Raw genomic sequence first — 72,089 nt, 5'->3', positions numbered from 1 at the left:
CCCACGTCCAGCCTCATTGGCAGAATCTTTGATGCTGCCACTGTTGGCTAGAGGAGTAGGGCTGTGAATGTTCTTGAGCTCTACAGAGAAGGTATTGAGAAAAGGTATCAGAGCACATTTGAAAATTTCATTAACCACAACGGCGATCGTTTGTCTGCGACTCAGATCAAGAGAGCATTTTTCTTTAGGGAAGGGATTATGCATATCATGCATCAAAGTGCTGTAATTTCATTTTCATATCAATATATTAGAAGCTGCCCCCTCTAGCAGCACTTGGTGATCAATGTGTGTTTGTAGCAGCAAAAACTCTTTGGGAATAAATCAAACCACCAAAGAATTTTAAGTCAGGATCTAGTCACAAAAAATGGATATATATAGATATAAAGCAGCAAAATTGTCTTTGGGAATAGATCAATCAACCTAAGAAATTTAAGTCAGGATCTAATCACAACAAAATCAGACTTTCAAAAGAACAAAAACTTTTGTTTCGTAATTTTGAGGGCATTTTAAGTGCACAGTTGTACAGAGCAAATAAAAATGACAGTTTACCCCATCAATTTTGGTATACAGACTTTGTCATTAATGTTCATCAAAAGAGTGCAAGGCATAAAAACAAGGCTTGTATACAAGAAATTAAATTTTTACTTCAGACCCAATTGCACCTCTGTTTGAACTAAAGTGGCAATTGCACACATATAGAGACCTCAAAGAAAGCCTCAATATCTTTTGTTTTACATTATACTAGTGTATGAATGCTTCAGATTTCAATGATAGATTGTAGCTGTACGGTTGCACTCAAGTAGCATGTGACTTCGCTTACAAGAGATGCTATTAATTGATTTTTGGGATGGAGGATCAAAGGCTAGAACTGGATGTGAAGATAGGGTTGAAAATGAATGAAAGCCTTAAAAGTTGAGAGGCTACCAAATGACACCTTGTGAACCCCATAATTGGAAGGGATCTGATCCATGAGATTGTCTGGAAAAAGGGGGAGGGGTATGTTGAAGTTGATAGCTGTGATAAAGATCTTCATTCTCAGGAGTTCCATTGTGATGATGATGCTTGCTTTTGTTCTGCATTGAAGTGTCGTTCAGCTGGGACTTTCACTCATTTATGTTTCCGTCTACGTCTCTGCTGGGCCCAAGCTGTAGCAGTTCTATTATCTCCATGTTTTTTATTTTGATATTGTGTGATATTTATTCTATCTTCCTATCATGCTTGACTCATACCTGGCACCATGTGTATGGTGACATGGCACCGTGCATGGGTCAATGTTTATTCCGGCAGTTTTGAAGGTGAACATTTCATTTATGGAGCTCAACAATTCACCTTATGAAGGTGTCAGTTCTCACATTATTAGTTGCTGTGTGTGGTTAGTAACTGCCAGTGCTTGGTATTTGATGAACGACTCTTCAGTTTTGGAGGCAACAACTCCCTTCTTTATTTTCGTGATCAATACTTTGGCTAGGAGGTCTATGGCTTTACTGTGAATAGAGTTTTTTCGGCATTCTCTCTGCTCTGAAAAGTAAATGAGCCACATTGTATCGTGCAACTTTGGGTAGTTATAGTACTAAGTGTAGTAGTGCTGAATCTTAGATATATTTTGTATTACAATGTTGGTTTTGATCTGTATGTTATTATTGAATTGATTTTGTGAATCTTGGTGTTTATAATCAGTTTATACTTTTTGAGACTCAGATTTTTTAATAAAAGAAAGACAGGCGTATTAATTGACTGTTTTGTTGACTTCAATCATAAGCAAGAATCTCGTATCTATTTTTGAGAATTGAAAAAATGCATTATCTTTGAGGTGTTGGTGGGTTTTTCCCTTCAGGAGGGCGGTTTTCCCAGGATAAAGAATCGTGTCATCTGTGTGTACGCTTTTCTGGTTTTCCGCATATTGCATTTATATCATTCTAGTTCAAAGCATTAACATAGTACCAGAGCAGGTCTAAAGAAAAGATCCAGTACCAGAACTCTTAAACCTTGAGATATTCTATTTACAGTGAATATTCTTGGACCATTACAAGTTATTGACGGATCTTCTTGGTTCAGTTATGATCATTCAAGGTTGAGAATCGTTCATGTTTAAGGGAGGTATTCTTTAAGGAGATGTCCGTTGATATTCATCGCATGAGATAATATACATGCAGTGCCATGATCATTGTGTGAATGTTGAACTGTGATTATTTGTAATGATCTCTGCTAGTTCTGATGAAAGGGTTCTAGTCTAGACTTTAAGGTATTCTGTCAAACAGTTGACATGTGACCCTATACTTAAATTTTGATACTGCTGTAAGAAGTCCAACTCAAGAAAATGCAGTACTATTGCTATAGGAATTCACAAACAAGGTGGAAACTTAGAAAAATATAGTACTGAAATTAATCTATTGTCCAATAGCAGCAGCTCACATACAATATAATATCTATCACAATGAAAGAGTAATTTCTGAATGTATCCCAATGAACTCAATAATGTTTACATTACTACGTGAGGTTACGAGTGGTAAATAAAACTTGGCATAATCGTTGATGGCTGGAAGCTGTTTGTAAATACTGGCATAATCATTGATGACTAGGAGCATATACTGTTGTCTTGACCTGCACCTCAATGACTTCAGTCCCTGTACTGCCACTGCCCAGTCACTTCTACATTCACACCTGCTACTGGAAAGAGACTCAGTGTGACTTCCTTGGCCCATGATCTCTCTGCAACTAACAACGTAGTTACTGGAACCAATCTCACGAGCTGCTAACCCCACCTTCACTATGCTTCCCGTGGCTGTCGATATATGGCTGCTGGCTTAAAAGTGCCTTGCTATGGGTGACCCGACCTCCAGTACATCTGATCTGTAGACTTCTTGACCTACATCAACCTCTCCTTTGGCTGTGGGATGTCTGCTGTCTAAGCACAAAACTTCCAGAAAATGATCCTGTAGGTGCCGAGATTTTACACAGATTCAACCACCTGTAGCTCAATACATATATCAATTTGAATCCTCAATTCTGCAAATGCAATGCGAGTGCCAGGTTTGCGTCCAGCCTCACTAATTTCCTTAAGGGGTTTCGTCCTTGGGAAAAATCCAATCACATTTAAGCAACCTTTAGGATTTTATAAAATAACATATATTCATGGTGTCCAATCCCAATGTGAATGCCTTCCTTTATAACTTCGAAAAGAGGAGAGGTACGAACAATTTAGCAATGTGGGATAAAAGACTATTTCGTCTTTTAGTCACTTAAGTCATTTTGTCATAAAGTGACTTTATCACTTTATAATAACATCAAAATATTTAAATAAATCACTTAAGTCACTTGAACTTTAATATCTCTTGAAATACTTGTCTGATTGTCATGCCATCTGAAATAAGAATCTCTCCTCATAATTCCCCATGTGACCAAATACACTTTCTAAAAATAGAAAGGGTCTATCTCTATTACACTTGACTTACTATACATTGTCAGTATGGCAAATGGAGTCCAAAAGATACCAAACAAAGGCCAAATCCATAAATCCCTGAATGTCGGAGACGAATCAATCCTCAGAAAACCCTCTAACTATCCTTATTAGCCTACAAGGATCCAATATTAGGCTAATCCCTGAAATTCTGATGCTAGCAACAAATGGGGACATTACATTATTGTTCACTACTGTTAAAAGAGATAGCTATGTATTGATTTTTATGTGTGTGTGCGCCAAGAGCCTTCTTGAGTCAGATTAGTCAACAAAGAGATAAGTATTTTATGATTATATTTTTGAATATTGATGATGAATTTTTGTGTAGTTAATATTAATTCATGTTATAACACTAGGAATAGTGTATGATTTCAACCATAGATGGAAAACATGCTGAAAACTTGCCAAGCAAAAACTCGCCGAGTTTTTCCAAGAAAAATTCATAGCCCCCAGATGCTGAGTTTTTGCAAGAACTCACCGATTCCTTCGTGAGTTTTTAAAAATAACTGTGCCGCGTGCATGATATGGTTTTGATGCATAAAAACAACATTTTTTGATGTCAGCTTTCATTTGCAGCAGTTTGAGGTTTGTGTAGGAGAGTAAAAGGCTTACAAGCCCTTTTTACTGATTGCAAGCTATTGAAGATGGAGTTGAGTGGATTTCAACTGGTTTTGCAAGAAAAATCCCACTCCCAGGTAGGTTTACTGAGTTTGTTTTTATGCTTTTTAATTTTTTTTTTTTTTTTCGTTGTTGCTTGTAAATGAATCCAAATTCATTCCTAAATGGTTAAAAATGATTTTGAAACATTTCAAGTTTCAACACTAGCTTTGACAAATTTATTTGAATCCATTGTTGTTTTTTGAAAAATATATAGTTTTTTTTCAAAAAACAAAACCTAGCAATTTGTGTAGTTACTCATTATTGTTTAACATTGAATGATATATTAAAATATACAAACTAATAAATTATATTTCTAACTTTATTTAGTGTTTTAAATTTCTACATGTAGGGCAGCAATTAAGCATTAAATAAGCATGGCAAGTTCACAGAAGTGTGGCCACTAACACCATGCCCATCTCAATATATGGGCACCCGGCCTAAAAATGCAAAAGATAAGGCATGGAGGTATACCTATGAAGCTCTAGATAAGCCTGGAAAGATGATGTGCATAAAATGTGAAAAAGTAATTTTTGGAGGCATAAACCGCCTTAAATACCACCTTTGCAAGCATTGCAACATGTGATTCAAATTCTTGTGACAAAGTAACTGAAGAAATAAAAAGATCTATTACTACTTGCAGCTGGTGAAGAGGAAAAATTGAATAGAGAGGAGAAGATTAGCTAGGAGGGAGCCATAGCTGAAACTCAAAGTGCTCCTATTGATGTTGAAGAAGAAGCAACACTTCAGAACATAGTGGGCTCTCTTCGTGACCCGCGGATCTGCAAAGAGTGCATCTTTTACCGCTTTCGCTTCCTCTGTTAGAGTACCTAGCTCTTCACCACCATTAGCATCACGGATAGGCATATATTTTGTGCCCAAGAGCACACTTAGAGCACAACTATCATTGAAGGCCACTAGATGGAACAAGGAGGTGCATGAAAAATTGATATTACATGTGCAAATTTTTAATTTTTCAACAATATCCCAATGAGTAGCTAATAGTCCTTATTGGCTGAATTTGGTGACTGCAATGATAGTTTCCAAAAAAGGGTACAAAGCCCATTCTCGAGTTTCCAAAAAAGGGTACAAGGCCTATTCTTGCATGGATTTTAGAGGAAGTCTAGTAAATGATCTCAATCCACTTGAGTTCATTTTTATATTTTAATTGTTATTCCCTATTCATTAAATCAAAATTGTGCACTTAGACTTGATTTCACTTTGATTTTGTAGGTTGCTTGTCAATGTGGTTGATTGGGCAAGAGCAGCGGTGGAAGAACAAAAACGGGTGGAAGAAATATGGCTGCACCATTCCATCTGATGGGTGGACAGATGACAAGAATAGAAACATTATTTATTTTTTGGTTGCTTGCAAAGATGATGTAGCACTTTGAAAATCTATTGATGCCTCCAATAAGGAGAAAAATGCACGCACATTGACATTAATGTTAGAAATGTTGTCATGGAGGTGGGAGTAGAGAATGTGGTGCAAATCATCACAAATAATGCGGCAGCAGGTAATTTTAATTTTTTATGTTGCATATGAATAATGACTCTAATTCTATGATATTATTCAATTTAGCTTTGATGAAAAATGTGGAAAGTTGGAAACTAATTATTGAATTTTTACTAATATGCCTGATAGAATCCTCCAAGAGAGGCACCCCGCTCTTTTTTGGTCACCTTGTGCAACACATGTCCTTGACCTTCTTTTGGATGACATAGGAAAACTTGATTGTGTGACTCTTCAATTCAAAATTTGATGAGATCTTTCAATAAAGAGAAAGATTTGGTCAGACCCACTATGACAAGGTTTGCAACGGTTTTCTTGACGTTGCAAAGTATCATCAAAATAATGTCATTTGAAACAAAGGTTTTTGAGTCCAGAATGGCTTGTCACCTTACTCCAAGTCTGAAGGAGAGGTTGTGGCATGCATATTCTTTGACAGAAAAAATTTGGACAAGGCCACTGAGATTGCGAAAGTATAATTATTTTTTAATTATTCTTGATTCGGCTCTCATTATTGATTTGTAACTTACACTATGTTAGTAATTTCATTAATTAATCTTCTTGTAAACTAATTTGTATTTTTCAAATTTCAATGGTAGATGTTTGAGCCCCTCATCAAATTTTTGCACTTAGCTGATAGGGAACAAACCTCAATGGGATGTCTTTATCAAGCCGTGCACAGGGCCAAAGAGTCCCCAAAATTGGCAAAAACAATTGTCATCTCGGAAACCCATCCCACTGTCCCTTGTCATCCCCGTCTCGGAAACTCAGGGACACATAGCATATTTTCCATTTGATAAGTTATGTTTCCTTTTTTTTCATTGCTTTATAACTTATTAATATTTTATTTTGCAAATGCCTAGTGGTAAAGTTGGGGTGGCAATATCCTCAATCTAAAGCAATTTGCTCTCAGAATCTTGTGCCAGCCTTGTAGCTCATCCCATTGTGAGCACACTTGGAGCTTATTTGAGTCCATCCACAAAAAGAAGAGAAACAAATTGACTCAAAAAAGACTCAATGACCTTTTTGTATTTGCAATATAATCTTAAGATGCACATAAAAAAGGCGCAACATATAGTACCTGGTCCTCTTGATTTGGACAATATAGATAATTATTTTGATTGGACGGCACAAGAGTCGGGTCCATTGTTTTGAGAGGATGACGTCGCTGATTTCGAGAGGCAAGCCATGGAGGAGGAGGTAGTGGATTGGATTTCACATTGGATGACATTGAGGAGGACAATGAGAAGTTAGACAGGGGGTCATTACCAATGCTAGAGGCAAGAGGAGATACTTCTAGGATGGAGAGTGAGTCAACAAAGATACTAAGTAGGAGGCACAAGCTTCATAGTCACACCCAGTGCAAGGTTCCTCTTCTAGGACTAGACCCTCTCTCTTTTATGCTAGTAGAGTTGGGAAGAGGAAGATGTGATTGTAATGATGTATTTAATTCTAGTTTCACATTAACCATTTACTATTTTGCTTCCCGTCATCAGTGTTGCACATTTGAATGTGATTTTGTACCCACAATGCACTTTATATATATCTAAACTTTGCTTTTTTCTTTTGTGTTCTCATAATGAACTCATTGGATGCATCTTCTCATTGAATTTTGCAGAAAAAAAATGTATTTTTTCACCGTTGCATGGGGACGGGGGTACTTGGGGTACGGGTACGGGTACAGGGATAGCTATTTTTCATAAGAGGGAAGGGAGGTACTTGGGTATGTCAAACTTTATTTTTAATTATACTTTTATATTTATAGAAAATCAGAAATTATGAGTCATGACAATGGTTTTTCAAAACAAGAACAGTGATAAAGTTTGCAAATGTAATGTATTGTTTTCAGTTTCAGATTTGCTAAATGCTTGTAATAATAATAAATGATAAATGTTTAGATGCATAACAGAGAAGGCAGACTTTAAACATGATCAAGAAGATCAAAAATCATATGACAATGACATATTGCAAATGATAAACTTCTGACTTGAACAATGATAAAGTTTATTGTCAATCAATATTGTATCAATGTTTCAAACTGATTAGGTATTAATTAAGCTTGATAAACGACAAGCGGATACACAAACAAAAAACTGAATTTTTTAAAAAAAAATCAGAAATCTTAATCAAGGTCCTTAGCTATGATGCTCTCCATTAAGCACCCCGTACTTGGGATACATGTACCCAGTACTTGGGTACATGAATACAAGTGCCAGGGGATAGAAATGAATACAAGATGGATTGAGAAGCATCTAAACGATGAGAGATTACATGCAAAGTCAAGTAGGCTGTAGAAATAAATTGCTTGCAATTTTCATGAGACTAAATTGGTTGCACTTAACTTCATTAAAAAAGTTGGAACATAATCAAATTATCATTGTGATTAGTTTCTTCAAAGAGCAAGAAATGACATTCAAAGGGAGACTGTTTAGCTACAGACATAAGATTCAGAGAGAACTCGACTGGTACATGTGGAATGTCAAGATGTATGCAAAGGATTAGCAAGCTTGTGTAGCAGTGTCACTACAAAAGCTCTTTGTTGGACATACATTAGAGTCAAGTTCCTAGTATTGCGATAATCAAAGCTATGAGAATGCTGCCCTTGTTGGGAGGGAGTCTCAGCTGAGAGGAGGTCTTTGTATTCAGATGATATTTTATGTGCTTTAATGAGTTCTCTATGAGAGAAGTTTGAGGTGAAATCCCTTGTTGATGAGTTCTTCTTTGAGAGGGAGAAATTTGAGATGAAATCCCTTGTTAATGAGTTATTCTCAGAGAGAGAGAGAGAGAGAGATCAAATCCCTTGTTCATGAGTTCTCTAGGAGAGAAGCTCAAGGTGAAGTCCCTTGTTAATGCATTCTTCTCTACAAGAGAAGTTAGGCGAAAGCCCTCGTTCCACCCTCTAGCAATAGCCATGATGGATCCACCCTCTAGGAGTAGCCATGGTGGAAATTATGTGTGAGACTTCCTGACTTAGTTTTTAGTTTAACCCTCCGGGAGTAGCTATGGCGAATGTTGTTATGCTAAGATAGCAATTTTATATTGAGAAAATCTATGATGAGATTTTTGTTGACATTCCTTTTGGTTATAATTATGTGTTATTGTCATGTGATGACATATTGAAGATCTCTATCTTGCTAAGAGGGACTATTGAAGTTGATAGCTATAATAAAGATCTCTATACTAAGAGTTTCATTGTGACAATGATGCTTGTTTCTGTTCTGCGTTGAAGTGTTGTTCAGCTAGGACTTTCAATTATCTATGTTTCCACTACATTTGTGCTGGGCCCGAGCTGTAACAGTCTTATTATCTTTGTCTTTATTATTTTGTATTCCAATATTGGTTTTGATCTGGACATGATCATTGAGTCAATTCTTTGAATCTTGGTGTTTGTAATCAGTTGCTTCTTTTAGAGACTGAGAGAATTTTTGATAAAAGAAAGACAGGCTTGTTGATTGACTATTTTGTTGATTTCAAACATAAGCAAGAATCCTATATTTGTTTTGATAACTGAATAAAGGCGTCATCTTTTGGGTGTGGCTGGGTTTTCCTAGGATAAAGAATCCTGTCGTCTGTTCATATGCTTTTCTGGTTTTCTGTAGATTGCATTTATATTATTCTGGCTCAAAACATTAACAAGATAAGAACAAAAGGTTCTTTTGGTTAGACCAAAAAGAACAGAAATTTAGATCTATATTGAGAGTCGAGTGTTTTTTGGAGAAATAAATAGATAATATTGAGATTTTTGGATAAGTGGGAAGCACATGACAAATGTATGTGCAAAGTTCTTTTGAGGATATGTGTATTCTAAAAAATTGGACAAGATTTGTTTGATTGATCATGCTCTGATTGATGCAATGATTAATAAAATTAAATATTTCATTACTAGCTTTACTGTCGTAAGGATGTGAGAAGACAATGGAGGAATTCAATAAATACAATGTGCATAATAGGCTTATTTATTAATTGAATAAATAGCCCTGATATATTCAGTAAATGCTGGAAGAGAATTAAATGAATTAATTAAATAATTACAATTTAATTAATATTAATTGATAACTTGATAACTTTAGGCAGGAGGCTATAACACAACAGTAACTTGTGAGCCTCTTATGTGGGAGATCTTAGGTTCAAATTCACTCGAGTGTAACACACAAAAATAATTAATTGCAACAAATAGTAATAACTAATCAAGGCTTTTGCCGTTTCCCAATCAAAATAAATATTAATTGATAACTTGGGACAACTAAGTAAAAAAATGAAGTCATATATTTGATTAATTCATGAGTGATGCATGTTCTGGATTGATAACTGCAAAATTGAAAAGAGATGATTTAGGTATTGAAGGTTCATATTGCCAATTATATTGCACTGCACCGTTCATATGGCTAGTGCATATACGATAACTACATAATGACATTTCAAATCTTCAATTATAAGCTCCTACATAAACAATGACTCCCATTGCTATGGAAAGAGCTACAGTAGAGAATTGTAGGTCTTGAAGATGAAGCTTCAACATTAAGGCCTCTCCTAATTCATTCTATCGCATCACAAACAATGTTGGTTTCTACAATGTACTGTAAAACTAGCTTGGATCATGTCCACACAAAAGAGTTCAAGTCAAGAAGAAGAATTGATAATATGAGAATCAATAATATGAGAATTGTGAATTGTCTGAGCTTAGGTTTTGTTTTAAAAAGTACTTAAGGCATTCACAAAAGGTGGAGTAATCTGCACTGTCCACCTTTATAACACTTTTCTTCATTTTATTAAAGAACTCACTCAACAGATCCTTCTCAACTATATGCCATATATGAAAAGTGTGTATTTATATATATATATATATATATAGTCATATTTAATTGATTCCTTGGCTTCAAACATTAATAAATAAGCTAATTTTTTAAGACAAATCTTGGGTAGAAGAGTTTTTTCAATAAGAGCAATCTTCAGAATAAATTCTCTCTTTCATACAACCTAAAAGATAAATTCATTTTCAATGTTTATTATCAATGGACATTAGGTTAACTACAATTTGTGCTTAATGCAAAAGTCACAAAACACACCTAGAATGACCAATGCTCAACAAATACCAAGGCAAGTGAAATAAATTAAGGCTAACAAACTTGTGGTCAATAATCCAACAAGTCTACAAGATTGGCTGCACCTAGTGAGTCCTATTAAAACCCACCCATCTAAGCCAAGTATAACATAAATTAAAATAAAGAATTTGCTTATGAACCAACTAAAAAATGTGCCCAGTTGTGACTATAGGATGCCCTTAATGTGACTAGTTTATTTGTTTGTGATTAGAGAATTCCCTCAATGTGACTATCCTTCCCAAATGTGCCCAGTTGTCACTATAGGATGCCCTTAATGTGACTGGTTTATTTGTTTGTGATTAGAGAATTCCCTCAATGTGACTATCCTTCCCCTTGTCAAAGATTGCAAATGCAGGTATGTTTGTAGGTTTTCCTCATAGCTACAAATATATAATTCCACAAAGTAATTGATGCCAAATCATCATTTCACGCAGGCAACATTGGTTTTTCCATGAATAGCTTTGTCCCAAGGTCATGATTTTGAGTTGCAATTGTGCATATCTAGGTCAATCTCTAGGGTTCCTCGCAATTGTACCTTCACACAGCTTCCTCCTATCTTCCTTCACACATCGCTGTCTTCAGCTGTTATATTTATCGACATATAGGACCTATCATGGTTGTACCATAATCTAGGATATATCTTAGATGCTCATGCATGACCCGCCATACAACTATGGATGTTGGAATGAGTAATGTAGACTCTCCTGTAACCCATAGTTATACTTTTCATTTTGATGCTATGGATTTCTTAATCTATGAGATTTGTATACAGATGATAGCATTGAAATATTTGAAAGGTCATTTCCTTTAGCTAAAATCCAATCTGCTTTTCATTAGTTTAATGTCTTTAAAGTTTACTTATTGAAAAGGGTATATAATAAAAGCTTTAAATCATTCAAAATTCTATACTTCGTAGTTTTTCAATTCAATAGTTGAGTCCAGGAGGGCACACATCCAAGTCAAAAATCAGCTTGCCAACACATCAAACAAACATGGATTGCAAAGCACATCACGATAATGTACCTTCCTTGCAGTCTGCCTTCTACAGCTCCAAAATTCTTGAAATCTTACTTAAAACCTCCAAATTGTGCTAAAAAATCTTCAATTTTGCACGAAAATCCAGTGCAAATGTGAAAAAAAAACAATGAAATGTTATGTTGGAAACTTGCCTGAAGACATCAAAATTCGTCAAACATGCAATTAGCCATAGTTCCAACTTCTAACTAGTTTATTCCACCTTTTCTGAAATTTTTTTGGGTAAAGAATTGATAAAACATCTCCCCTTTTTTATCAAGTTAAGAAATCACAACATTAACACTTGAAAAATTACCCCAACCTGCAATGTGCAATTAAACAATGATTTTAGCAGTTTTTGCTTCTATGATAAAATATAAAAATGTTTTAGATAAAATATAAAAATGTTTTATTTTTTATAAACTCCTAATCATAATTATGAAATAATGTTTAAAAGTTCAAACAATTAAAATATTTTGTGAAAATCTAACAATATATGCAAAATCCACATACAGATGAATTACATGACATGAAAGGTCAATGTCAGAAAGCAAGAGGTTTTGACTGCTTCCATATCAGACCATAGAAAGGGAAAAAAAAGAGAAAAAAAAATGACCTCAATAAGTATTTTGGAGAAATGGCTCTATCTCACTGGTTTGGCTATCATATCACAAGACCTATAAAAAAATTATTATCACTCTTACATTTCATCATTCATTGCATTCTGACTTTAATACATATTACCTTGACTGGAAAACCATTTAAGTGTTTTTGTAGAAGTTGATGGCTTGGATTTCTTTATGTATTTTGTTAGTCACAAGAAAATTCCATATGCAGGACAGCAAATGCATTAGTTTGTTAGCAAAATTTACTAATGAGGTGCCAAATGATAATGCTTCAGTTAATGTCATCATTGTCACGTTAGACCTTCCTATTGTTCTCCATTCTTACCACCAAAACATTGGGATTTTATTGGACTCTTTGGCATAAAGACATCTTATAATTGTCATGTATGAATTGGTAGGATACTGTTATGCCGCCAATCAAAAGCATGATGGATTCTAGTCAGTTCCCCACATTAGGTGGCCCTACAACCACTTTCTTCTCTCTGGAAAGGATAATAACACAAAAAATTAGAGATCAAATAATCAAGAGCAATTGTTTGAGAGTGAATGTTACCATCTGAGAAGCCAACTGAAGAGCATCCACACCAAGATCCAAGATTGAGACAAAGATTCATTAGAGGAAGAAAGCAAAGAAAAAAATACCAATATAATGTAGATGGTAAAAGCACTAAAATGCTAAATAAGGAGAAATGAGAGTCACCTCAAATATATAGGGGCGAGAGAGAGAGAGAGAGAGAGAGGCGTTACAATTTAACTCCCAAGTCTAAGGATATCAGCTAACATTGTATGTGTGTGCAAAGTGTCATATAATGAGGAAATCTATTACTTCATATGATTGGAATAAAGAAAATTAGTTATGAGAACCCAAATAGAACAAAGGCCTTGTAGGTATTCATTAAAAATGTTTCTATAAGAGACAAGAAGGAAATTTATTTTTAACAACTAAAGATTGATTCCTACCATCTCCCGTTAGCATTCAAATTTTAATCTTACCATTCACCTAGCACTACGATTTCTTAACCCCATTTCTATGCTGACATATTTCTCTTGAAACCTTTAGTGCCAACATGACATTTTGGATCCTCGAACCCTTTGTGTCAAGCTTGCGAAGGATTATTTGGTCTTTTTACTCGTATGCATTCCCTAGACCCTTGCCTTTTGGCATAATCAAGATATGCTACAATTCGAATGAAGAAATTCATCCATCTTCAAGATCAACCAGAAACGCTATTAATGGGCACAAATTTAAATGTAAAAAGGTAACAAACTCTATAACAACTCTGAATGCATCATGGCCCATGCTACACCTTTAACTTCTCTGTAAGGAGGGCACTTTCAACTGTCAAGCGTATTTGTTCAGCTATTAGATCCAAGGACAAAAACCCATGGACTTAGATAGCAGAGGAACCTGTTTGGTTTCTGGAAGGCATCTTGCCATGGAGGTCATATTGCTACAACAATGGGGAAGAATATAAAAACATTTGGGTATTTCAAGAGCTTGGTTATTTTCAGAACATATTTATAATTATCATAGTCTTGTTTATCAAAAAATATCTGTACCAGCAAATTTTATGAAATTATTAAATGCATTCCAGCTAGTTTGTATGTGCAAATCTGTTTTTTATATGGCTTTTCCAAATCCAGGTATTGTTTATGAATGTTTTGGTTGATTTTAATTGCATTATTCCATATCTAATGGTATTTTTTTTCATCAACTAGTTGATATCATAAGTTAAAAACTAGATGTATTTAAAATGACATTTAAAAAATAATCTCTAAGAATTCTCAATTACTTATTGAATTTGTCAGTAAACAGGTAGTATATGTTTCAAGTATGAGTACAAGTACCCTATGGAATTGCACAAGATACCCATGCTTTTTTAACAAATCATATAACCTTCTATTTATGATACAAAAGAATTGCAGTCATATTTCAGATGACACGGTAGCTCTTGTAAAAAATGAACCAACTTTGCTCAATGAAACACAGGGATGTGTTGCCCATCCCAGAGCCCTGCAGTTCCAAGACGAGGATGTATATAACCTTCTATTTATGATACAAAAGAATTGCAGTCATATTTCAGATGACACGGTAGCTCTTGTAAAAAATGAACCAACTTTGCTCAATGAAACACAGGGATGTGTTCCCCATCCCAGAGCCCTGCAGTTCCAAGACGAGGATGTATCCAGGACATGGGGATGGGGACTGAGTGTCCCCCCACCCTTGCCACTGGGACATCCAGAGAAAAAGAAGACAGCCAGGAGCCTCCAGGATGTCTCGGGGATGCCAGGAATCCCTTCAGCATCTCAGGGACTTCAAGAATTCTCCTCTCCTCAAATATCTAAGAAAGTTTTTACCTTAAGGTACATAGGTAAGCAGGTAGTTTTTCTGACTTAAGGACATTTTCAGGAAATTTGCAACCTTAATATGGGCAGTTTAGAGGGTTTGCATTAGCTGGTATTGCATACAATATTGCTGTTACACTGGGAGCCCTAAATAAAAATCAGAAATGGGGTTTCTATGTTGATGTTTCCATGTTTGCAATTCGTGTGGTGCTATTGTCATATATATCCAACAATTCATTATCCAATTCCATTCATATGATCAGTGGTGAAAGACAGTATCACTGTCCATATTCGTCATAATCCACAGCCATATTTGACACATACAATTCAAAACTTAGCATTTAGCATAGAAACATAAATCTCTGGGGAATAAACCAGCAAATTAGAGGAGTAGTATTTTATGGAAAAATCGAGAGAAAGGGCAAAAAATAGGGAAGATTTTACAAAAGACGGTCAATAACTACTTTTTTTTTATTAAGGATATTTCCGTACCATAGATGATAAAGGACTTATATAAATGATTCAAAACACTTGCACAAACTCCTCATAATATAGTTTCAACTTTGAAGACTCAAAGTTTCAACATTGATTTTATTTGTATACATTTCAATCAAACTATGATTTGAAGTAGCACCAAAATGTGCTGTGGGCTTTCTGATTTTTCAAAATCAGAATGAAGCTTTCTTTGCTAAATATTGTCAATTGAAAAATCTTCATATTCATGAGTAGAATTCATTTTCTATGCTTATCCCAAGTTCCTTTTGTTATATATAATCGACAACAATTATATATAGAGTTGGCATAAAATTCACATGTGAAGTGATATACACACATGTATACACCAAAAAAACTTTATGTATGTTGAACACAGAGACTGAATTGCATGAATTATTTAATTTAATCTTTAGTAGTGTGTTAAATATCTAGCGATTTGATTAATCGTAAGAACTTATATGTCATTATTGACAAGCCTAAAATGATCATAATGATTATTGTAGGGTCCTTTGTTTTCTCATAAAAAATAAGCAAAACTTCGTTACCCTGCTCTTTTAGATCATTTCCCAACAAATAAATAACACAACTTTGTCACAGACTTTTTTAGTTTCATAAATAAGGCAACAATTTAAATAATTGAAATTTATACAAACAAAATCAATGGTCAAAAAGAAATAGTATCAATCAAGCTGATGGAGCCCTAATTTTTGGCCTCCATTTTTAGCACTCTCAAATCTTTAATCATAAAATTGATGATATTTTACAATATGCCGAAATCAGAATGAAAGACTTTAAAGTGTCTACCTTCAGAAGATACCATACACTTGGAGCAATCCATTACACTTGGCAATATCTAGGGAAGATGGACATTTAAAAATGATACAAAAGTTGCTAAAAGTGGATTCTTCTGCCTGTTATGAGTTCAATGCGAAGGGAATGACACCTATTCATATTGCAAAAGAGAAGGGGCATCCTTACATACTTAAGGAAGTACTAAATTCCAGACCAGATTGTATTAGACTGGGTAATCAAAAGCATAAAATGAACATTCTGCACTTGGTCATGCATTGAATCTCAATCTCAAGGCAGTCAATAAAGCATGTCACACTGTGTTGGACTTAACACAGATTAAAAGGGGCTACTGATTTGCACAACTCTCCATCTGGAAAGCACTGAGAGAAAGAGTGATGGTTGAAACTTGATACATATCTAAAGAGCAACTGTGTTCATGTGATCTGAAGAATAATGATCTTGAACTGTGCTGCAAGTTCGACAGACATTTGAAGCTGCTAAGGACTGCACAAAACATTTGATGGAACAGTACACGCGCATGGAGTTGTTTCAACTTGATGAAAGAGAAGCATACAACCAAATATGTGCCTCTTCAAACTTTAAGGCTTGGAAATATAAATATATTTTTATTTCTTTGGTTCAGATAAATTATTTTTCTGATATCTGCATACACTGATTGTATGAGACAGAACTTCCAAACATGGTTAACAATAATACAAAGAAATGATTAGCAAATCATTATAACGGTCTGCATAGATATGGTACAAAATGGTTGACTGTTTGAAGTAACCTTGCTAGTCAAAACAGTCATCACAGAAATTTTGGTTTCCACAGTTTTGTTCATGAATGGCATAGATTTTGAGTTAAAGATCATAAGTGTTTCATTCTTAATAATGAATCCAAAGAAATCTTGAACAGACATGATATGTCTTTCAAGATGTTAAAAAGCCTTATACGATACTTGTGAAAGTAGATGTTTGATTAAACAAATCTCACACAGCCTTTTCTACCAAGTACAGATAAATGGACATTCTGTGGATTGAGGGACAGTTTGCTTTTGGAACAGAGGAACATATCACCCTCAGTCAACAGCATTAATACAATCTATATTGTAATCTTGGGACTATCAAATGGGAGGAGTGAACGGAAAGATATAACAAGGAAGCCGTAGACTCCCAATCAAGAAGTAGAAGGAATAATGATACAGGAGCCGCTTCAGATTGGAGATTAGAATTGAACCGTGACAAATATATGCCCGATGAAAGACAGTTCGAGGAATTGAAGAGGCCCGATAAAATATGAAGCAATTTAACCCTAGAAACTCAACAGACGGCTATAGGAAAATAAGGCATGAATGATGATGGCACTAATTTATATCCAATAAAAAATCGCTTCTCCATCTACAGCAAATGATAAATGTATCCTCTTTAGTGATAATACAAGGAAGTATTTTAGAGTCGATTTTTTGGAGATGACTGTGGAAGGAACAGAGCCGCTGGAGCAAGGAGATTTGCATCAATGGTTAAGGAGCTTTGATTAATATTTTACATCTTTAAAGTTATTCTGTTTTGGTTGCAGGTCTATGTAATGTGCAATGAAGGAGAAAGCTTGCACGAATTTGGAACATGGAGACTCGAAGCATAGTCATTTTTTGAATCAACGTGATTTCCAAAACGGGAGATGCATCATCACTATTTCCATCGTAGTATGGAAGGCTCCGCAGTTTTCCTCTATAGTTTCAGTTGCCTATTAAATCTATTTAATCCTGAAGCGTTTGGGATTATTGCCTTAGTTTATTACAGGAATAAAGTTTGTAATCCTCTAGGATTATAGGATTAGGTGCCGAATGGGTGTGTCTATTCACCGACACACCTCTTCATTGTTTATAAATATAGATGTACATATAATTTCAAAAACTTAGATATTCATACTATTATGCACTTTGATATATTTTATAAACCTTAGATATTCATACTATTATGCACTTTGATATATTTTATTCTTTCATTGGCAAATGAATGAATCTTTGAACTAAGCATATTCATACTATTATTTGATATATTTTATTCTTTCATTGGCAAATGAATGAATCTTTGAACTAAGCCCGTGGATTGTGGATTATTGAATAAATTCTTGTGCCACTCTGGAGTCAAATTGTATCGGATGTAAGGAGTGTCTCCGATGCAATTTTATTTCCACCATTTAAGAAATATTTATTTTATTAGCATGAAGCTTTAGAGTTAAAATATTATATAGTTTTGTGTTTTATAATTATTATTTTAATTTTATAAATAATTTATATGATAGATAAGTGGACAAGATCAATTATAGCATTTTAAAATCGAACATCATAGATATTGTGAAATATTTAATTGTTTCCGAATCTACGTCCATATATTTGATTTGTCACATCTTGATTACTAAATTGTTTATAATTTATGTGTGTAAAATTTTATAAAGTTGTATGTTTTAAACTTATAGTACTGACCCTATCGCCCTTCGACACTAGTCTTTATATTTTTCATAATTCACAATCCATATGCTGGCAATCATTTAATTTCTTTCCTTTGATGAATTAATATATTCATTTGGTGCACTAATCCATACTTATTTTTATTTTGAAAACATTCAAATATTCATTTATTATTCTCAATTCACAATCTCGAAGTTTGAAGTGGAAAAATGGGACATCATCAGACTCACCCATAATATTGTTGATCTCTGCTGGCTAGTTGGGCTGGAAATTGCAATTGCCAATATAGACGCTAGGCTCTGCATCCCCCTACCTGAGTACTACATGGAATTTGAAGTTGATAGTTTGGAAATGGGTAGGAGTCCAAGGTGTCCATGCTTGGTAATTAGGGATAATGTCAAGTTCTTTTGTGAATGGCCGAGAATGGAGTTGAGCATCAACTTCTTGTTAAGGTGGAGTGGAATTGTTAAAGACCCTGGTAGGGACTGGTTAATCAACTATCTGAGGGCATATGATGCCTACATTCATCCGGATGTAGACTTTACTAACTTGGAGGAAGTGGAATTCTGTTTGCCCAATTATGACAAAGCCAGCAAGGGAAGAACGACATTTGTGTTCCCTCCAGGATCAGAGGCCTCCTCTCTGCATGAAGTTGCGGAAATTATACTAGTTTATAAGAAAATATGATAATGATATGTAATGTGGGTCATTTTGTATGTTATATAGACCCAAAATTTTGGTCATTGCGCTCTATTAGTAGTATGGTTTCCTTCTGTAGATAACTCCATCGACTATACTAAAGGTTAAATAGTGCATGCCGAGCGAAATATAATGGTGTCCCCTTCTACTTTATCAATGGCGTTTTGATATTGTATATATCGAACCTTAATATAAAAATAAAGTTATGTAGCTACAATCTTGCCTCATTCTCCAGTTTCGATTGCTATGTCTAGTTTGTTTCACTTGTTACAATGGAAGATTGTAATTAGGGTTAATTGCTATTGTTTCTTTCTCTCGGCTTGGCAGTAATCGATTTTCAATTTTAGAGCATTCACTTAAAACAATTTATATGAAACACGTTTTCGGATTACCCCTCCTTTCGCCATTGCAATATATTTAGATTGTCTCCTTCTCATCAGTTCAATATCGGTTTGCTCCCCCTATAAGCATCTTAATTTGTATTATTATTCTTAATTGGCACAATTCATTTTGATCTTCATAATTTGCATTAATGATGATTAGTAGTTACATGTCACATATTCATATTTTAAATAATCAGATTTCACTATCTTTTAAATAACAAGTTTTACAAAACGGAAAAAAGCAACAAAAATAATTATTAAATGATTTTCAAATTTTATTTATAATTAAGTCCATAAATTTCTTATTCCTCTTAAAATCTCAAGGATTGGGTCCTCCTAGACTTGTATTTAGGAGTTGATGGATTTCTTTAGTCCTCTAACCCCTAACGCTTTGTTGGCTGTGGTGATATGAATACAGAGACTTGATAACCTTTTTCATTTGTATTTTCGAGTCCCTGTGAAAGATATAAATATTATTTTGAAATTTTAATATTGTAATTAACTAGGGTATGCCCCTTTTACTTATGTATAATATAAGACTTAAATCCCGAACAAGCTGGAGGTTTTCTTTCCTACTAGTGCCCGCCAAAACGGTGGATAGCTTGTACTTTTTATTTAATTAATAAAATTAATCATAACCTCGGCCGTTTACCAATTTTTTTTAAAAAAACAATATAATAATTATGTTTCATATGAATAAAATGTAGATTTAAAAATAGATTTGAAAGATGTCAAAGGTAGTAAGTAAAGATTTTAAAAATATTTTAAATGAAAAAATATTAAGATACGAATGTTTAAAAAAAATTTAAAATTATTTGAAGTACTATTTTTTAACATCTATTTATTTAACAATAAATAAATGAAAGAATATTGTTATTATTATTTTTGAAATTAAATTAGTAAAACCGAATGATATGATATTATTATAATAGATAAATCGTAATCTAATTTATTTATAAATTAATGATAAAATGACATGTGAATAATACTAATTAAAATAAAATTATATATAAATTGTAATAAAAATCACACAATTATTACATAAGAAATAAAGAAAAGTAAATTTAAAACAAGGAAAAAAATTATATAAGAAAAATGAAGTAAAAATAAAAGTACCAAATAGACTTATTATATTAGAATCAAATAAAGTAAATTTAAAATAAAGAAAATAATTAAATTAAACCAAAAAAAAAAAATCTAAAATAAAGTATAAAATAAAAGTATAAAACTTTCCATTATATCTATATTTAAATAAAAATAAGATTACAAATTTAACTTTTGAGAAAGACGAGCTCTAATATCTTATTTTTCATTTATTTACCAAAGATTCACAAAGAGTACCCAACTGAGATTATTTTGTGAAGAAACTCTAGTCTAGACGTATCTTTTTTATAAAGATGACCAAACACACTATGGTTTTCTTTCCTAATTATGATAAGTTCTACACTAATTTCAAATGCATTGATTTCATTCAGAGGTGTTGCCATTTTTAAGAAAGTGGCTGAGCAGACGGTCTATGATGACTGCACAGAACGGATAAGCGTTGACAGCTTCTGAGATTGTAACTCTGGACCATCTATTTTTCATTGATTTGCCCAATCTACAATAAATGCATTCATATCCTTATCATTTTTCTATTTTTATTTTTTATAAAAACATATAAACCCCAGCAAAATTGTTTTAGCCAATCAGAAATTAGTTTTAAACATTTAATAATTTGATTTTTCTTATCTAACTTTTCAAACTTTAGAATATGATGATTGATTATTTTAAAAAAAAAAAAAAAAAGGCTTGGGGGTAAAACAAAAACATTAGTTCCCTGCCTGGGACTAAAAATCTAAATAATTTTTTTTAATATTTCAAAAAATCTACCATTAATTGGGACACTCGCAGGGTGAACGGGTGTATTCCAAATAGGTTATGCATCTTTGTGATTGACAATACCTTGCAACACTAAGATCACATTATATTTCAATAACCATGTTTACACCTCGGGCATTTATCTGAAAAACAGCTATTTGCAGCATATTCTTGATTCGACTTTGACTAGCCGAGAATAACGTCTAGCCAGCTTTATATATGACCCGTCAATACCATATGCATCATAGCGGCTGATCAAAGCTCGCAATTATTTCACTTTGGCAATAATAAACAGACATCATTCGTAAACGAGGTTTATTCTAAAATAAACAATAATTGTGTTGAGGAAGATTTCAATTCAGTATTAGTTGGGTTTACAACAAAAACTTCGCCATTACACCATATGTCTTTCGACATCTCTAACAATACATTCTAAAGTTGAAAACTGCAAATAAAATGAATCCTCTATTTAAAAAAAATAGAACACGTGGCAAAAGCAGAATAGAAGACAGACAAGTATTAGGGCTGAGTCCCATGAAAGAGGACGACCTTAAAGATAGAGTGGGTAACTGCACGATACTTTTTTGAATATTTAAAGGTGAAGGGTCCCATTAAGTTTTTAGTTTGTTTCATCATTAAAATTTTAGCTCTTAAATTTAAGAAAGTTAATGATGAGTGAAAAAAGTTTTTAAGATTTTAAATTTATGATGTCATTGATTTATTACTATCATTATTAAATTTGTATATCGATAAAAAATATTCCAAATTGGTGGAGCTATTTCTAACTCCCCCACATTTTCGCCTGCTCAAATTGAGTGGGCCAAAAAATCAGAACTCCTAGTTTATAGGAAAAGGTTCAAAATAAACATTAAAATTATCATAGAACCACCCACTGCACAAATATAGAGCCAAGGTCACTCCCATGGGACCCTTGCCTAATTCCTCTGCCTATCATTTTCTAAGGCAGTTTCCCGCCCAACCCGCATAGTATGGCAGAGGGCCCTATACTCTAATAAAGCCAAGCCTGAGAAAAGTATCACCAATCACAAAACTTACTGTATAGACGAGCTTAAATACATATGCACCCATTCCAAAATAGTTTATTACAATAAATGAGAGCGTTGGGCAAAAGCAGAATTAAAAAAAGGCAGGCTCTCAGTTTCCTACTATTATTTTACTAGGAATACTCTGATATAGCTAGGCAACTACCAATCATTAAATTCCTGTAAACCGTTGCTTCATTCCACACCAGATCAACATTAGATGCCCCGGATTGTTGACCTATAAAGCATTCCAAGATATAACAGTCACGACCATGCAAGATAAAGTTTAGGAAGGTTCATTCCAAAGCTGGAATTCGCAAAACATGCAAGTATATAAATGAACAAATGGAAAAATTATTGTGACAACCAGATTAATCCAATCAGAATCATTTCCAACTGATTAGTTTTCCACCATGGGATCTCATAGCAATTGCTCTGAAAATAATGTATTAATCATTAGTTGACATGCATCACCAATTAACATTGTCCATGGAACTTTCTACACCCTTGATTCTTTTTGTTCAAGTTCCCTTAGTAACTTCTCTCTCATTCGTACAATTTCCATTTCCTGTAATTCCTTCTGCCTCTGCATAGGATGAACACGATCAATAGAATACATTCACAGGTGTCATTTAAAGCATGTAATTTATAAAAGAGACGGCTAAACACAGTTCTTGAAACATTAGACAAGAGCCAGAGTTGAAATGGATTTACAAGAATCAAAAAGCACACTAGGTATTATATAATTTCTGAAAAGCAAAATAAAAAGCAATCCTGAAAATCCTACATATAACTTTTCAAGTTTCTTTTTTTCAATTTCTACCAGGGCTGCACCCAGCAACAAAAAGATGAACAACAGCAAATAAATATTCTAGTCAAATAGTGCATCTGCATATCAGCTCAGTAATATGAATATACCATATAGAGGTATTTACAGAGTTTACAGAGGAAACCTTCTGAGGTATTTATAAACATGTTTCGATATTCTTTCAAAGTTGGCATGATCATAGCTCACAAACAGTCCTTATGAAGTTGGTTACTACTATTCTTTTTGTACAAGATAAAGGTGGGGCATTTGATAAACTTGCTTTGAGATTCCTAGTAAAGTCATTACTATTTTCAAGTGTAAATTTGCAGATTGCAGAGTTTTCCCCAAGTTTTTGTTGAGTCGTGAGTTTTAACAAAAAATGGTGAACTGCTTGCCCTATGACCATAGTAGTTCAGCCTCATCAATGCAGTATAAAACAATTTAAAGTTAAACTGTTCCAAGTAAACACTAAATCACCCCTTTCAAGGGAGCCTTCAAGAAAAGTTTCTTCCTAGCTGGACTACCTTGAACCATGAACTTAAAACTACAATAAAAAATTTCTTAAATATTGATATTCCACCATGAGGATCAAGGGCCTAAGCTTGGGGAAGGTGAAGAATGGCAGGGGGCAATGTTGGGGGAAGGCGGAGGGTTGGCACTGATACACATGTACTTGAAAAACTACTTATAATTTATAAACAAGATGTATAAGAATTACATTTCAGATTAAATTTTGACAAATTAATAAAATAGTGAAATTTCAAAAATACTAAACAACACAATTTTAAATACTTGAACACTAAATGGAATCTGAGAAATAAAAATGTCAAATTGGAGATTTCTATTATATCAAAAATATCATATAGAGGATCAAAGTAAATAGCATGATATCAAAACAAAAACAAAATATTAAAATGTAGCGATGGGAGGCCCCTAATCATCCCCAAACTCCTCATCACTGGAACTACTGGATTCCTCATGGTTAAGCTCTGTCAAAATAACACCAACCAGCCTCGCATTTAAAATCATAGCACCCTCATCAATTTGTGCAAGCTCCTTTAGCTCTACATCCCATCATACCAACAAACTCTCTTTGTGCACAAGTTTGAGCCTTCAAAAGTTGGTGAAGCCTGAAAGCAAGTACCTTTTGGAGTGATATATGGACTGTCTTTCCCTCAATCCTCCTATGTAAGATTTGGAAAGAACATAATAGGTTAATCTTTCAAGGGGTGGAGAGAAGTGCAGACCAACTTATTGCTAGCATCGAAGAAAGGATAACAGTAGTTCTTAATGCTCATGCTCTGCTTAAAATGGTGGCATTCGCTAGCTGGGATGACGGACTAATGAAGCATTGGTTAGGCCCCAAAATTCCAAAACACTACTGTGACCCAACTCCCTACTCACTTTAAAAATGGCTGGATGCCAAATGGCTGTGCCCACCCAGTGAACTGATATTAGATTTTGACAGGCCTTCGAGAGGAAACCGAGGGAAGTCAGGCATAGGATCCATTATAACAAATATGAAAGGGGAGCTGGTATGGAGCATCTCCAAGACAGTCAGGGATGGCACACATAATGAGGCAGAGCTTGCTGCCATAGATACTGATCTCAATTTATGCATCTGCAAAGGTCTCGCGACTATTGGAATCAAGGGAGATTCTTAGGATGTCATCAATGCTATCAAACAGAATACCATCAATTCATGGCATGTACAAGGTTGGATTGGCAGGATTCAGAAGAAGTTAGAAAGAATTGAATTCTTTATCATTCACCCATATACAGTTAAGCCAATAAAGCTGCTCACTTCGTAACCAGTAGGCCATTGACAGGTAACACAAAAAAAAAAGATCTCAAGCAAGATCTTGGCCTGTCCATTTGGATAGTATTGCGCTCCAGGAACAAGGCAATTTGCTACCTATGGCAGATACAGAAATATAAGTTTGATTGGATAGATTTTCAGTTTAATTGGCTGTTGGGGGCAACATGATCAACCCTGGAAACCTGCTCCCGTACAAAATTGCTATGGGGTCACGATGGTCTGACGTGAACTTGCCTTAACAATGCCACCTCAGGATATCGTGTCAGATCCTGTCTCCAACAGCTCCCTAAAGACTGCCTTGGCTGGTGTCTCCAGCACCTGTTTAAATCTTCTTGGAGATTGGCAAAATGTAAATGGTGAACTGTGTAGTTTTGGTATTGTGTGTTTGCGCTAAGGTGAGGATGGCAAGGGTGAAAGATGAAGTGGTGGTCCTGCAGGTGAAAAAGGAATCAGCTCTATCACCTCTTCATAGTCAGAGATGTTGACGATTGTGATGCAGTGAGGAAGGTGTTAAGTATCTCAGAATGGGAAATAGCCATGCCCATAAAGGAGCTATGCACGCCTGCTCTGTAATGTCCAGTTCTCTGTAATCACATGAGGAGCTTGGTTAACCTATTCTTCTCATCCCAGAAGACTAAGTGGTTCCAATAAAGAGCGTTTATAACCGGTGCTTGTCCTTTCACTTGGACATGTTATGAGTTTATATCCTTAGGCTACTTATCAGTAGTTGCTGGGACAACAGCCACTGGTTTTCCAATGACACAACCCCTTGGAAGCTGAAGGTTGGATGAAAAGCCAATATTCCATGAGAGGTACACTCATTTTCAAAGGTTTCTGTTGTGTGTAATGGTGGAAGTTTTGTTCAAATAAGAAGCTATGATGCAGTTTGAAGGGTGAGCATAAACATCAAGCTGAAATGCCAATCTCTAGGGACATTCAAAGTACACAAATTGATGTAGGGCAGAAGTATTAACTTGCTTGTATGTGTGTGGGCCAAGCTCAGAAATCTGAACCCAGCTAGATGTTGTAAGCGGAGAAATAACATCACGCAGCCATCCCTCTTTATATGTTTACAGTGGCTGCCTTAGCTGAGACTCAGCACGCATGTGAGTGGCATTTGCCACTGTGTGGAGTCACTTCTGAAGGTGCTTTAACTACAGCAAAGATCTTAAGGCAAACACTTTAATCTAGCAAATCTTGAATACTAGACGCTTTAGTTGCTTGGAATGATTGGACAACAGCGCTACAGATTATATACGGTTCGATCATGGATTTCATTGCAAAAAGAGAATGAAACGCATAAAGCGTCTGTGCAAACATTCTTTCTGAGTTAATGGATTTAAGGGCACAATATAAATACAGGTGAATTACGAGGTGTTTGATTTCCTCTATGCATGATTAATCTGTATCTTTGTATTCAGCAATCTGGTATTTTATATTAATGGTTACATCAAATGCAGATGTGTGGATGTGTGTGTTGTGATTTGAATAAATGTAAAAATGCATAACCGCTGTTCTGAAGCATTGCATGAATGGTAAGTGGTTGTTCATTTGTGGCCTTTCCTTGCTTTCAATCAAGTAATCAATTAGCCATAATCAGGCATTAGAGTGGAGTTTTTCGGGTTACAGGACAAGTGTTTTACAGAATTGCAGCCAGATATTAAATACCGATTTCTGATAGAAAAACATGCAACCAAGTGTTTGCTCAAATGCACTTTTCTTTCTTTTCGAGAAATTAGCTCAACCTTTGGAAATAATCGCTGTTGAATCAATAATACTCTTGTACATTGTCTTCATGAAGTGATTATCAAAATGCTTGTTCAGCAGTTAATGTTTGTAATGCAAGTTTGTAGCCAGAATTATTAAGGATTCTTACATGCTCCGTGAAAAATGTCATGCAGAACATGAGGAGATTCATGTTCGGGGTATCCTTTGTTCACCACCTTGCTGCCCCTGAATATGAAGACTAAGAAAAAATGGATTCGATGCCCCTCTCAAACCCACGTCCAGCCTCATTGGCAAAATCTTTGATGCTGCCACTGTTGGCTAGAGGAGTAGGGCTGTGAATGTTCTTGAGCTCTACAGAGAAGGTATTGAGAAAAGGTATCAGAGCACATTTGCAAATTTCATTAACCACAACGGCGATCATTTGTCTGCGACTCAGATCAAGAGAGCATTTTTCTTTAGGGAAGGGATTATGCATATCATGCATCAAAGTGCTGTAATTTCATTTTCACATCAATATATTAGAAGCTGCCCCCTCTAGCAGCACTTGGTGATCAATGTGTGTTTGTAGCAGCAAAAACTCTTTGGGAATAAATCAAACCATCAAAGAATTTTAAGTCAGGATCTAGTCACAAAAAATGGATATATATAGATATAAAGCAGCAAAATTGTCTTTGGGAATAGATCAATCGACCTAAGAAATTTAAGTCAGGATCTAATCACAACAAAATCAGACTTTCAGAAGAACAAAAACTTTTGTTTCGTAATTTTGAGGGCATTTTAAGTGCACAGTTGTACAGAGCAAATAAAAATGACAGTTTACCCCATCAATTTTGGTATACAGACTTTGTCATTAATGTTCATCAAAAGAGTGCAAGGCATAAAAACAAGGCTTGTATACAAGAAATTAAATTTTTACTTCAGACCCAATTGCACCTCTGTTTGAACTAAAGTGGCAATTGCACACATATAGAGACCTCAAAGAAAGCCTCAATATCTTTTGTTTTACATTATACAAGTGTATGAATGCTTCAGATTTCAATGATAGATTGTAGCTGTATGGTTGCACTCAAGTAGCATGTGACTTCGCTTACAAGAGATGCTATTAATTGATTTTTGGGATGGAGAATCAAAGGCTAGAACTGGATGTGAAGATAGGGTTGAAAATGAATGAAAGCCTTAAAAGTCGAGAGGCTACCAAATGACACCTTGTGAGCCCCATAATTGGAAGGGATCTGATCCATGAGATTGTCTGGAAAAAGGGGGAGGGGTATGTTGAAGTTGATAGCTGCGATAAAGATCTTCATTCTCAGGAGTTCCATTGTGATGATGATGCTTGCTTTTGTTCTGCGTAGAAGTGTCGTTCAGCTGGGACTTTCACTTATTTATATTTCCGTCTATGTCTCTGCTGGGCCCAAGCTGTAGCAGTTCTATTATCTCCATGTTTTTTATTTTGATATTGTGTGATATTTATTCTATCTTCCTATCATGCTTGACTCATACCTGGCACCATGTGTATGGTGACATGGCACCGTGCATGGGTCAATGTTTATTCCGGCAGTTTTGAAGGTGAACATTTCATTTATGGAGCTCAACAATTCACCTTATGAAGGCATCAGTTCTCACATTATTAGTTGCTGTGTGTGGTTAGTAACTGCCGGTGCTTGGTATTTGATGAACGACTCTTCAGTTTTGGAGGCAACAACTCCCTTCTTTATTTTCGTGATCAATACTTTGGCTAGGAGGTCTGTGGCTTTACTGTGAATAGAGTTTCTTCGGCATTCTCTCTGCTCTGAAAAGTAAATGAGCCACATTGTATCATGCAACTCTGGGTAGTTATAGTACTAAGTGTAGTAGTGCTGAATCTTAGATATATTTTGTATTACAATATTGGTTTTGATCTGGATGTTATTATTGAGTTGATTTTGTGAATCTTGGTGTTTGTAATCAGTTTATACTTTTCGAGACTCAGATTTTTTAATAAAAGAAAGACAGGCGTATTGATTGACTGTTTTGTTGACTTCAATCATAAGCAAGACTCTCACTTATTGCACTAATGGCTTATACTTAAGACTCTCACTTATTGCACCCAAATTCTATGGAGATAGCAGTGAATGTGCTCTCAATCATTTGAATGCTTTCTACGGATTCTTACATGCATACAAGGTGGATTTGGAAAATCATGCAATGAGGCTTTTTGTCAGAAACTTTGAAAGATTTTGCAAAGGAAGCATTTGACCTATTGCTGACACAGAGTATTTGATCATGGAGGGAATTGAGGGAGTGGTTCCTTGATGTATTTCATGATGCGGGCCATGAAGAGGAGATGTGTTATGAACAATATGAAGATCAGAATTGCAGAATGGAAGAGGATCTTGACATGTCTCCACTTGATGCCTTTTTCAATATAGAAAGATTTTAAGGCGAGACTTCAACACATTTGTTTTTGAGGATCTTAAATGCTTACCATGAGATTCCATCAAACCTCAAGCCTCCTTACAAGGAATTTCTGAACAAAATTCTCAAGTTGAGAATCTCGCTGAAGGACCTTGATGTGAAGCTTCTTCTTTAGATATGGGATGAAGCTATTAAAGATGAAGAAAAAGATGCCGAAGTAATACAAGAACATAATAATGTTTCATATTCAAATGTAGAAGAATCCGATCATAATGAGACGGGTAAGGAATTCGATTGTGAAGAAAATGGAAATGATGGAGAGGATTCTCTTTGTGTGGATGAGATTTCGACCTTGTTAGATATGAAATATCAAAAGTATGTTGAGAAGGGTGGTCAAATTTTTCTTCCCATATACAAAGAAAAGCAAACTAATAAGACAATAAACGTGCCCTATGATAGATTCACTGAACAGAAAAATTCATTCATCTTGTCAAATCCATGTAACTTTCATGAGGAGGAAACCAATGAACCAAAAGGAGTATACAGCTCTCAGGGGGTTGACATATTTGTTGAAGATGTGCATTGTGGTCTAAGTATAGAAAGAGATCTATTTAGATACAATTTCAAAGAGTTTTCAAATCCTATATTTGATGGAATAGTAGAAGGATATTTCGAAGACAATGTGAACATATATGAAAAGAAAGAAAATGCATCCAAGGACTTCCAAATCATTTCGGGCACCCTATGTAGTGAAACAATAGAGAATCCAGACATAATATTTTGTAAAAGTGAAGTAGAACAGCATGCGAAAATGTCGGATGAAGGATCTCATGGAAGTATTCCTGAGCACTCTATATCCTCGAGTCCATTGTTTGAAGAAGATTTTTTATATCAAATATATCAGCACTATGATAACATGCCTAAGGATGATTCTGAAAATAATGAAAATCATAGCCTATGTGGAGAAATATATTCAGAAGAAGAGCCATTTTCCAATCCATTTTATGATCAATATTTGCATTTAAAATGTGAGGATGAGATGGAATCAAATGTACATAATAAGTAGGATGTGTTGGAAGTTAGTACTGAAAAATTTTCAAATATCTCAATTGATCAGATTCTTGACAAAACGGAAGTAATAATGCTTAAATGCGGGTTATATTCAAATTTTTCTTGTGAGGAGAATCATTCAAAATGTGGGACAGATTGTGTGCAAAAGCAAAATCAGACAAAGGTGAGTCATTCTGATGAAAGTATGACTGATTACATACATGCGAACCTTCCATTCAGCAAAGATCACAACACACTTAATGATTTCTCAATAGCAAAACAAAAGTCAAATACCAAGGATTGCATTGAGGAAGCACAATCAATAAGTATTGTTCATAAAAGTGATGCATGTGATACAAGTAAGTATGAGCAGCATACCAAGGCAAGTATCCTTGAAGACTCTGTGATGACACTTGTTAATAATATGCCTAAGGAAATGCTTTTAAGATTTTGTCATATTTCTCTTGAAGATTTTTCTCCAATATATTTTGATCAAATGAGTGAAGCAAGAAATCATATAGTTGAATTAATTGATGATGAAATTTATTTCTTTTCTATTAATCTTGTTGATATACAACGATAAATTATAATCTGAAACAAGTGATGAAGGATGACGACAAATTATGCAGTGGTCTGAATTTCGCTAGAACGGCTAATCAGGCAAACCCGGGATATAATACCATGATTAGAAGCAATAAATTACTACAAGATCAAAATCGGGTGTTCGACAGAGGAAAGGATCAGTGTTCATTTTGGGGGGCCTAGGGCCACCCAATTCCACCGTGCATCATGTTAGGCACAGATGCTCGGTCTGCTCTTCCAGAGATAGCTAGAATCTTATTATGCCTACAAGAGGCATATGTCCCCAATAAGAGCCGCCAATGGAGCATAAATTTTTGCAAATTATACTCTCCACTCACAACATTTTCCATTTATGCAAATATGCAGGAGGATATACAAAAAATTGGAAATTAGCATGAACTGAGTTCTCTATGAGTGGCATCCAGATTGGTGGCGATCATCTACAGCCTCATATTTCTGTTACAAAGGATATAAAAGAGGGAAAAGCCGTGATTATGCCCGGTAACAGGGCACTTATTCATGTACATCAAAGATACCAACAGAACTGGTGGATTCGATTTATAAATATCAATGTTATAAGTCAGAATCAACAAACTCAAAGCAATCCTTGGAATATATTATATTGATGAAGTAGCATATTCAGCATCGGAACTAGAACATGTAAAGAGTTTGGACAATTTGGGCATTACTTGAATGATGAGGATGTGTATACGTTGTCCTAAACTTTGAGGGTGACTATATTGTTTGCCTTTAAATATATACTAGATCTATTCAGTTCAGATTAAGATTAACAATAAATATTCTATTAGAGACTGGGTGGATATGTGTCTTGAATTCAAGTAGATTTAGTAATAAAAGATACACACCTAGATTCATTTGCATCATAAAACATTGTCGATGAGATAGCTATAGCAATAAAAGATACTAAGTTATGAACAAAAAGTACAGATTGGACATAGAATCGAAATTATCCAGTGTAACCCGGATGCACACACCCAGGTCAAAACCTCGGCGCACCCGGTGCAGGTGCGTCACGCACCCAAGTACCCCCGCAAGGAGATTTTTCACCACCGCACCGGTCGAGCACCCAAGTGGTACGCAGTGCTCGGATGCAAGGCAAGTGCTTGGATGCGCGGTGCTCCCAAGGTGCTCGTGGGGTGCTTCTCGGGTGCTCGCAGGGTGCTTCCCGGGTAGATGGCCAAAAAAGTAAAAAATAAAAGGTGTTTTTGCATTTTTATTTTTTTTTAGGCATGCTAACCCTAATTGGGTGTGGGTCCCATCTGGTGGTCTATTTGAATGTTTAATAAGACCAATAGCCTCATTTTAATTTCACCATTTCATTTCATTGTTGTGGAGCAACAAGGAGCTAAGTGAGCAAAAGAGTTTGTAAGAGTTTGTAAGAGTTTGTGAGAGCTTAGTGGGTGATTTTGCAAGGGATTGCAAGATCAAAAGGAGCAAGAAAATTTGATTTGGCAAGTGTCTCCTCAAGTTCAAGGTAGGTTTTTTAAATTTTACAACTTTTTTTGGTTTTAGAAATCAATTTATAATTTTAAAATTTAGTATTTAGTTTTACTTTCAAGGTTCAACTTAAATTTTTGAATGTTTCATTCTTGAATCTTGTTGATAGTTGATAGTTCTATGATTTTTATTATCTATATTAATTTTTAATTTTTTTCATTGTTCTTAAATTAAAAAATATGGCAGTATGGCATATGTTGAAACATATAAAGTTTTAAGTTTTAAGTAGGGTGAAACTAGTTTGTATAACTTATTTTTACTTGAGCTGAAATGTATCATGATCATTTGTATAATTTTATTTTCATTTTGCGAAATGAAAATTTATAAATGGCATCTAGATCCGGCCAAAGTGCAGAAAACATAGAAATTAATGAGGCAAGGGCATCTGATTATGAGTCTGAGCCCAAGCCCGAAAGAAGTGATCATGGGGTTGATGTAGGTGGTCAATCTAAGCCTAAGGAAGAGCTTCCTTATGTTGCACCAGGGGTACCTTCTATTGGTTGCCCTTCAGAGATTTTGACAAAGTATGCTAAGGGTACTTATGATCCAAATTCCCCTCTAAAATAGTTTGTTGAGAAAATTACACACCCTACACCTTTAGGTGGTGGCACACGTAAATGGAAGTGCAATATATGTGGCGCAGAATGGTTTGGCAGCATTACAAGAGTTAATTCACACCACCTTTTTTGGAGTGGCTATGGTGTGAACCCATGCATATTCTTGTCAAATCTTGAGAATGTCAAATACAGAATTGAAGTGAACAAACTATGGGGCATTCCTGATGATAGTGATATTCCAGTGCCTAGATCTTTGTCTGCTAGGCCAACAGGTACAGAATATACAACAATTACAGGGGCAGGGAGATACATCTACTCGTATCTTGCATCAGAGAACAGGGACTATGTCACCTACACCATCATTTTCCTCACCTGCACACAGTTCAACAGGGGATAGCAATAGGGGGAAACCGAAAGCAACTACAAGTTGTAGTGGTAGTAACCCCATTGCTCATTTATTTGACATGCATGCAAGGGACCGGTTAGATGATGTTGTTGGTGATTTCTTCTTTGCCAATGGCATCTCTACACATGTGGCTCGATCTCCCTATTTTGTGAGGATGATGTCCATGGCAGTGAATGAGGGAGAGCCATCATATGTGCCCCCAGGTGACCACAAGTTGAGGACCATAGTGTTGGATAGAGCCTATGACAAGGTTGGGATCTTGATGGAGCAGATGAAAGTATGTTGGATGGATTCAAGCTGCAGCATTATCATGGATGGGTGGACAGACATTAGTCATCATCCACTCATCAACATTATGGTTACATGCACCAAGGGCCCATACTTTTTCAAGGCAATTGATTGTTCAGGGCATCGTAAAGAGGCTGATTCTCAATTTCATGTGCTTAGGGAAGCCATTGAGGAGGTTGGGCCACAAAATGTGGTCCAAGTTGTGATAGATGCAGCACGTGTGCAAAGCTGCAGGGAGGCTTGTTGAGGCAGCCTATAGGCATATTTGGTGGACTCCATGTTGTGTACATACCATGAACAATGCACTCGAAGACATGGGGAAAATAGAGTGGATCAGAAAGGTGGTTAATGATGGGAGAGAGGTGCAAATGTTTATTTGCAGTCACCACACATCACATGCATTTTTTAGGAGCTTCGCAAAGAAGCAATTCCTGAAACCAGTTGAGACCAGGTACGCATCATATTATATTCTCTTGGAGAGAATGATTGAGTTGCAAGAGCCATTGCAACTCATGGTTATGACACAAGAATGGAATCGATGGCCTGAGTCCAAAACAGAGCATGAGAAGAGGGTAAAGGAGGCAGTGAAGAGTGATCAGTTTTGGAGTGACGCAAAATACATAGTCTCCATCATTACTCTAGTGTTTCAGGTGATCAAATATGGAGATGCAGATTCACCTAGTCTTGGAGAGGTTTATGAGTGCATTGATTCCATGCTTGGGCAGATGAGAGTTGTGCGTGAGAGAGACCCCACTCTAGCATTCTATACGGAGCACATTGAGCCTATCATTCACCGCAGTTGGGAGAAGTTGAACACTCCTTTGCACATGGTTGCTTATGCATTGAACCTGAAGTGGTACATACCTAGGCTTGGTAGAGTCACACCACTTCAGGGTGATGAGGTGAAGAATGGGTTCTTTCGATGCATTGCCAAAATGTGTGATATTGAGACTGCTAGTGAGATTCGCACCAAGTGGTCCAAATTTGCTAGTCTTTCAGATAATCCTTAAATCTTGATTCAGTGCTCTAAACTCTTTATAATTATAAATTCTTTTAATAATTAATTGTTACTTTACTTATAAGTTATAACTTTATTTAAGTTATTTAATATTATGTTGTAAACTTAAAAACTTGTAACTTGTAGGATACTCAGAAATTGCAAAGGTGGATCTCAAAACCATGGCACAAAAGAATCCCATTTCGTGGTGGAAATGTCATGGGTCACAAAAGTCAAAGATCACCTCACTAGCCATCCGGTTGCTTTCTCAAGTTTGTAATACTAATTACTAATTCCAGCCCTTTATAATCTTAACTTTAAGAGTTTTACTTTACTGATTTTAATTTTTGATTCATTGATTCGATAATTATTAATCATTGATTTACCATTTATCATTTGTTACAAATTGTATGAACATTTGTTTGTAATTTGTAACTTTCAACTTTGTTATCTCAGGTGTGTAGCTCCTCAACTGCAGAGAGGAATTGGTCCACCTATAGCTTCATTCACTCTGTTAACAAGAACAGACTTACCTCTAAGAGAGCGGAGAAGTTGGTTGCTGTACATGGTTACTTGTGGCTCAAAGATCGCAAGACATGCGAGTACAAAGAGAACCCTGCAGCACAATGGGATGTGGAGCTAGAGGATCCAGCTCAGATTAATGAGGATGATGATGTAGCAGAAGCCAATGTAAGGCTAGTTGGTGTTCCTTTAGAGGATCAGAGCTTACCCAAGAGGAGTCTAGTAGTTCCAGTGATGAGGACTTCGGTATAGGGGATGATTAGAGAGCACTTGAGATGATTCCATTCTCATTATTGACATTTTGTCAATTTGTTGATTGTACTCACTTTGATATGGCTATGATACATTATTATTATTTCACTATTTCGTGCTATTCGGCTCATTGTCATCATGAGCATCTTTATTATATATGATATTCATAGAATCATATTTGAACAATGAATTTTGAATCTTGAATCTTGAACTAAGTTAATTTGTTAGATGGTCATTAGTAATGGTTATGAAGTTTCAAGTTTCAAGTTTGAACTTATGGTTTGTGAATCACATTTCAATTTTCTCTCTTCTTTTTATTCAACTATATTTGGTATGTTATTGTTATATAATATAAATATATTTAAGTATCATTTCATAATTAGAGAGCACTTGAGATGATTCCATTCTCATTATTGACATTTTGTCATTTTGTTGATTGTACTCACTTTGATATGGCTATGATACATTATTATTATTTCATTGTTTCGTGCTATTCGGCTCATTGTCATCATGAGCGTCTTTATGATATATGATATTCATAGAATCATATTTGAACAATGAATTTTGAATCTTGCATCTTGAACTAAGTTAATTTGTTAGATGGTCATTAGTAATGGTTATGAAGTTTCAAGTTTCAAGTTTGAACTTATGGTTTGTGAATTGCATTTCAATTTTCTCTATTCATTGTATTCAACTATATTTGGTATGTTAATGTTATATAATATAAATATATTTAAGTATCATTTCATAATTAGCATTTTCAGTCATATATATTATATATACTATGCAACCCCCTCCCCCCACTCCCCCCCTCCCCCTGCTCCTCGCCGCGGCACCCCCCCCCCCCCCCCCCCCCGTCCTCCTGCCATCCCCAAATTGAGGCCATTTTTTTTCCGGCACCCAAAACTCATCCCGACATCCCCCCACACTGCCGCACCCCCATGCCGGGGTAACACTGAAATTATCAAGTTTCTAGACAAGGATTGTTATTGACACAGTTCAAGCTTATGTATTACAGACATATTAAATATTCTAGTCATTGGAAATAAAAATAAGCTTATGAGCGGGTGGAATAGAAGGGTCAATAGTTGTGAATATCAACGCCTAGCATACAGACCCATTTCCCAAGCAACAAATGAATTCTATTTTTCATGATGCACAACTAACTTTTATGTATGTTTTGTTTCAGGGATTTGAATGGAATGAGGCAAAACCTATGAAATCATGTGGAGCAATTGACACTATAAGCACATTGCACCAGAGGGCGTACATTCCTATTTGAAACTTGTGGCACCTTTAATATATTCAATGATAGTTACTGGGTCTGATAAGGGCATCCAATCATTTACGAGCGACATCAAAAGTCTCGATACCTCACAAGGCCTTCTGAGCATGAGAAACATATTATTTGTCATCAATCATTGGCCTCTAACGTTGTTCTATGTTTATTGCAAAAAGAAGCACCACCGTGGAAGCAAAGAGATACAATCGAAAGAGAAGGAGAAATACATAGAAATGTATATTCATATATCGTGAAGATTATAAGTTTGAGCTATGTCTTTGAGAGCGTGGTACTATACATAGTGTCTATGAGATGTGCAATTGAAAGGTGGCATAATCAGATTACGATTAGGAATTGCAAAAGATCAAAAGTAAATCACACTCAACAAACACCAAAAGAAATCACGTATTGATGGATAGGTCCAAACGAAGCCCTGAAGCCATACAAGCGGTCAATAATATACACCTTCGAGAGTTCGATTAAATATGATTGAGTGCCATTCAAATATGCACAATAGCAGAGTTTAGGGAGTAAGTGTGAAATTAAGGTCAAATGATGTGTTGAATTCTCCAAACGATGCTTCCATCCTGTAGTGTCACGTCATTCTAAAGACTGCCAATTTGTTATCCCCAACATTATAATCCATATCATTAAGGAGCTTCGATTATAATTCTCTCTTATGGAGTTATAATTGTGAGCAGTGAAAAGGCATGATTGTTCATACTCACGTCCTTTCACTTATATATGACTACAAGATGCAATATCAAGGGAGAGAATTCATATTCATTTATACTTTCCAAAAAAAATCATGCACATTTGATGTATTATATTCTTTCATTGGCAAATGAATGAATTTTTGAACTGAGCCCGTGGATTGTGGATTACTTAATAAATTATTATGTGATTCTAGAGTCAAACTACATTGGATGGATCATCTGTAACGAGTGTCTCCAGTGCAATTTTATATCCGGCATGATCAATAAGAAATATTTGTTTTATTTGCATGAAGCTTTAGAGTTAAAATATCATATAGTTTTGTCCTTTATAATTATTGTTTTAATTTTATAAATAATTTATATGATAGATAAGTGGACAGGATCAATTATAGCATTTTAAAATCGAACATCATAGATATTGAGAAATATTTAATTGTTTCTGAATCTGTCTGGTTTGTCTCCGAACCACAATAGCTAAAGTACATTGTAGACTATTTTAAAATTGCGTTCATATATTTGATCTATCGCATCTTGATTACTAAATTGTTTATAATTGATGTGCGTAGAATTTTATAAAGTTGTATGTTTTAAACTTATAATATTGACTCTATCGCCCTTCGGCACTGGTCTTTATGTTATTCATGATTCATAATCCATACGCTAGCAATTGTTTCATTTCTTTCCTTTGAAGACTTAATATATTCATTTGTTGCATTGATCCGTATTTCTTATTTAAAAAACATTCATATATTCATCTATTATTCTTAATTCGTAATTTGCAAACTTAAAGTTTTCTGTAATCCTTGTCGTTTTGGAAACTTTTATTACATTTGCATTCTAATCGATCTACTATAAGCATCTTGGGCTTAAGTGTTTTGTTCAAAATTAGGTACACCCACCTTGGTTTTGCAAAGCCAAAAGTGCAGAGGATTTGGATTGCATCAATCAATCCCGTCAAGTTGGCCATAACCAATTGGATATCCCAGCATCGAGTTGGCAAGACTCGTAGGATTCCAATCTGCAGTTTTGGGAACCAACACAAGCTATACAACATAGAGAGTGTAGAAAAAGAAGAAATTTTGGTTTGTAATTTCCTAACTCCCACACTACTTCCTGACTCTCCAACGCTTAAGGACTTTGCAACACTTTCAATCCAACTTTCCCAGCTCGATCTTCAGCATTGTGCTCGATCTTCATAAAGAAGCACATCAAATTTTTGTAGGTATTTCCCATCAACGTTGCTTTTAGGGTTTCTACTAGTTTCCCACAATTTTTTTGTCATATCACTTGATAAATCACAAAAAAAAAATCATTTAAAATTGTTGACCAGAAAAATGTGATTTTTTGGGGAATAAATCACTGACATGTTGACTCCTAATTAATTGGGATATTTTTGCCATTTTTTGCTTCTATACTATTAATATATTTTAATAATCAAAATATATTTAAATTTTGAAACTAATAGTAATTATTATAAACTATAAGGGTTTGTTGCTATCCCATTAAGGGGCCATCTACAATAGTGCATAATAGTTATAATTTTAAAATTAGTGTTTGAAAGTAAAATATTTGATCTCATCAAAATCCATGGGGCGAGGTGTGCACTGGCTCGAGTTATATTGAATCTGCAATTTAGAACAAATTTAGCAGCTGCTTCAACACTATCTTGCATGGCCCCACAATTTAGGACCTTTCAGATTTTGTTGATGACCGCTCCTTTCTTCAGGGTTTTCCAAAGGTCAAAAAAAAAACTGAAGAGACAAAATTACATAATAAATCCACGCTGATTCCGAATTGACATCACTTTTGTCTTAGAATCCACCCTTTTTCTAAATGATATGTCAATTTTGTGAGTTTTCTATAAAGGTTTAATAGGATTTTGCAAAAAAAAGTTACTTTTTTTTGCCATTTTTTAGGGATTTTAATATGATTTTAATGCACCTTAAATTCTAAAAGGTCATTGAAAGTCGGGTCGACAATTTTTTCTTGAATCGTGAGTTTTTCCACAGGAAAAATCAGTGCTAAAAAATTGATTGGCCCTAGCCCTGGGATTCAAAATTAAACAAGTATAATCGAGTTTTCATTCCACATTGACTTCTTTTGTCTTATAGAAAAAATCTTATTTCGAAGTGAGTTTTTGGTAGGGCTTCATAGGATTTTGCAATGATTTTTTAGGGATTGTAATATAATGTTAATGCGCTTTAAGACTGGTCATTGAAAATTGGGGTCAACGATTGGTCAATGATTTTTTTCATAAATTGTGATTTTCTTCAAGGAAAAAATCAATTGACTCTAGGATTCACAATGAATTGAGTATAATCAGGGTTTTTCACAAAAGAATTCTTCAATGGTATTTAGTATGTAATTTTGTATTTTACTAATTTGCAAAAGTTTCATTTGAAATGCAATTCTTATATGTCTTTTCATAACTAGTTTTTCAAGTAATATATGTATATCAGCACCACCTCCACACCCATATCGCCACCCCCACCCATTCTCAAACTTGGGTCCTACGTCTCGCCGTCCCCAAAACCCATCTTGTTGTCCCCCCATCCCCAATAGGCAGTGGAACAAATTAGATGAGGTATGAAGCAAATCTCCAAATCAACACCTTTCAACTCACTAGAGTAGCATTCAAATTCACCAATCAATTAACTAATTTGACATATCAATCAACCTAGTTTACCAACTTATAACTCCCAATCAGAGTTCTTTTAACTAAGTTACATCTACAAATCACTAAAATCTCAAATAATTGATTGGAAACTAATCTCAAAAAAGATTCCCTACATAGTTTGGTCTACCCCTCTTATATAACTACATCCTATCTTTCTGTTGGGCATGGGCCTAGACCTGTTGCTGTCACTATTGTGTCATCATTGTGAGAACACTACCCAGCTTATGAAGAATAGAGGAAAATGGAATTTCATTGCTTTGTTTGAGGCTTAGAAAATTAAAAAATAACCATAAATCATTCAAATTTCTTGAAAGGTGTTAGGGAACCCCTCATCCTACCAATCTACAACTTCACTAGCAGAAGAAGGAGATTTTTCAAATAAAAATCACATGAAAACAATCTTGAGTTGGACTTTCCTTATATTGGAAAACAAATCATCTGCAGCCAAATGAGGGGAATTACTTAAGGAAAAGAAAAAGACTGAACGAACAGCTTTGCTTAAAATAGCAGGTTTTCCACAAAACAATGGAGAAAGATGGATTATGTAAACTTGACATTAACTGTTGCCACATATTACGACAAATAAAATTCATTGGTGCTTTGTTTATTCTGTGCATCTTATGTGGTTATCTGAATTTTATTCCTGTTTTTTGAGTTTGTACAAATGAATCCCCAACCCTAAAAACTCATTGTTGTGAAATTCCTGTACCTTACCCATAAATCAAACCAATTTTTGTCTTGTGATGTTTGCTGAGTAATCAATCATATTTACAAGAAGTGTCTGTGTTTTCTGAACTCCATCGAGAAAGATTTGTTGTGAACATGTTACAGAAGTCTACTGCAACCACATCTTAAATCACAGCAATCTCCTGGTAACTTCACTTCTTCTCTCTTATGTGCCACATTAAAATCAGCTTCCCAGCCCATGATTTGAATCTTCTCCACATTTATCATTTTTTTCCATGTTTCTAAACATAAACCACCACACATATGGGATAAATGTTATATTTCCTCTTGGATCTGAGCTAGACAATTGCACTGAAAATGTTATGTGGCAATAATATTAACATCGAATTCCACTCATTAATACACTCCACATTATTCTCCACCACACACACATCATAGAACAGATAATATTAAGAAAGACTTTGCAATTAATCCTTAATGATGCATCTTTCCCACATATTATCTCCCCCACACAATTAGAATACAGTGTTGAATCACCACATCAGATCACATTGTGTCTTCCAATGTAAAACAACATAAGCATGCATGGCAATACATACAATATCTCATACCCAATGAAGGGAAACCCATCAACTATTGTTCATAGAAAGGACATGGGATCAAAGAACAACCATCTTCTTATACAAGCCCCTGACAACAAAGTTAAATTCATGTATCACATACTCTCATTAACAGAGCCCCCTTTTCTGTATCCCATTCTTCTACCATAATATTTTATTTCTCTGTACACAACCTTCATACAGATGAAGAGACCCATAAGCGTCAAACATAGAAATGCATACAGAATGGAATTACATCAAGCGTTAAGTTGGACATAGGTACCTGTGCACAGTATATTAGTATTACCATAATTAATACTCACGGTGTTCACTTTATTAAAGTGTGCGCTAAAATACAACATAATTTAAGTCCACAAGATCTCCAAACAGTCTGTCTCTTGTAGCCTACACTTGCATGTCATTGATTATGGATATTTAACTACTGTTTCTACTGTCCCTGCAATTCAGTATATTCTTTATTATAACATAAGACGTTTTGTATGCAGAACCCTTGCTGCAATTTTCAAATTATTGGGAGATCAACAATCAACCTAGCCTATTCATTTCAAGATAATACTATTATTCCAAGTAAATACTCGAAAAGATATAAACAATTCATATTGAAAAGATAACAGATTAAATTGACTCAAGCACGCAGCAATCTGAAGAAAAGAACACTTCTCAAGAAGTGATACTAGGCATAGATACTTACTATCGAAAAGCAAAACTCTTTTAGAGGACGAGTTAGGAGTTCACTGTAATCTAATCTCCAAAGGTCCATTTTGAGCATAAAGAGAAGTCTTTCCAAATGATAAAGTGAACTTGGTAAAAAAGAGTTGGCATGGCTTTATAGCTATCAGCCCTATGCCAATGAATTTTAGAGGGTAAGCATCCCAGAAAAATCAGAAGAACGGAGAACAAAAGGCAAAAAGCAGGTCCTAAAGATATCCCTTTCCCTGCTTATAACTAAGAACACTGCATCATTTTTTTAATCACCTACTTTGTCTTCCTCTTATCCCTGTTACTGTGTGCCTGCATTTATATATCTTTGTATATTCAAGTTCAGATTCAATACTAATTAATAAATTGAAAAATAAAATCACAAAATGGCCTTCAAGATAGTTATTGCACACATTACATGCACCTAGACAATGTGGAAAAAACTAAGTTAGCAGGTTCTCTCCTTAACAATACCAGTCCCATAACCAACCAGATTGGGTTCTGGAGTGGTGATGAGAGCGGCTCAAGAATTGACAAGGAGCATCCTGTAGTGCCTCTCCCATTTGATTTCTATAAGTCATCATGATGGATGCAACCTTGATGATCTTCCTTTGTGAGTGATCATGACCGGGACCATGAGTGGTCTACACCCTTGGGGTGTTTTGATTTATATTATTTCATTAACTGGTCGATTATGCTTTTGGCTGATTTATGAGATTATGATGTATTTGACGGTTTCACTAAGGTTTGTGCCAGTGGTTACCTGGAATGATGTGGTATCATGACGTTGTTCCATGATTACCCTGAGATGTGTGCATTGATTGCATGGTGTACTATTATCCTGCTGCACTTGACTAGGTTCATGCAGCAGTGTTTACTCATGTATTGGACCATGTTAACTTATATGTTTATAATGCCTTTTCCATTGTTGAGTAATTACGATTAATTCCATTATTGAATGCTAAATGAATTAGAGAATGAGCTATCCATATTAGAGTCATGATTATATGCTACAGATATTTACCTTGATCATTTCAGTAATTTATGCAAAATGGATTATTTAAATGAAATTAAATGCTTTAATTACATGATTTTGTGTAAATATCGCTTCGGCTATTATTGCTATGCATCTACACTTGATTGGGTTTGTTTATTGTGCAAGATTTATATCCCCGGCAGTGGCACATGGAGTTATTGATCAGACCTTTCATGTTGAGCCAATATCGTCCCTATATGGGCAATGTATCTTTTATTATTATTTTAATCCTGTGGTAATTGGAAATCCATATTCATAATGCATTATGTGATTAGACCTGTGAGCATGTCTATGCATTTAGGATTCTGCAGTGGCCGCAGAAAAGATTATATTAATTGATGTTTAATGGGTTAGAGGGATTTTAATTATTTGATTTAATCTTTATTTTATTGCCAGCTAATTTGCTGTAGTTGAATTCCAAGCAATTGGTATCGCCTGATTTATTTGGGTTAAGGAGTTGGTTGGTTATTAAGCCATTTTAATAACCTAATTTATAAGTCACTTTGGGAAAGTGCTTATATTGACAAAAAGGAACTTTATTGTTCACTTTTCACTTTGTAATTTCATGCTTCGAGAGAAAATTGCCAAAACCCTCTTCATGGCATTTTCTTTTATTGCTCGTTGGGTGAGATTGGCTCGGTGGATTGTCACAAGGTTGGTCTCGTTGGATTCGTAGCAGGGAGATCTTGTTATGTTGAGCGTTTCAGCGCATTCGGCGGGTCTGTTATTTTATGGCATCATTTCTTGTTTTAGCCCTTTTGGCTACGAGGTAGGGCCTTCTGGTTTTAATGGTTCTACTATGTTTTAGCTTTTGATTCTTGTTGCTAAATGTTAGGGAGTGGAGCACTAGTGTTCCTCTCCATTTTTATGCAATTCAATCACCCGGTTGAACGGGTGTGAGCATTTGATGTTTTCAGCATGTGGGTTTGGGGGTTTTCCTACTATTATGTTGTTGAATTTCCGTGAAGTGTCAAGGTCCATGATTTAATTTGAAAAGTGTGATGTTGGATGGATTTAGACCAATGGGTTTTAATCTTGTTGTTTTATTTGAAGTTTGAATTTTGGGTGTTTTGGCATCGTCTCATTTTGTGTGCCTATGGTTTTCGCCCATTTTTCTATTTGGCCTAGTTAGAGGTTAGATCTTGTCGTCCTTGCCTCAACGATTAGGATTGTGGAATCAGAATGGTTATAGAACATTCTAGGGTATTTTATTTCCCAATCCGAACTTGTGCTTCCATAGTAGATTTTGTGGACTTGCGTCTTTTGCTAATTTACCAAATTGTGAATCTGAGACTGTTTTGTGAATTTGATTGGACCCTTGGTCTTGTGACCCTATTCTTGAGTTGGGGTTTTAGTTTCACTTCTTTTTGAGAGGTTAGAATTTTGGGCTTTTATTCTTGCCTCGTTTTGCATGCCACCCATATTTGGTTTGGGTTTTTGCATTATCTTCTTGGATTGTGGAATGGATTTTATTCCATGTTTCCTTTTGTTTTAGGCTTCTACTTCATGGACATTAGGATTTGTGTAGAATCTATACTCCCCGATTTAGGCCAGTTGAGTGAGTTCATGATGTTGGGATGTTTTGTTGCTTCATTGGGATTCATGTGGAATCTGTACTCCCGGATATAGGCCGGTTGAGTGAGATTATTTTACTTGTATTATTTGGTTGCATTTCTCATATCCAACCCTTGTATTGGTTTTATTGGTTATATTCATGAAGTTAGTTGTGCTCATACACAAGCACATGCGAGTGCATATGAAGGGATCTTGTGAGACCTGAACTCCTAGATATAGGCCGATTGAGGGATTGTTCATTTGGGGGTTGGGTTGGGAACTTGCATTGCCTTTGGGCACTCATCATGTGATGAACATGCGTATGTAGGGTAGACGTGTGGAGTGGTTTCTCTCGTTACCCTGGGTAACATCTCCGACAAGGTAAACGTGAAGAAGTTTCTAATAAGTGATAACTAAATGAATTAATGGGTAATAAAACTAAGATAAGATAAGAGAATACATGTACGGGTTGATCTGAGGGTATGTGCCTGTACGGGTTTTCTGAGGGTGGGTGTCTGTATGGGTTTACCGAGGACACAGTGTGATGGCCTCCCGAGGGAGAGTTTTCACATGATGTTTAGCTTGGGCTTTCCGATGCCAAGCGACTTACACTCCACTAGAGTCCCTACATAGTGGACGCATAGAGCGTCTGACCAAGACCTATTGTATTGCATTGTTTCATGATCTTGGTTTCAATCCTCTGTACTATTTGGCGAGTGTTAGCCTTGGATGACCATATAGCCAACACCATATTAGAACAAGCAACTAGGGAAACACTATTAAAACTAGCGTTCCTTGGAGAAATGTCTGCAAAAAACTTGAATTGGTATGTGCAAACATAGAGGAGTTGTCCCACCTTGCTGCCCCCAACCACTAGAGGGGGAAACATTTCTAGGACATTTCCCCCATACTGAGACATTTCAAGATGACATCCCCCCTTTGAAGGATGGTGAGAAGACAATGAGAAGTCCATAGAATGGCATAGAGGACTCTATGAAGTCCCTCAACCATCTCAAGGTTGCCAAAAAATCTCCTTGGCTTGGGCATGAAAAGAGACTTATTTCTATAAGCGCTTTAGTCAAAATTTGATGCCAGAGCATCTTGGGTTTGCTTGCAATCCTAAATGTTAGGAGGGATTTTGGTTAAGTGTTGTGGATACTGCAACTCGGCATGATCTTTGGTTGCTCGGCATGGTCTATGGAGCTCGGCCTTGCTTAGGGATTTGATGCCTGTTGCAGGCCGTGTAACTAATTTTCCACAATGAGTTACAGGATGAAAATTTCAGGGATTGAAAAGGGCCTAGAGTAATAACTACGGTTCGAAGCGCAAGTTCTAATTCAATAGGAGCTAGGAGATATCGCGATTTTACTCAAATATCGATTTTGGGCATTTAATTGTTGTTACATGCCAACTTGTGGCATTTAGTTTATATATTTGTATTTAATTTGTGTTCTGGGCCGACTTGTGCCTTAAATTGGTATAAGTAGGGGTTGTGGGGAAGTCTTTTGTCATTATTCATCCATCATGGAGAAGAGAAGTGGTAGAGGAGCGAATTTGGAGAAGAGCTAGTAGTTGCGGCTTAGAAAACAAGGAGATTGCTTGCTGGAGCACAAGTCGATTTGGACTAGCTAGTGTTTGGATTGGATCTTGAGGGATCTTGCAGAACTATTACTTGCTTTGTATTTGGCCATAACCGGGAAGGGCTTACAGCCCAACACATTGCATGTAATCAGTTATATTTTATGAATATATTATTGTAATTTGGTATCTGTTGCCTCACTTTTCACCATGTACCAATTTTGCAAAGTGGAGATTAACTTGCATTGTGTTTAGTTTAGTCGAGTCAGTTGCCCCTTTTCTTCCTCAAGTGATAAGTATCTCCATCGGGTTTTTCATCTTTTCCCTTCTCTCGCATTCTATGGCCGGGTGGGTTTTGTTTATCATCATGAGTCTTTGGGGTAGTTTAGGACCTTGCTCGATGGAGATTCTTAAATTATGTTACTTCAGATGAACTTACTTGCAGCTCATTTTGTTCCGGACATATAGAAAGTTGAACTGGCGGAAAATCAAGTTTCGTCTTCTCCTTGGCGGGTTTTCGCACCCCGAAGGTGAAACTCCGCCAAGATTCACAAATGCGATCTCCAAGCTTAACTAAAGAGAAGCGAATTATGTTATGGACAGATCATTCAAGTGCTGCCATGTTCTCGCTGCGGGAATCTTTCAAAATTCACTAAGATGATAAAAAAGGGCATCGACGGAAAACTCAAAAACAACTTCTCCTCGGCAAGTTTCGAACAACGAAGTCAATTTTCCAAAAGAGCATTTTTGAAAGAATAAAGTGAGTCAGTGGGTCCCACCTTTCATTTGCGAAGCCAGTTTCATATTTTCCGAAGGCTTAAAGTAAAGTGGTTAGGGCAGAGAAGGTAGAACGAGGGCAAAAGTGGAAAAGTGGAAATCATCTTCTCCTCTGCAGGGTTTCTACCTTTGAAGGCAGTTTTCCGCATCCAACGGAAAATCACTCTTGCAAGCATGGTTATTTGACGAATCGGTTACAGGAGGCTAAAAAAGGTAAGGGAAGCATATTGATCACTTTGAGGAAGGTATTCTATTCAAAATCTTGCTGATCGGAATTTTACTCACGGAGTACTCCGTTCTTAATTCTCCGCAGCTTGGTGAAAAACGGGAAAGTAAAACTATAATAAAGGAAAATAACCATTGGGCCAACGGAAACAGTGAAAAGACAAGAAAGAATCCGTTGTAACCTCCACATTTACTAATCTAAGGAATTTATCATTTAATTCGTTTGTGTGGTGCGGATTTTAAAGATTAACGAGTGGATTGGAGTTTTTATATAGAGATGAACATAACGGATTTTCAAAGTACTGCTTACTCATTTGAACTATTATGCTTTTAAGTTGAATATTGATTCCGAAATCCCCACAGATACAAAGTTCTACTCTCTATCTTATTTTGAGTTTTAAGATTTCCAATTTATCTCTACCTCAGTCGAGATGGCAACAAGATTTGCTGGATTTGATGGATTGGGCGGAATCAAATCTACATGGCAAAATATCACAGACACTTCACTCCGTTTCTTTGACATGCAAGATTTCCAAAGAAGGTTGAGGACGGAACCAATCCATCCCATAACGGAGAAACTACGAAGAAGTGGGCTGGTAGAAGCAGCAGGATTTCCCGTAGCAATACAAGCCCCAGAGCTAATTATTGAATGTATCAATCACTATAACCTAGATACGAAGCAAATCTTACTGCCTGATCAAACTGTGTTAATCTCAATTGATAGGCAAGCAGTGGTCAATTGTCTGAGGATTCCAAAAAGAGAGGAATTCTCTGAATTAACAATTAAAGGAGCCATGTCTGAATTCTCTCTGAAGAAGATGATGTGGCAAAAGGAGATCATGAGTTCTTGGTTCCAAAAGCCAAGGGGAGCTAAAAGTAAAGTTCCTAAAACCCTTTTTGGCACTGATCTCAAGCCCGAGATCCTGGACATTCTAGTTCTCCTGCATCGATTGAAAGGTGAGGTCGAAGCCCTTAACTTTGTAGAACAATACTTCTTTTTGGTGCAAATTATTTGCTCGGATACACAATATGTTGACTGGGCGTACAAGATAAGTGAGCATCTGTCTAGGGCTCTCAGTGCAGCCAAGTTCTACAATTCATTTTATATGTCTTCTTTCTTGATATATATGTTGGCTTCCCTACAATTATGGCCAGGCCTTCCCAGAATAGAGAATTTTCCAGATGATGTAAAGAGTTATGAGTTTTACCCATGCTTGCAGTTACAGAATAGTTACGCAAAGTATATCAAAGTTAATGATGCATTTACAATGAGGCTTTGCAGGGAACTCCAAGGGTGTCCGGAGAGGAGATTCAACCCAGAAGCAATGGCGGCCATCAGTCAGTCAAGTAGTTATTTCATCCAATTCTCATCCTTTTCATATTTGCGTCTTGCAGCTTTCGATGGATTTCCCGTGAAGCTGCCCAGATATCCGGATGACATGATCGTGCTCATTGAGATCATGAGACAAGCAATCCAAGTGAATGTGTTGAGCACCAGTTTGAAGAAAAAGGGATACAAATTTCCCATAAAAGTTGGGGCATACAGTTGTGAGTCCTGATCCGATGCCAAAAACATGCTCAAGGCATTCGAGAACAAGTTCAAATTAGAAGAATATGAAGCGGTAAGGCCTATGTTTGACCCAAATGGGTATGCTAGAGATGTGCTTCAAATTGGAAGCATGATTAAGCATGTTACTACTATGGAAGATTATTGGGCGGATTGTAAAAATGAGTTGGAACGCCGAGATCGGGCTTTTGCTAGATTGACAATAGAACAAATAAAGACATATGGTATTAACTTAGATGTGGAAGGGCTAGAAGATGATGGGAAAAATATGTATAGTAATACATATTTGACCAAATTGAGAAATACTCCAATCAGTTTCGAGCCATATGTTGATGTGGAAGAAGACCTTGATGTTATGATGGCCCGGATTGTCAAAAGAATTGGAAAATGGGTGGAGTGGACAGCAAAAAAGGGTCGGAGTAGTAGCAAGACTACACAAGCTTCTCCAGCCACTGCTACTCCCACTTCTTCTCAAAGTGCCACACCTAGTGTTACAACTTCGGCTACTCAAGGACCTACTCAATCTGCAGGAGGAGGTGACCAACCCTCGGAGAAGAACATCTCAATAGCTCCAACTTGCCAAGGCGGTCCTCTACCGGTTATTGGAGCCCAAGCCAGCACCGAAGAAAAGAGGACCGAAGAGCCAAAAGATGGTGTTACTACCCCAATTTCACCTCCTCATGTTGCTGCTCCAGTTTCACCTCCTCATGTGACTACTACTCCATGTCCTCATCATAGCCCTGGTCCATCTGCAAGCGCTTCCCTTTCGAAACCAACTAGTTCCCCCATTCAGATAGTAGAGATCGGGGATGAACAGAGTAATAGCAGCGAATCCACTGAATTTGACGAAGCCGCAAGGAAAACTCAAGAGAAAGAGAAAGCCCCAAGTTCTTCTAGGCTTCTATTTTAGGATCCTAAGAATCCTTTTTCTGCAACTTCAGCGCCAGTGACTCTGGTGAAGAAGAAGATGTTCAATATAGAGTCACTTGGGGCTGCTTCTAAAGTGATCAGCACAAAGTCCTAGCTAGAAGACACCTTAGAAAGGAAGAGAAAGAGGAAAGAGGAGAGTATCCCTGCAAAGGATACTGTGTCTCAAGCAGTTCGCTCTGGATCTACAGTAATGAAAGCTAAGAAGCAAAAGACTTTATCAATACTTGGGCAAAATCCAAAAACAGGACACTTAACAATGGAGGTAGCAAAGCCAAACAAAGCAGGGAGAATTGAGGACATGACACCTGATGATTTCACTCTGCATTCAATTGATCTTGGAGAGGTTAGGCATGATACAAAGGTGGGCCTATGGAGATCAAGTAATGAGGTGATAGAAGAACAATTGGAGAACCTCAAATTGTCAAAAATCAGAATGAAGGCCGATATTGAAGAATTGAAAAAATTTATCAGGCAATTGGTTGTCCCATTGGCAACCATTACTAGTGTGCCTGCTACTCAGAACCCTACAACAGAAGAAGTGCAAGCCTTCATCTCACAGCTTCAGAAGGATAGGCATTTTGGCCAGATCGAAAGAGAATGGACTGAGAAACTCAATGCAAATGGAACTGCTCTGATTGATCAAATTGGAAATGTTATCCTTCGATTGGAAACTGAGAAGGATAATATCATATCTAATCACAACACTTTGGCCATAAGGAAGGCAAGGTGTGATTAATGTATTTCTCTCCTGAATATGGTCATCCAAATGAAGGCAAAAGAGGCAGTTGAAGCAAAGATGTTGAAGAAAGGGACTGAGCCTCTGTTCGAATGGCTTCAAAACATGCAATTTAAGTAGGAGATGATTCAAGAGGCTGAAGGACTCAAAGAAACAAAGGAAAAAGTGAGGAAGACCCAAGACAGAGCATTCGAACTCATGCGAGGATTACACACTGACCCACAAAACAGTGGGCACTTAAAGCTCTCATTGGGGTAGAAGTAATGAAAAACAACTTCTCCACATACTTGAGTAATCTATCTGGAATGACTTCAAGCGGTCAAAACAGAGTGGTAGAGTTGCAGACGCTTGGTGGATACGTACATGTGGCTGCTGGAGAATTGACAAGTCAGCTAAATACAGTGAAGGAGCTGACTCGAAAGCATTCGAAGTGGCTCTTAAGATTCACTAATGTACATGTGCCTAGTCATGAAGAAATGATTTCAATTATAGTAGCTGCTAAGGCATAAAGAGCGAAAACTGAAAAGGGAAAGAAGTCTAAGTGATTCAGTTGGCACTCCCTTTTCATTCTCTGATGTAAATTTTGCAAATTTTGTAAATTTTGTAATACGACAAACTAGCATCTTGCCATTTGTCATCCTCAGAAGATGAACCGATTAAAATTCCTATTGTAACGGTCATCTCTCAACTCTATATGTATGAAGTTGAACGATTAATGAAAGGTCGACAAATTTTTGGTGTGAGGTACCTTTGTTGCAGAGACAATTGAGAGTATTTAATATCAATATTTTTTGTTCCATAGGATTAGAAGTTAGTATTTTCCTCGTATGATTTGAATTGGAACAAGGAAGAAACAGAGTTTTACTTCCCCTGTTCGTAATATAACGAATGAATGAGATAAGTATTGTTATTGTTCATTCGAAGAGGAATCCTTAGTATGATTAATTCATAGTTCAAGTTTAGATTCAAATTCTCGTAGTTTAATTTTCAAAAAGTTTTATGAATCCATACGATTTGTGGATGCATAAAATGGATTAGCTATTTTAGAATTCAAACCTGCCTGAGTTAGGTCTTGTCTAAGTCTAACTTGGTTACACCTCTGTTGTTCTCGAGTCAAGAACACATCCTCATTAGATAGTAGGAACAAACATAATTCACTGAAAATCTATCATAGGGAGCTATACCTATCAATTTAGAGAAAAGCCTTTCATTTACCGGTGGCTTTTCAACTGTTGTATTCAAATATTGTTCCACAAATTGGCATTTAAAGAGTCAAAACAAAAAAAACAAATCTGTTTACCAACAGTATCAGGTCTTTTGCATTATTGCTTCTTGCTATTGTGTTTCCGCTACGTGGTTAATTGTTGGGGACTAGGACATCTCCTTTGGGGATACTCCTGAATTGCACTGCATTAAATGGTATCAGAGCGAAGGTTGTTCCTAAGCGTGTAGACAGATCGCCGAAGCTAGGGCGATTTGCACCAGGACTTGGGTTGGAGAAGTAAATCTGAGTTGCTCTTGATTTGAGAGCTTGCAAGATGGATAGATGGATGCGAAGATGGAAGACTAATCTTGTTGAGGCATGATTGTGGAGAGTTTGTGGATTGCAGATCCGTGGTCCTAGACTTGTGATTTGGTTCTTGATTGTTCATGCGAGGCGGCAAGTTGCAATTTAACTTGCAAAACAATTTAGTTTTGTCACAAGGAGCGTGGGAAGGATTTGTTGCAGAGGGTTTACGAAGATCTTGGGAGATGGCTCTGAGAGGATTGGACCCTGAGATGATTGCGAATCTCTGTGATGTGGTGGAGAGTAATTTTTCTAAGATGTCTACTCGGGTTGAAGCTAGTTTGGCTGATTGAACTAAGAAGGTGGTTGCTTAGTTTGAAACTAGTCCGTATGATCGAGATAAGGACAAGATGAGGAAGGCATTCTGTAGATGTTTGTGGAGCTGGAGTCTACTGATCCGAAAAAGAGTTGTTTGGCCGGTTAGGAGACTTGTTTGTGAGAGAAGATGGCATAGCAAGGTTGAGTTTGGTTTTGTTGATCAGATTGTGGAGTCTCATACAAAACTTGTAAAGCAACTGGAGGCTGTTGTTGAAGATATTCCTATCCTTGTTGATGCTAGGACAGAGGTTGGTTTTCATGATCAATTGGTTGAGTCTGACATGGAAATTGTAGAGCGCTCGATCATGGATGATCCACTTGCTGTTGGTGGTGAGTTATGTATTGCAAAGCATCTTGTTGTGAGCAATGAAATTGTTGGTGTTGTGAGTTTGGCATGAGTTGATGGAGATCTATATGTTGCTGTTGATGTGGAGTTTGTTGTTGTTGATGTGAAGTCTGTTGTTGTTGATGTGAGTTTGTTGCTGCTGATATGGATTCACTAGTTGCTGATGTGGATAGAGGTTCGTTGTTGAAGCATTATGTTCAGTTTGTTCTTGGGTGTGAGCATGCTGATCGGATGGTTGAGATTCTAGTGTTTGACAAAATGATACAAGTGTGGATGATGTTCAAATTGGTTTTCTTGTCCTTGTTGGAGTGGAAGCCTTTAGTAAAGATGAAGTTGGTTGTTCATCTTTCTTTGGGCATCGAAGTGTGGGACACACTTTTCTATTTACCTGGGGAGTTTGATGCAAGAGCATCTTGGGTTTGCTTGCAATCCTGCATGTTTGGAGGGATTTTGGATAAGTGTTGTAGATACTGCAACTTGGGATGGTCTTTGGTTGCTCAGCATGGTCTGGGAACTCAGCATGTTCTTTGGTTGCTCGGCATGGTCTTTGGTTGCTTAACATGGTTTGGGAACTCGGCGTGTTCTTTGGTTGCTCGACATGGTCTATGAAGCTCGGCCTTGCTTAGGAATTTGATGCCTGTTGCAGGCCATGTAACTAATTTTCCACAATGAGTTACATGATGAAAATTTCAAGGATTGAAGAGGGCCTAGAGTACTAACTACGGTTCAAAGCGCGAGTTCTAATTCAATTGGAGCTAGGAGATATCGTGATTTTACTTAGATATCGATTTTGGGCATTTAATTGTTGTTGCAATCCGACTTGTGCCATTTAATTTAAATATTTGTATTTAATTTGTGTTCTAGGCCGACTTGTGGCTTAGATTGGTATAAGTAGGGGTTGTGGGGAAGTCTTTTGTCATTATTCATCCATCGTGGAGAAGAGGAGATGGTAGAGGAGTGAATTTGGAGAAGAGCTAGTAGCTGCGGCTTGGAAAACAAGGATATTGTTTGGTGGAGCACAAGTTGAGATCATCCTTGGGGATTTCTACCAGAGTGTGGATCTGGACTTAGCTAGTGTTTGGATCGGATCTCGAGGGATCTTGCAGAACTATTACTTGCTTTGTATTTGGTCATAACCGGGAAGGCCTTACAGCCCGGCACATTGCATGTAATCAGTTATATTTTATGAATATATTATTGCAATTTGGTATCAAATCTTGCATTATTGCTTCTTGCTATTGTGTTTCTGCTGCGTGGTTAATTGCTGGGGGCTAGGACATCTCCTTTGGGGATACTCCTGCCTTGCACTGCGTCACAATTTTAAACAAATTTATTATTCTGTAAAGAACTTTTGTTAAATCTAATTCACTAACCCTAAAACTAAGATATTAATGGGGCCCCACTTACACCCTAGACTCTTAAATGAAGCATAAATAAGAATGCCCAACCTCAACCAGAAACACCATCAAGTCAATACTTTGTCATTGTGTTGAACAAAGGCAATATTTAGAGGGAGAGGAAGAAGAAGGCTTCAATCCTCTTCATCAATCAACCATTCAGAACATTCATCAGACCTTCAAGATAAAACTTCACATGACACAAAATTTGGAATTCATAAATTGATTTTGGCATTTGCATTTTCATTGCATCTGAAATTAATAATCATTTGTTTTATTTTCTTTTTCTTTTTTTCAATTAAAATAACCAGTATATTGTTTATAAATTGCATAGGCAAATTGCAAATCAATTGCAAAGTTTATAAATTATTAGATGATGCTACAAGGGGTGTTAAAGAACAATGTTTTCTATTAGGGGGCTTTATGACAGCAGTTTTAGGGTTAAATGTTTATTTTGAAATTTGCAAAAATAGCATGGATGATTTTCTGATTTCCATTTGGTTTTCGTTTATCCTTTGCTTGTGTGCCTTGTCTGATTTGAAATTTAAAAAAAGCTAACCTAAGATCAAAATCCTCTTTTAGTTGTAATTTTTAAATTCTAATGTTAATAATCATTTTATTCAGTGATTGTTAAATATAGCCAAATTAAAATTTCATCGTGTATCCTTTACTTCTACACTCGATGCAACCAAAAGTAAGGAAAACAAAACTAAAATCCTTGTTTGACGAAAGTTGAAGAACAAGGATTCCACTTTTCCTGTGTCCTATTCTAACACATTAAGGGACCTAAAATTACAAAAAGAGGAATCCAAGACATAAGGAAAATCCATCAACACAACAGGATGTAAAGCCATAACGGCCAACATAAATTGACTATGACACAGCACAAACAGAATTGGTTGCTGTCCATTTGAAGGAGAGGCGCATAACTCCAACAATAAGGATTTTGTGATGACCTTAGGGGATGACGATTAAAGGCATTTGTTAATTCTGTTTCAATTTTCATATAACCATCATACTAACACTTTACAAAACAATTATATTCAGCATTTCATTGATCAAAGCATATTGTTTACTACTAGATGGATTTATAATATTAATTATCATTTCTCCTTAGTTTCTTACAAATTAAAACTGCATGATTGTCCCCCACGGTCCCCAAATTTATGTATTTGATCCCCTCAATCCCAAAATCCATTCCCCGTTTGAAAACTTTGTGGAACTATGATTGAAACAAAAGTTTCCAATAAATTCCCAAATATAAAATCCACAATAAGTTTGAAGCACAAGAAAAATCGTTGTAACCAACATCAAAAACAGAGGATGTTATAGAAGTAAATAAAATAAACACAATCGTCTATGGTTAACTTGACCAAGAGAAACTAGTCATTGTCGTATTTTACTATGTGAAAATTGTGGTGTTTTACTCTGAAGCGTGACACAGCTCAAGTCTTTAGGGGATCATCGAACAAACAACCGGTAGGATCTTACGTCTTTGGTGACAATGAAAGACTGACTTCGCTGTAATCTAAACTTAAATAGTATATGAATTGCAAGCCTAGGTCACCAATTATGCCTAGAAACCATCCTCAACAAGTTTGCATTATTCCATGTTTGCCAAAGTCTTCTCCATGGTCTAGACTCCACATTGGCGCTGCCTAATTTAGACAGGTAACATGATAGACATGAGATTTCCACAGTTCCAAATGTATGAGCATAAATACTTTTAAAAGTAATTAATATTTATTTGTTTTTATTAATATTTTTTTTTTCATCACAGTCTATCATGTAAATGAAACATGAAAGACGATACGCCAACCAGGCATCGAACTGGAATCATCACCATGGGACTTCCTCCGCTTCCCAGCTAGGCCAGGTAAGATATCCAGCAGGGATTGTGCGGGAATCTTCATGTTGGCACCCCTCCGCTTTCTATCGAGACCGTGGCCTGCTGGATCCTTTCACTGCGGTTGTTGAAGATATAAGGGATTTTTACTTACAAGATACTGTGAGGTTTCATTCCATTGAAATGGGCCACTCTATGTCATTTCTTATGAAATTAAGTATCGCAATGGAGATTGTTATTTATTATTATTTATATATGAGCCAATGAACAAACCAGGATCTCAACTCACCCTCAATTACTTATCGATCTAGATTGTTATTATGTTAGGGAACCTAAATTAACATAATAATCCGCTTAACCCTAACTTGAGATCGTGGCTCCACGGAACGGGAAAAAATAAAAATATCCACGAGATGAATAGGATTAGGTTAAGTGAAATCTTATAGTTTGAAAATGAAATAAGTATGCGGAGTAAAGGTTGGGATTTTGAGAGAGAAAGTAGGAGAAGAACAGAGAAAAACCTTTTCGTCCTGGTGGAGAGCCATCCAGACATGGGCTTTATCCATAGTCTGCCAGAAAATGAACGCGCCAACTGTCATCGCTGCAAAAGTTATAACCTTCACCATGATTGTGTGCTCTTCTTCAGGTCGCCCCAACTGCTTCGAATATATTTTTCAAAGTCTCATTCCTCCGCCTTCTTTTATGTCAAGTTTCAGTGCTGATGTTAAGCGATGGATGGTTTGCTTAAAGAAATTAAGCACAGCTCGCGCACCTATTTATTAGTTAGTGTAAATTTGAGTTGGGTTATGGGTGAGGACTTATAATCTTTGAAAGGGTCCGTTTGGTGAGCGGAATAGGAATACGTATTTTGGAATACTTATTCCAAAAATTTTGAATTTTTTGTTTAGATGCACCAAAACGGGATTGGAATACGAAGCAAAAATGGAATATGTATTTCATTTTTGGCTCAAAAATGGAGTTTTGCAATTCCGCCAAAATAGGTGGTATTGGAATACGTATTCCTATTCCATTTTTTTTAATTTTAGAAAACATAAATTTTCGGGTGTGCGAATTCCCATCAAATATTGGCTGAACCAAATGGAGAACAGGAATATGTTCTATTCCAGAATACGTATTCCGGAATACGTATTCCAAACTATGTATTCCTATTCCGCTCACCAAACGAGCCCTAAAGATATCAAAAATCGATGAGGGGGTGGGGTATGTATACTTGTTGAAATGTGATTTAGGTGTCTCTTTATTTTGTGATCACGAGGTAGTTACATATACAATGGTAATGTCAATGAGCAACGAAATTTTAGTGAATATTTCAAAATTGCACTTGAATTGACACTTTGTTTACTTTTTATTTTATTTTATTTTATTTATAGTTCATTGAGTGATTTTTTATTTATTTGATAAATAAATAAGATGTAATTTCTTGTTGCATGGTGATTTCACATATGCATTAAGTTATATGTAGATTCAAAAGTATTTCACTTTATGTTGAATATGTTTATGTTTCTATTACGGTAATGCAATCATATAGGAAAAATAAAGTTAGGTGAAAATTAAGTATTATTTCAAGAAATTTGCTTGCATATGATCATAAGCAAAGATTAAATATAAGAGTAAATATAAAATGACAAAAATGTTGATAGCCTTTGTAAGAATTAATCCACACCGTCTTAGGTGCAAAATGGAGAGGTAGAAAACTCAAAGAGGAGTGAAACTAACAAGGTTTGTCACCTTTGCACATTAAAATCAATGAAACATGATGGCATTATATCATTAGGAAGTAGGACATATGAAGACATACAAGTCAACTATGTTAATTAAAATAGAGTTTTTTACAATCTTGTTCAAGGAGGAATGGATACCAAAAAAAATTAATCAAAAATCATGGAAAATAATCTATGATCAATAAATACATAAGGGATAGTCAAATTATGAGCAGTGGCTTGTTGATTAGGGTTTTTTTTGTTGTTGGTCAGTCCATCTCTTCAATAAATTAGATCGCTAGCCTCATGGACATCTTTAAAAACTTGAATTCTTTCATTTAATACTTATGTCAAATTAGGTGATGTGGTTTGTTTGTTAAGATTTTCTTTTTTGTGGGTCAGTTCAATTCTTTGATAAGATAGATAAATAGTCCCATGGGCATAATTGAAAATGTGCATTCATTTGTTTAATCCCTATTTGTATCCATTCTATCCTTGTTAATTGTATACCCTATTTTTATCATTTTTCATTATTCATCCTCATTGGCAATCGCTTTTATATATCTTATGGATGCCTAAAAAGCACCATCTTGATCCTACAATTCATTTTGGCACTTCTTTTATTGACTTTATCCAATCCAAAAGCATGTAGAATGTTCCCAAAGTTCAAATATTCAAATTTAAATTCCTAGATATATTTTAGTAATTATTGGGATTTAATTATTAGAAATGAAGGTCAATAACTACAATATGGAAATCTAAAAATATGTTGTGAATCTAAAACTTTAAGTTGTATGATATCAATGGAGACTTAAGGAAATATAAATTACCAATAATAAGGAAATCAACAAACATAAAATATTTACACAATGTAGTATGTACATAGGCAAAAAAAACTCTTCCAGATAAAAATTTCCACCAACAAAAGGTTAGGTGTATATATCTTGAGACAAGTTATATAATCACTTCATTCCTTCTTGCATCCAAATTGATAGCATTCAAGTACTTGTGCAACCTCAAACTTCACTTTTCTGCCTTTACCACCTAAAGCACTTGTAATATACAAAAATGAATCTCGTAATGCTTGGTGAAAAAAAAACTTTATAAATAATTATTAAAACTCTTACAACCTTATTATAATTGATTAAACTAATTCCACTAAGTTTTAATGCTTATTTTTTCACATAATCCCTAAAAATTAAGAGTTACTCTTGTAAGACTTCACAAAGTAATTATATATATCGTAAGACTATATTGTCTGTATTGTTACTCCCAAAAATTAACTACACCAAGATGGGTGCTAATTTTGATGTTATCACCTCTACATTTCCAAAATGTAATAACTGAATGATTTTTTATTTTTATTTTTCTTGGTAATAGGTTTGATTTTATTGAAACAGTAAGAACATTACATAAAAAAGTACATCAAAGGAAACTCAGAAAACTATGATGGAGTTCATAAGGTGAACAATCCATCCAAAATAACTCCTATGACCTAACCATCATTATAGGATCACTTATAGATGTCTGCAACTAATATTACATAAACTTTACAAACTTATAGAGGGTCAACATTAATTACTACATACAAAAAGAAAAAAAAGTGTCAAGAACCATTAACACTTTTGGACTTAAACAAGAGGAAAATAAGAGAGAATTTGCATGAAAATGATACTATAACTAAAACATAATGTTGGCCTTTTATCGCTTTGATAATTGTCATTCTTTATTGTAACTCCATTCGGCATTACCATGAACAAATGTGTCTGGTTGGTCTCGCATTGGTCTTCAATTCTTCTTGAGCCCAATCTTCCACTAGACCAATGCCAACATCGCAAAAAATTGTAGACACATGTGCATACTCAAAATTATGCCTAAGATAAAAAGTGAAAACAAATTTTTCCACTAGGTACGCTAAAAACTTAACCTCCATGGGCAAGACATTATCTGCTATTACTACACATAAATAGTTTTCATTTTTCTTAACAAGTGAAAAAGAGGGGATCTTGGCAAATTCTTCCTTTAGCCTTTGGAATTTATATTATCCCCACTCCCTAAATCCTTGCCCCAAAACTAACAATTCAAACAAATACCCTTAAAGTGATCAACTTCCCTGAATCCAAAATAACCACTTAAGCCCTCCACCCCACCAAAAAATTTTGCTTAGGGTTCTGATTTGCATTGTTGCTCCTACAAACATTTGTTGTATGACCTAACTTTCCACAATTATGACAAGTGGGTTTGTAGTTCCTCAGTACTGGTGTATCCCAATCCAATAGTATCATTATTAGATCTAGGAGATCTCATCAGTCTCTCAAAGTGTTTTATGGCTTCACTAAGTTTTTTGAAACTTTCAACAAATTCCTTTTCTTTTCTTAGTTCATTCCTCAGTTGTTCATTTTGTAATGTCAGGTTTGTGATCTCAATATCCTTTCCATTCAATTCATGATTAGTAATCACCACTTGATTCATTATTTTCAGTTACATTTGAGCAATCCTATTTACCTCTTATGTCTTCTCTTCTAGTCTATTGGTTAGTCTTCTTTTGTCATCTCAAATCATGACTTTGTCTTCCTCAGCTTTCTTTTTCTGCTTGGTCACCTCACATAGCAATATTGATTGGACTTCTTGTTCTATCTTAAGATTTCTAACCTCTTTAGTTAGGAACCATTTTTCCATTAGATCTGCAATTCTTGCATCAAACTCACTTGAGTTTCCATTCTCAAACAATCTAGTAGTGTCTTCCTCTTGGTAATGAGTGTCATTTTGCTCAATAGCTATCTATTTCTTTCTCCTTAATGAATGTTGTGGCACATCTCTTACTTCCATTAGTTGGTGTATGGAAAGCTAGATTTCAATCTTTTGGTTCTCAATAGTCTTTCCCAACTTGTAGACTTCCATCTTCAAGATCTTTTCGCAAAGTTGTAAAGCTTTCCTTTCCAAAGAACAAGGCTCTGATACCAATTGTTGGAAATAACAATGGAAAAGTAAATTTGAGAGGGGGGTGGGGGGGTGATTTAGTGCTTCAAAACTTTAACCATAAAACATTCACCACATATCCATCTCACAATTTAGCATCTAAACTGAAATAGCTAACTACACATGCTCTTCCATAGCATGAAACACATAACATATAACACAATAAGTTTTTTACCCATAAACCCTCCAATGAGAAGGTTAAACTAGAGTAGGGATGACACCCACAAATCTTCACTATTGCAATTGTAAAGTGTATCCAATTAAGGTTACAATTGTTTGATCATAAACTATAATCTACCCTATGAAAGGTCTACCCTATTAAAGGCTTACAAAGACTATTAAATCTTACCTTGTTAAAGGATTTCAACAACTTGTAAAAGTGTGCCTTGTTAGAGGACTTAAACTTGTAATAAAACAAGCACCCAATTAAGAGATTTACATAAGCCTATTAAGACTACTTTGTTAGGAGATTTTCTCTATATCGCTTGTTAGAATGATTCAGCACCATGATCCTTCAATTAGCACTCTGTTGCTAGATATCATATCTTCTCTTTCCAAGTATATCCTTGATCCTCCTAATTAGATATATCTCCTCTTTCCTTTAACAGCTATGCTCTATTCTCTCGAACTAATTCTGCAATTCATATCTCTGCCATAAACTCCATAGTCTCCATGACAGGGATAACTTTAAGAAACCCCTCCCAAAAAAAAAAGCCTAAAATGCTAGTGAATCCAACATTTTGGGGGCAGGAAAATTTTAATATTGAGGGTGATTTTTTTGTTCCATATAGGGAAATAAAATATTATATGTTGGCAATTTTTTTATTGCCCTAGAAAAAATCATTTTAAATGTGGCGAACTTAATATTTTTTCACTAACGGATATATAAATGATGGCTATTTTTTCCCTTGCCAAAAATGTATTAATAATGTCAGAGGCGAATTACTTGTTTTGTACGAAAATGAATAATAATGGTCTTGGCTAATCTTCAGTGGTAAACTGAAAAATTGTTTAATCTGAAAGTGAAATTTGCACATGTATTGGCTAGTGACTGTACTGACTGCTAAGTAGTCATTTTCAAGTTTCAACTTGTGTATTGTCTTAGGTGTGTTATTAATAATGTCTTAGGCCCACTCGCTTGAAAAGACTTGGAGTCGCACGTAATTCTTCGAAATGGAGACACGTGAAATTTTTTGCATGAAAATCATTAATCATTTCAGGCACTATTGACTGTCCAACATTAATGTCAACACATTTTGGCGTTTCACACACTTGAAAATTAATAGGAATACCAAAAAATAAGATATGGAAGATCACGAATGCCAAAGAATTAGATGCAAGTTGCAATTGTAGTTTGCCATTAAATAGGCTCTTCAATTCCTCTTTCAATATCATTTCTCATATTTTGTATTTGGTTTGTAGTTGCACTTTGTAGAGTTTTCAGTTTCTTAAATCGTAGTCATGGATATGCCAATTCGCCTGAAATGCACTAATATGGCTCTGCAAAAGCCCTTTCTGGACAAAATTCCTGATGATGTCCTTGCCATGGTTTGCAGGGTAGATGGTTGAAGTCATTTTATCTATCATGCTATATACATGGTACTCGGCCATGAATTTTTGAGAAATGATAAGAGGTACCGTGTGTCCATGGATATTACCTTCCACTTCCTCACATCTCTTCTTGACCTTGGAGGCAGGCAAATAGACATGTTGATGCTTCTGCGTAACATTTTTAAGGAAACATTTTTAGAAGATGATGTCAAAATTATTGTATTGGTCGAGTAGGTACCGAGGCCAGGTATTGGCATCCCTTTTGCAGATGTAGTAGACAAGTGTTAGGAGGAAGGCATAGGGTGCATTATACATAAGCATCATTTCTTGCTCAGCATGAACGAATGACAACTAACTCACCATCGGAAGTGGGTGCGGCTCAGAAGGGATTTTTTTATGAAAATGGTTGTTGTTGGACGATGACATCAGTGAGACAGACTTCACATGGTTGGACGAGTTTAGTGACATCATCTTCTCCAATAGATTCCTCACAGACAGAATTGAAGACCTTTTTGATTAAAGGCTTCAATCCCTCAACCGCTCAGCCCACTCATGCTTCCAGCCTCCCTAGTTCCCTGGTTCCCTGTTCCCTTGGCCCTTTAGGGCAAAAAAATGTTTTGATTAGGGCAAAAATTTGCCAAAAAAATGTTTTCAAGATATCTGTATTTTTCTTTGGATTGGGCCTTGCCCTTTTTTGTAAATTACGAAATAGTAAAACCATGCTGATTAGTGATTTAATCAGCTATTTTGAATATGTAAGCTATGAATCAGTATTATGTACATTGTACAGTCTAAAATATTATCAATGAAAACAATAGTTTTTGGCTTCTAAAATCGTTGTTCTTCTTAGTCTACGACTTTGTAAGTTTGTTTCAAATTTATGTGTCAAATTTTTATTTCATACCTATGTTGTCACCTATTCCTAACTTTTTTTTCATTATGAAATCTTTTAAATAATGGAGAATAGTTTATAAACAATTACTAGAATTTTCAATATATGTAAAATTTTAATAATTTATAAATATTATAACTATATTATATTTTAATTTTGAAACTAAATAATAAATATGAATAAAAAAAGAGCATTTGCAATTATATTATTTAAATTGTAATTATAACCATATCATATACATTTAATATAATTAACTATACTATACTATAATATAATTATAATTTATAACCATATAATATTTATGTAATATTTATATGATATAATAATAATAATGAGTATAACCATCTTAGATAATCATGGATTCCGTGACATGTGTCATGATTCCGGATGAATCTAGGTAGATGGCCCGAAATTCATCCTAAGCCGTTGATCTATCAGATTGAGTCTACTGTCTGAGATGGTCATTATATATTTTATTAAATTTATCATTATTATTATATTATATCATATTACATGGTTATATTTATATTTTATTATATAGTTAAGATTATATCATATGGCTATAATTATATTATATTATATTATAGTATAAATAATTATAGTATATATTCTATTATATAATAAATAATTATAACATATAATATTTATATAATATAATAATAATAATGACTCGAGTCGTCGACGGCCCGAGAGGAATTTCGGGCCGATTTGGAGAATCTTTTCCCATTTGCCTAGATTCATCCAAAATTCCTCCCGGGCCGTCGATGACTCGATGGTTCTTATTATTATTATTAATATTTATATAATATAATAATAATATTTATATAATAATAATATTTATTATAATAATAATATTACTATTATTATTATACCATATAATATTTATATAATGTAATAATAATAATAATGACTTGAGTCATTAACGGAATTATTATTGTTATTATTAATATTTATATAATATTATATTATTAATTATATAATAATAATATTTATGATAATAATAATAATAATATTTATTATAATAATAATAATAATAATATTATTATTATTATACCATGTAATATTTATATAATATAATAATAATAATAATAACTCGAGTTATCGACAAAATTATTATTATTATTATTTTATTAATATTTATATATTATTATGTGGACATAATATTATATAAATAATAATAATAATTCCGTTGATGACTCGAGTCATTATTATTATTATTATTACATTATATAAATATTATATGGTATAATATTATTATTATTATTATAATAAATATAATAATAATAATAATAAATATTATTATTATATAAATATTATTATTATATTATATAAATATTAATACTAATAATAATAATAACCATCGAGTCATCAACGGCCTGGGAGGAATTTCGGGCCGTTGATGACTCGAGTCAATAATTATTATATAAATATTAATAATAATAATAATTTCGTCGATGACTCGAGTCATTATTATTATTATATTATATTATATAAATATTATATGGTATAATATGATAATAATAATAATAATTCTGGAGTCATCGACGGCCCGGGATGAATCTCGATCTATCAGATTGTGATGGTCATTATTATTATCATTATATTATATTATTTAATATAATATAAATAATATTATATTAAATAATATAATATGATAACAATACTAAATTTAATAACCATTTGATAGTCTATAGATCGACAGCCCGAGATGAATTTCGAGCTAATTTGGGGAATGCTTTCCCATCTGCCAAGATGCATCCAGAATCGTGACACATGTAACTTATGTACATCACTACATTATTTAATATTGATTTTGAATCTTGACAATTTATTACGGTTAGATGTACATTGTACATAAAAGTTAAAACCATTAATTTCTTACTATTTTTGTTTTAACTATTAAACTTCAAGTATTACCTTTTTAGAGTATGAAGTTGAGAGTTCTAGAACTGTAAGACGAGAATTTGATAGAATAGCCATAGGGTTTTCAAATTTTAAATATTCAAAGACTGGCAGAATTCTATTTTGTGTTCTGATTTCTGAAGATTGAAAGTGTGAAACTTGGGTATCAGATGACAACACCAATTATCCAATCTCAATTCTAACTATTTAATATTTTTCAAAAAAATTTCCATTGCAATTTGTAGCAATAGAAATTTTGATTTTAATTGTCTTAGGTTTACACTTTACAATTATTTTGAATAGGGTCTGAAGTCTAATAACCAGTAGCAGCCAGGCATGGGCAAAACAAAGTCAAAAACCTCCCAAATGAGTGCACCCATAAAGGAAAAGAACACCATTATACAACTCAGACAAGTGCTACAAACCCCAGGTTTCACCGATGAATGTCATGATATTTTTGATCCTGTTATCCATGGAGATTCTGGAATCATGGCAATTAGGCATTCATTGTTTGGTAAGTGGAAAGATCCCCAAAAGGGGAGAATTTATTACAAATATAACAACAGTATTGGTGTATATACAAATAAACTAGCTGCTCTAGTTACTAGATTAGCAAACCTTGTTGTACCTGAAGTATTCCCTTGCCCTGAAATTGTAATGCTATGCACTCATAATTATGATGAAAATAGAAAGGCAATTGTAAACCAAAACGCTCAGGAGGAAATTTTATCAATAACTGAGAGTGAATTTTTCACTTTGTTAGACCTAGGGTTAGGGTTTAGAATAGAAAGCTCTAATGAGCGCATTGACTTGGATAAACTAGCTCAGGCTTATGACAAGTTGGAAAGAAGTTTTCAAGATTCATATATTAAGGGTTTAATACCCTCAGCGTCCACTAGTAGTGTTACTGTTACATTGGACAAAGACCATAAGCCTCCTTATCAGTATGATATTTTTGTGCCATGGGTTCAAAATACTATTTCTTTGTTATCATTTTGCCTGGGATTGGATAGTAACAAGGAAGTGGGGGCCAGTGTTCTTGAAATGATTTATAATATCCATTCTCGAGGTCAATCAGTTGACAATGTAGCAGTAAGATATGATTTTGTTTGGTACATTGTTGAATCTATGCAACAACAATTACTAATGATTAAACAAAGTATAGCTACAGGCAAGACGAAGACATTTAGGTTCACAAGTTACTTGTGCTACCTTCTTTTAGCAAAGCATCACCCAATATTTGAGACAGAGAACAACAAGCTTGATATTGAGGTCTATAAGTTTGATGAGAAAACCTAGAAGAAATCAGAGACACTAAGTCTAGAATATGAGTGGACACATAAGATGAGGATGACTGCTAACAATAAAAACTACAACCATTTTGTAGACTTCTTTTTGGCACTTATTTACCAAAAAATCACAGGCACTACAATGCCTAGATTGCTTGTGTCTTGTAAAGATTGCATTCAATTGGGAAGTCAGATTCAATTGGCTGATTAGTTCTTCATGGAAGAGTACACTATCTTAAGGTTTTACGGTTCAGTGGTTGAACCTTGCAAACTTCCAATGCATGTTACAGAAAGGGTTTTTGCATTGGAATATGTAAGGCAGATGGAGAGCGCAGATGAACTTTTCAGTGGAAAACAAAAGAAAATGATATTTCCTTCCTTGCCTTTCACAATTAGAGGCCTCACATTCGAGAGAAAGGCTTTCAAAGTGGCAAATGAATTGGTAACTTTTTTTGGCTTTCATTTTGTTAGTCACTAGAATTATGATCCATTGAATATAATAAAAACAAGACTTATTGCCAATGGGAACTTTGCGAGCAAATATCAACACCAGGAGACGTCATTGATAGAAAAGTTAAAAAACAAGGATTCGTGGGATGAGGTTAAGAAAGAGATGGAGAAACATGCAGAAGAGAATAATATTTCAATGCAACAACTGTCATCCCAAATTACGACATTGCACATATCAGAGTCACACAAATCAGGGCCTCTTACATACTTAAATTTCTACGAGAAAGCATCTAAACCTTCTAAGAAGTCTATGCCGAAAGAAATCAAAGAGGCATGCATATCTGAAATGTGGTGTCAAACCAAAATAACTGAGTTTTAGAAAATGAGGCAAAATTTGGGTGAACCAAAGACATCATCAAATTTTGAGGAAATTGATGAGGATGACCTTTTCAGCACTTATTGGGATAAAGAGCATCCAACTGTACTACATCAACTTGAGAGTTGTAGTGACAGTGATATTCAAAGAAAGGAGGACCTCCAGTCTGATGCTGACATTCAAGGTATTGAGGATTCTGGATCAACCAGGGGCAGAGATATTATTAAACTTCAAATGGGTGATTCTACTAAACAAACATATGGTAAAGAAGCAACTATGATACACAAAATGGGTTATGCAGGTATAGGCCCCATTGGTGCAAGTGCTGATGGGATTTGGAATCCAGTTCCAATACCAGACCCACCCAAAAGAGAAAGTAAACCAATGATTGGAAGCTCTGAGATTGAAGATGATTCATCTAAAAAGGGCAAAAAATATTATACTTCTACTTCTAAAGGTCATCCCAACATATTATTTGTTAAATCTTCAAATCCAGTTGTAGTTGATCCCACTGGCACTGGCATTGACACTGGCACTAGCATGGATGAACCTTGTGCAAAAAAGCAAAAAATTATGACAATTACACCGCAAGAAATGTTAGCGGTTGCTTCAGCAATGTATGCACCAGTGGCTTCTGTACAAAACCCTAAAAATAGTCCTAAAACACTAGGATTTGGAATGGGCCATCTTTAGTATGTTGGCAATCCTCAAAATATAGTTGTAGGTGGAGTAAGTTTAGCTGGAGATGGAGGAGCATCAACATTCAATGATATAGTTGATAATTCACCTTTCAAACACTCAATTGTGTCAGAAAACCTGGATTTTAGTTTGAACGAGTTTGCATCAAAGTTTGAAAAGACAAGCAAAAGAAATAGGCAAATTATGAAGACTTTGAAAAGTGATGCAGTTGCCAAATGTTAGGGATCTACTAACAAAATATTTCCAACATATGATCCAAACAATGAAATGATGAACTTTATGGCTGTTATGCCCTTGGGTAGAGATAATAATCCACCACAAAATTTAATAAATCGTAACGATATACAAGTTACCAGTCTTCAAATGGATTTGTCAAAAGTGAAAAATATTGACAAAATCAATATATCAAAAGAGAGCGACAAAATGGTCTACTCTACACTTCTGAAAGCAGAGAGGGAAAACAAAAGGCTTACAAAGCAAATAGAAAAGTTACAAGCAGACCTTGATAATGTGAAGGTGAAGGAGAAAGCAGCAGATAATAGGTTCAAAGAATTGCAAAATAGGATAAAGAAATCTTCTCCTACAGAGGCAATTGTCCAGCAAGAAAAGATGAATGAACAAGTGCAACATTTGACTAAAGAATTGGATGAGTGCCAAAAAAGATTTAAGAATGAACAAGCGTCTACTACACAATTGTTCAAGTCTGTAGAGAGTAGTGCACAGGTCATCAATCAATTGAAAACTAAGCTGGAATCTACTGCCAAGGAAAATAAAATTTTGAAGGATGAATGGGAGAAGGAAAAGAAAAAAGTGGAGTCTAGGGCAAGTATGATTTTTAATTTGCAAAAGGAATTAGGGAATGAGAAGAAAAAAGAGGAGTCTACTGTAGATACAATCCACAATTTGAATAACCAATTGGAGAATATGAAACAAAAAGAGTTGTCAACTGCAAAAACTACTAGTGATTTGAAGGAGGAATTGGAGAATGCAAAGAGAATGAAGTCTACTGTTACTGCAAGCACTAAGACAATCCACAAATTGAGGAGGAAATTGGAGAATGCAAAGAAAAAAGAGGAGTCAGCTGCAAAGAAAAACTTTGATTTGAGAAAGGAATTGGAGAACTTGAAGAAAGAGGAGTCTACTCAAAGTCTCCATGATTTGAAGAAGGAATTGGAGTGCGAAGAAAAAGGAGAAGTCCACTTCAAAGACAATCAATGATTTGAAAAGTGAACTCGAGGAAAAGAAGAAAAAAGAGGTAACTACTACAAATAAAATCCAAGATTTGAAGAAGAAATTGGAGGATGAGAGGAAGAGAGCAACTGATTGCCAAAGGCAACTAGAGGAAATGCAGAAAAAGAGTGAAAAAGAGATGTCTGAAATGAAGAAAAAGGTGGAGAATGTAATGGCAGAAAATAGAATGACCTCTTCTGAAGACCATCATGTGAAGGATACTATAATAAACATAGTTAAGCTTATCAAACAAGAAATTTGGGACAAAACAATGACGATCAGTGATGGTTTGGTTGAATGGCTTGATTTAAATAGCAATCTTAGAGTTGTCTTTGAAAATGTAAAAATTGATTTTCAGGCTAAAAGACAAATCTTCACCAGTTCCTTAAAAGATCTTTCTGACCAAGTTCTCAATAAACTAAAGAGATCTAGTGACAGGGATTTGGCAAACCATGGAATAAACAACCGCTTGGATTCCTGTGTAATGGCCATTAATGTCTCTCAACATTGTGAAGAAGTAGTGCAAATTGGTGAATCGCTCAATTCTACTTCCAAAGAGTTAATGAAGATGAATAACACTATAGTGAACTTGTTGAATGTTGGATTACCAAATCTAGCTAACTCAAAAAACAAATTCATTGAAAATGAAAATTACATGAAAAAATTGCAGGGCAGGATGAATTCTGATTTAGGGGAATTGCCTAAGGAATTCACTCCGGAGGGAATTGCAAGTTGCATCAAACCACTGTCAACAATGAGTGATGCTATAGATAGATTCCTCCTATCATATGATTCTATCTCTCAGAAGTATTTTTTGTTGACGAGACTACAACTAATTAGCTATAACCTCAAAAAAATGGGGCTTCCAAATGATGCAGAATGGAGTGCCCTAAAGAAATTCAGTGAAGCTGGGTCATCTTCTCAAACTGTTACTATTGCTATCAATGGCAGTCATAGCTGATAGCACTAAGTAGTAACATAGTAACAACTTAGTAAGTGATAGAACTATAATTGTTTTGTTACTTGTTGCTCTTTAATTTCAAATTTTGGATTTAATTTCAACTTTGTTTAATGTTAATTGTTACAGGAATCAAGAGCCAGCATATCAGGATAGTTGGGCAGCCAGGCACTAGCATACTATGGCATATCAAGAATCAAGACTCAAGAGCTAGCATATCTGATCATATATACAATTACAAACTGACCTACAACTATTGTTGTTCCCTTGTATCTACAAAAGGGAATTCACGATCATTGCAATTAGACATTGAGTCATTTGCAAAGGGTTGTAGTTGTTTGTAATTGACAATCGTTAAATGTATTATGTTATAGGCTAATTTGTAATTACAAATTATAATATAATTTGTTTTAAATAGAGCTTATTCTGTTAAATACATTATGTTACAATTTCTTAAAGAAACTAGAATTAATGAAAATCTCAACATGTTAAAAAAATATAATCAATGAAAATCTCAACATGTAAGTACTAAGTTTGTAACATCAACATGTTAAAAAATAAATAAATAAAATTAAGCATCTATAAAGGGACAGTGAATGAAGGCTATAAATTAACTTCTACCAACATGTTACATAATTAATTAGTAGGTAGAGTCTTAAATCAGAGCTACTAGCCTGCTACTTGACTCACGCAGAAGGTTGAGAAGCTACTATAGTTGCCATTCTGCTTGGACTGGCTCAGCATCACTATCATCAGAATCCTCCTCATTAATTGCATATAACATTTCATTGTTTTTTGTGTTTTCTTCAGATTCACTGTCAGCCTTAGACTCACTATGCATGCCAAATTCAACATCTTCTTCATTGCTTTGACTTTCAATATCACGATATGAACCACTGCCACCGCCACTTGTATTTGAAATGTTGGCAATCCCTCTTCTTTGACATCACTTTCTCCAAATGCTAACAGCCCTGTCATAAGGGAAACTTTCTACCTCATACCTAGAATTATAGAGCCTCAGACAATTATCCAAATTTTTGTCTAATTTGTTTCTAACCTTTGACTTAAGGAACCCCAAAGTACTGAAAACTCTCTCATCCTCCATTGAACCCAATATCATTGTCAAACATAAATTGGTAAGCTTGAAATATTTTGGTATTGCTTCTCTCAATTGATTGCTCTCACCAAGGTTTTTCCAAAGCTTTGTTACTGCTCCCTCTTCATTTAGGTTCTCCATAACAGCATATTGTTCCCTCATTATGTTTGCAAAAGAGTATGATTGATCTCCCAGTCGAGTTTCATCTAAAATTTCATTTATGGTGACTCCATTGATTACTTTAGGTGTGAAAAAATGCTGAATCAGAGTCATCATCCTTCTTCAAAAATTAGTTGGACTGTTTAGAGACCAATATTGTGGAAAAACAATTGACATTGCTTCTAATAATTCCTCTGGAGGGAATCTGAATCTGATTTTTGACGACAGATTGTAGCAAACTCGCTTGACAGAGTCAAGCACAGAGTCTTTGATCTTCTTGAAGGCTTCACTTGTAACACCTGAAAGTACCTTCTCTGGTTCTGATTCAACTTTGCTTCTTACTTCATTGGGGTTGGAGTTGGGGTTGACGCGGGCATAGTACTGCATTGGTATGTCAACTCCATGTACCCTGGCATATACCTCATCATTTGCACCAATATGTAAAAAGTTTCCAGGATTGTTCAAATCTGAGATTTTTAACCACTTTGCAAACTTTCTTTCATCTAATGGTAATAATCGGTACAGAGTATCCAGGCTACTACATGTCATTTTACGCAGCTTATTATATTCTGCAATGTACATGGCTCTTTGTTGAACCTTTTTTATAATATTTCTCATGTCCTATAGCATGGGGAGAATAGCTACTAAAGTTAAGAGTACCTTAACATTAGTTAGGCTTGAATATAGTTGAGGGAATCTGTCTCGTACATAGTGGATTAGTCCAAGCAATGACGGGTATTCAGACATTACTCGATGCGCTGGTCCATCCAAAGAGATCCATCTGGTATCATTGTCTTTAAGAAGCTTCTTCCCATCAGTAAGTCCTGCAACAAAGTGTTGAAATTCTTGGA

General features: G+C 35.3%; 2 protein-coding genes across 4 annotated transcripts in view; both read right to left on the bottom strand.

The window, feature by feature from the left end:
• Positions 1-3,150, bottom strand: part of LOC149548051 (uncharacterized) — a 7,500-nt gene extending 4,350 nt beyond the window's left edge. The window contains exon 1 of one of the 2 annotated variants that reach the window (XM_089792076.1): positions 2,492-3,150. In XM_089792076.1, the coding sequence (XP_089648202.1) occupies positions 2,492-2,702 (211 nt within the window). In that variant the 5' untranslated portion in view covers positions 2,703-3,150. Of the gene's footprint in view, positions 1-2,483 lie in introns of both variants that reach the window. The other variant, XM_089792075.1, reaches the window with a different exon arrangement.
• A 19,300-nt stretch (positions 3,151-22,450) lies between these two features.
• LOC149548050 (uncharacterized) lies at positions 22,451-56,728 on the bottom strand. Of its 2 annotated transcripts, XM_089792078.1 has the most exons (3): positions 56,458-56,728; positions 22,932-23,043; positions 22,451-22,695 (listed from the first exon to the last, which is right to left on the bottom strand). In XM_089792078.1, the coding sequence occupies exons 1-2, from the start codon at positions 56,560-56,562 to the stop codon at positions 22,957-22,959; spliced, it is 192 nt and encodes a 63-aa protein (XP_089648204.1). In that variant the 5' UTR covers positions 56,563-56,728; the 3' UTR covers positions 22,451-22,695; positions 22,932-22,956. The 2 variants fall into 2 exon arrangements, with proteins under 2 accessions (XP_089648204.1, XP_089648203.1); XM_089792077.1 differs by lacking the exon at positions 22,451-22,695 and having other exon boundaries at positions 22,771-23,043; positions 56,458-56,727.
• Between the last annotated feature and the right edge of the window lie 15,361 nt (positions 56,729-72,089).

Source organism: Cupressus sempervirens, chromosome 7, assembly GCF_028749045.1.
Source record: "Cupressus sempervirens isolate cs-2001-9-10 chromosome 7, ASM2874904v1, whole genome shotgun sequence".
Taxonomy (NCBI): domain Eukaryota; kingdom Viridiplantae; phylum Streptophyta; class Pinopsida; order Cupressales; family Cupressaceae; genus Cupressus; species Cupressus sempervirens.
Note: the sequence above shows the minus strand (reverse complement) of the source record. Positions and strands in the feature narration are given on the sequence as shown.

Coding starts and splice junctions, on each gene's coding strand:
- LOC149548050 (XM_089792078.1), bottom strand. CDS start 56,562: ATGGTGAAGGTTATAACTTTTGCAGCGATGACAGTTGGCGCGTTCATT. Junction 23,044..56,457: donor CTCTCCACCAGGACGAAAAG/GTTTTTCTCTGT, acceptor CATCCTATGCAG/AGGCAGAAGGAATTACAGGA.